Source organism: Halictus rubicundus, chromosome 9, assembly GCF_050948215.1.
Source record: "Halictus rubicundus isolate RS-2024b chromosome 9, iyHalRubi1_principal, whole genome shotgun sequence".
In the NCBI taxonomy this organism is placed as follows: Eukaryota; Metazoa; Arthropoda; class Insecta; order Hymenoptera; family Halictidae; genus Halictus; species Halictus rubicundus.
Genome location: NC_135157.1, coordinates 11,809,284 through 11,870,231, shown reverse-complemented (window position 1 = coordinate 11,870,231; position 60,948 = coordinate 11,809,284). Strand labels below are relative to the sequence as shown.

The 60,948-nt window shown below is 46.8% G+C and overlaps 1 protein-coding gene across 1 annotated transcript; it reads left to right on the top strand.

Annotated features, from left to right (window-relative positions):
• The first annotated feature begins 639 nt into the window (after positions 1–639).
• Positions 640–53,368, top strand: Mirr (iroquois-class homeodomain protein mirror). The gene is made up of 5 exons (XM_076793287.1): positions 640–2,348; positions 27,824–28,315; positions 32,500–32,612; positions 50,690–50,994; positions 51,165–53,368. The coding sequence occupies exons 1-5, from the start codon at positions 2,310–2,312 to the stop codon at positions 52,046–52,048; spliced, it is 1,833 nt and encodes a 610-aa protein (XP_076649402.1). The 5' UTR covers positions 640–2,309; the 3' UTR covers positions 52,049–53,368.
• The last annotated feature ends 7,580 nt before the right edge of the window (positions 53,369–60,948 follow it).

Sequence of the window (60,948 nt, the reverse complement as noted above, 5' to 3'; positions counted from 1 at the left end):
CAACCGTGTGCGCGAGGTTTCTCCTCGCTTTGCCGCGGCCTACGAGCAGCAAGAGAGAGCGAAGTCATCAACGCGCGGTTACGACCGAATTCGCGTGGGCTAGAGGTGCCGTGGCTGCCGGCAGTGGCATCATCAGCCACCAGCAGAGGTGGCACCAGCACCCCCACCACCGCGCGCGGCGTGCCGGCCTGGACCCTCCCACCCGTCTCGCCGAGGGCAAACCATCTCGCAAAAATCGTCCCCCTTTCCATGGAAGGAAAAGAACTACGGCGACGACTCTGCCACCACCACCGTCGAGCCGACCGTTTCTCGTCACTACCACCACCACCATCGGCACACTACCATCGTTATCGCCAGCGCCACCGTCACTGTACCGCTGCCGTGCCTCCTCCTACACCGCGATCAACCGTCATCTCGCGGAACGAGGATACCAGAACTTACGGACTAGGATCTGGTCGTTCGATCCTTACGACGGAGGCCGCGACCTGCTGCCCATCCGGGGATCGGTGCCAGCCGTGTCCTATACAACATCTATTCGTGTTCGGTGGTCTATCGGTAGCCAGTGACGATTTGTAAATACAATAAGTGTGCGCGAGTGGATCGGCATCATCTTGATCGAGAACGGATTAAAACGCACCTGATCGGGACTGTTGTACCCCCCTCCTTCACCGGGAAAAAACCTGGTGCATCCAACCCCCGGCGAAGAATCAAAACCGTACGGTTCCATGCGTTTTCCCCACCGAGTGAACACGCTCGTATACATGTGGACGCACACGCTCGACGACCACGAAGAGGACAGAAGCGAGCGGGCGTTACGCGCGCAACATCCGCGCCAGTTTCTCGGCGTCTGCTCGTTTAAAGAGTGCGCACCGCCGCTCGAAGGGGCGGGACGATTCGGCTCCCCGTCGGTCTAGGAGCCAGCTGGGATCCCTCGATTTTCAATCGTCCGGAGAAAGAAGACACGGGACAAGCAGGATACACTGGGTCGTGATCGCTCGAGGTGCGAACAGCGATCCGCACGGTGCGTGGCAGAACAAGAAGAAGAAGAAGACGAAGAAGAGGAAGAGGAGGTAGAAGAAGAAGAAGTAGGAGGGAAGACGTAGCCGTACAAGCTTTCGGAGGAAAAAAGAAAGCGTTGTGCGCGCGAGAACAAGTCGATCCTCGGCTTTCCTTTTTCACGAGTCGTCTCTCCGTCACCATCGCTCGAGTTCTCGACCTACCGCTCTCTCCCTCTCTATCTCTCGTTACCCGGCTGACTGTCCGTCCCTCCGGTGCTTCCTCTCTCGCTCGCTCCTCCCTCTATCCAGTCGGGAGCCTCTCGCTCGCTCCGTCTGAGCCTCTCCTCTCCTCCTCGCGCTCTCGGCACCCGCGTACCTCCGCCTTCCTATCCGCTCGGCGGAGGACTGGATTCCGTCGAAAAGAAACGACGATTCGGAGGATAGTCGCGACCGATCATAGCTGGCGCGTCGATCGGATCAACGCCGGCCGAGAGTTTTCGTGGCCAAAGAGAAAGATCGTTCGATCGTGACGACCCCCCCGGTGCTACTACTTTACGGAGGAGGGTGGTCTTAGATTTTTCATTTTTGTTGTTTTTTCCTTGCTGGCGGATCGGTCGAATCGGTTCGCGCGCGCCAAGCCGTACCTCGTGACTCGACACGGCACCTGGACAACACCGGAAATCGGTTTCGATCGGTGCCAACCGGAGGAGCAACGGGCTTCGGTGAAGTCAGCTTGCGACATATATAGTTGACGACAGTACGGTTGTCATCGGGCTAGCCGCGTGTGCTCTGTTAGTCGCGAGCCGGTCGCTGCGGCAGACAGTGTCATCGTCGTCATCGTCCGACCACGTTGCGGTTGCCGATCGGAAAACTGGTCGCTGTGTGCCTTTGTGCCCCCGCGCCTCGAGTCTGTGACAGTGCAACCCAAGTGTGTACAAGCCCCGGAGACTACCTCTTCAGGGTCGACGGTCTTCGAAGCCTTAGACGGTGCAATAAAACGCGAGTTCACGCAGTGCTGAGATCGATCCTCTCCTCTCTCCGGTGGTCCTAGCTGAATTTTCGCTTTGATCGTCCACCGGAACACGTTCGTTTTGAAACTTGACAGAGATATAAATACAAACCCCGGCGCGGTTCTATCTCGCATACGCTTCGTCCTTGTGAGCACAGTGGAATTAATCGTATAGCCCCAGCGACAGTGATCTATATACCTTGAAGTGAGACTTGGTGAGACTAAGACACACGGATGCACGGTGCAATACCATGATCGCGTAGCGGCGCCCGACCATCACGGCCCTGAGTGGCCGACACACAATGTCACAGTTCTCTTTCCGGGGATCGCCAAATCTACAGGTGAGTCCTCTCTAGCGATTCTACCGTCTACGCCGCCGGTTTCACGCAGAATCGGTGGAATGGGTCTCGGGAGCGGGTACACCGTGATGGATGCACTCCCTGTGACATCGATCATGCTCGCCGCGAACGGAATCAATCGGTACCTATGCTCTGGTCGCCAGGCTCCGGTAAATAATGGTCCGACCGGTTGATTGGCCTTCCGCGGGCTCGTGTTAGGGATGAAATCGAACTTCCGTGCGATTGTAGGAAAGAAATTCCGTCTGTCAGATTTAAACAAAATCGAGGAGACTTACCGAGTTGTACAAAATTTAGTCTGAAGTCTGTGTCGACAGAAAACGTCGAAAAGAATTTAGTATTTGTCTAGATAAAAAGGATTCCAGCTTAATGCTATCTCGTTTCTTAGATGGTTTCAGCTTTGCACCCTTTTGATCACTATTACCGTCGTGGAAATATTCATAATGCACTCCTCGAGGTAATTATAGCGATAATAATACTAATTCGTGTGCTTCAAATCAGTCAAATATTGAATGTTGTCTTCTCAGAATTACATTGTGGGTGTGCAAGAACTGTAGAATAAAAATTAAAATTGCTGACAACATAAAGAGTATTAACCTCATAAGAAATACCTCATCAGAGGATTTTATGCGCTTGTGACAAAAATGAGGTGCAACTTGAAAAAATGGAAGGATTAAAAGAATTTAAGAACATATATTAATTCTAGCTTACTTAAAAAAGAAAGAAATGTCTACTTGGTTCTTATTTCTTGCAGTTGATTATTCGTTCTGAAATAAACTAATAATAATTATTGATTAGACTTGTGATACGCGCAAAATTCAGGCGGAAGTCGACGTGTTGAGGCTTACATTGACTTATATTTGTAACACAAAATAAACACCGGAAGCAATAGATACTCCTGATTTATTAGAATCACGTATCGCGGAACATTTAGATAATTAGCATAAGGGTTGACGTGATCGCGGTGGTCTGATGACTAGCTCAGCAAAGATAATAACGAAGCGACGAAGGCTGTCGAACAAACGCTCTATTCATACCGTAAACAACTAGTCGATAACACGAACAAAAAATTGACACGGTTAAATAATTAACAATTCTTGCCAGCAGTATCAATCTATGGCATTAATATTCAGCATCGATCTGCCACAATGGAGCAATTGATAATTCCGAAAAAAGCTCTCGAAATTCGCCTGTCAGGGACTAGAAATCACTATGTTTCCATTCACTAGTCCGGATTCTTCGAAGAACTGGCCCTTTAGATCACCGAGACGAGTTTTTCCACGGAGAAAAAACGTCTATGGGCGAGTGTTGCCCGAGCTGTCTGCAAAAACTCGAGCTCCGGTCAGCCACGGAGCCTTTTTCCGTGTCTAAAAAGCTGTGAAATTTTTTCGCCGCGTCTAAACAGAGCGAACGACGAACCGTGTTTGTCTAAACCATTTTTTTTTTACCGATTGCCGCGCGCCGTGGAGAGGCCGAGCGCTCCGGCAAAAAGAAGGGCATAGTCGCGTGAAAGAAATTGTCCAAACTATGCCGCGAGTCCCGCAAAACCCGGGCACAAAAAATTGTAGAAGAAACGAAGCTCGTGTTATCGGTAGGGCCGCCGGAAAAAAATGATTTCTGAAGTGTACGTAAATACTAATCAGTACATCGTGGATCTCATAGGATTTTCTATATCGATAGCAAGAAACAGGAAACAAATAGGATTTTATTTCGCCTCTAAATAGCTTCAGTAAATTCCTCAGTTTTATATTTGATCCAGCCATTGGTTTCATAAATGTACAAAATTTGCCGTGTTTGATCTTGCAGTGGTATGCGTGACTCCAACAAAATTTCTGTACCGTAATTTCTTTACTACTCTAAGTATTGCACAATTGCAAATACGAAGTCTCCTCAACTTCTTTGGAACATTTGGATTATTTAGTCATGAATGCCTGAAACGATCTTATTGATTGTTTACCGAATTTTACAAGGACCTCAGTCTGATACTTCTGACTAAACGTGGTGCCACTCAAGAGTTAACCTGATGTGTTGACATAAGATCCAAGTGTTTAGATCCTTAGAGTCGTGTTTATTGGGGCTCTTCGAATGAAAGAACCTCTTTTTCTTCATCTCAGGGCAATCAACCACACTCTTCTTGGTCTTCAGTAGTCTCGTCGTTGTAAAAACAATTGCACGAGATGGTTAAAGACGTTCTCAACGAATTTGCGTGCGTGTGTGGATGGTCCGGATCTATGAATTCGGATATAATTCCAACCGTTTGAAAGTCAAATGCATTCGCTGGTCGGAAGCCTCTCTCGCCTATTTGCGTCTCTGTTCCCTCTCGTACGCGATCTCGCCGTCTGCCGTGTTTAACCGATCGTTTACTCTCTCTCTTGACTATTCACCGAGCAATAAGGATGTGCCCGATCTCTTCCTCAAGGTGTGCTTTTGCTAGCCGAAGCAGTTCTTCGCGCTTTGTGCACGTTGATTTCGATGGAACGATGGGATTCGATCCGTTGCCTTGTTAGAGTGTTTATCGACTGTTGAACCGGTTTTCTTCACTGTTAGGATGATTTCGATTGACAGTTGGTTACAGCAGAAAGACTGCCTGGATCTTGTCAGTGAAGAAACTGGTCATTTAGATAGGTGTTGAGATTTCAGTGACTTGTTGCGCGTAGAAGTAGACTGTTTAGAAATGAGAACTGTGGAAACACAAAGTCCTCGGAAAGTGGAAAAATTGGAATTGTAACGAAAGGAACTGTACAATTTGAAAGACTGTTACCGTGAAAATATAAAATTCCGGATTGTATCCGCCGCACAGATTTACGGAGTGAGCTTAGCCTTTTAAAAATTCTAGAGGACCTATGAAATTGATTTTGTTGCAGTGTCAAATAGTCGATTAAAAAATTGCACGAGCAGAGATTGCGTTGCGGGGGTTGATTTTTCGTCGGGAACCGCGAGAGGAAATCAGTTAGCAGGGCGGTAATGAATTCTGGTCGTTAATGTCTACAAATTACATTTACTCCAGCATTTTTATCGCACGGTAGATCACCTGAAAGCGTAATCCAAGCCAGACGGAAGATTTACAGATGGCGCCCCGCCGTAGAATGCGATCCTAACGCAACAATCGAGCTCTAAACATCGCAGACCGTTTCCAACCTTCCCGACGAACGTTTATTACTCATTCGTCCCGGATTCACGAGTTCAAAGTTGCCTACTAAATTCTCCTAACGGAGCATCGATTAAATCGCGCGAGAACTATCGCCACGGTCCACGCTAACCGAAACATTTTCATTACCCGCAACAGTACCGTTGATATACGGTGCGCGCGAAACGAAGAGAAGGATTTAGAGATGTCCGGAAATTCAAGAGAGACTCTGAAAATAATTGACGATTATCTAACGGTAAACAACTCCTTCCAAGTTGGAGGAGAAAATGTTTAAAATGTTCCTTATCGGGAGCTCGTTTCTGACGTAATTTGTCCACGTAATTGATTATCAAAGAGTACACTGTGGTCTGAAGAAATCACAACAAAAAAACCGAGAACAGATAGCCCCTTGTCTTTCTGTCACGCTAAGTCGTCTGAAGCGACACTAATTTTTCGAAGAGCACATTTATTACGATTAGATTGTGGATTTTTATACAAGCAGCTATTTTTGTAGATTATTCTCTGGAAACGGGACAAAGGAAAAGTTTGTTTTAACGAGCACGAAGCAACTGATGGTAAACATTAAGCAAAGAAGGCGTTAATGAAAATGTCTGCCAGCATTCCACGGTTTTGCATGTCGTAAATGCATAAAGATAAATAAGATCCACGGTGTAATTAGGACTTTCCCTTGCATTTGGCGAGTGCCGTCTGTTTTTGACACATTTGCTACCCGCGTCGCATGTGTGAGGCCTTTTGCACTTTTAGCGAGGAAAGCCATTCATTTCAGTGTATGTCATACTTGCATACGTCAGATATTAATTTTATATACGCCGTTATGTAGCATAATCATAACGTACAGCGCCATATTTAGCATTTCTCTGACTCTCTTTAAATGTTAAAAGTAGTAACGGAAAGATAAATAATCCTGCTGCTTGGAGAAATTACATTATCCTTTCTGTGACACTGTTATAGTTCTACAAAATTTTCTTCTAAGAGACACTCGCACAATTTCAGTCTGTTATGTCAAGAAACAAACTACTGTAACTACCTTTTAACCAGTTAACATGCCTAACTCCTAGAACATCTATTACATAACATGTCCGAAGAGAAATGGAACCAGTCATAACGTTGTCTCCATTTATTTTAAAACAGAAGTCTGCCTAATGTAAACGTGTTAATTATATTTAATTAAGTAGACCTACAATTTATCTATAAAAAGCAGTTCCATAAATTGAGTATATCGACCAAGGATTATAGTCTCCACAGAAAGCAAAATAAAATATAATAAAATCTAATAATACAGTGAATTACAATTGCACAAATCACGTGCCCAAAGAGTCTCACAGCCTGGTATAAAAATAAGAATCGATCCGAATGTTCGCGAATTAAATTCGTAAATCCCTTTCACCGGAAATGAAGTGAAATAAAATTTAATCGGACGAAACGAGATTCGCGCGAAACAAGTGTAAACCGAGCTCGTTACGACAAAGTGTCAGCTAGTTACACGGAGCAGATAAGGGTAGAAGAAGAAGTCCCGAGTCATTTTTTACGACCCGGTGGACACGACACACGTTCGTGTAGCTGGTCCGGGTTGCAACACCGATCGTTCGGGTGCAATTGTCCCGTTGGAATTCAAAGGTTTCCCGGTGAAAATCCGTCCGACAGGATAGAACGGGAGGGGCAGAACGATAGCGGGAGCGAGATGGCGAGAGGTTCGTTTCGGTCCTCGGACCGCAGCGGATAATTTGTAGCGTGGGATCTTGTCCGTTGCGAAAATGGATAGCCGTTGGCAAGCCTGAGAGATTCGGTACCACGTGTCCTGACACGTTGCATATAGGTGTAGTACGCGGCGCATACCTATGCGGCGGTGTGCATAGCGGCCGAGCTGAGAACATGTGTTGCCACGCCTAAAGCAACGCTCCGAAATGATCGAAGAGCTTGCGCTCGCTGGAATAATTATCTCGTCTTACCATCGGCGGAGCTTTTTGCCACCAGCGCCGCTCTACACCCACACCTACGCTTAGGCACCGCGCGCTCTGTACTCTCTCCTCTCTTTCTCACAATCTCTCTCCCTCTCTCTCTCTCTCTCTCTCTCTCTCTCTCTCTCTCTCTCTCTCTCTCTTTCTCGCGTTCTCTCTTTCTCTTCGGAAGCCGCAGCCCCAGTCCCTCGCCTCGAAATGGCGTTTCGAACGGCCCTTTTTTGCCTCGTTCCGCGTCGCCTAACATTGTTCGTTTAGCCGGCTGCCATTACGCGGTCCAATTTTCGCGTTTTCAGACACAAAACCGTCTCTTTTCCTATCGATTTTACCCGCACCAGGCGGAAATGGCTATGGGGGACGCGATCAACGGAATGAATTCCGTTCGTCGAAAGAACTCAACCCTTTGCACCGTGTTACCTGCGGAGACATTCGCTACCCGTGCTCCACGGTACTAATAGTAATCGAACAATCAGCTAGATGCTCTGTACAGTGCGTCTGGGAAAACTATTTCGAGTCTCCTACTCGATTCTTAACCAGTTAATTGTGTGGAGTTTAATTTGAAAAATTCCTCACGACGCGGAATTCAAATCAAGCAATGAGGAATATATACGTCGAACGCGGGCCAAATGACGCTATTATATATTTTACGAAAACAGTAAAACAAAATGAGAAAGAATTACGTTTTTATTCGAGAAGAAATTAACAATTCATTAACGTTAACCGCGCCGCAATGGAGTTTCGGATTGACGTGTATACACGTCGAACGCGCTTCACTGATTAAAATGCACCGTTGTCTATGCGTCAGTTTATTATTTGCGAGCAGTGTCATTTGTTTCTTACTTATCCTTTTCGTTGAAAGAAATTATGAGCTAAATTGTCCATTTTTAAATATTTCCTTTGTAGAGACATTCAGAAAGTTCTTTACAGTACTGACAGTAACATTAATAACAGGATAACAAGGCAGATACATATCATTTGTGTTACGTCTGAAACGATAATACAATTATGATATTACGTTTCTCAGGGCAAAAGTGCGCGCATTTTCTGTTCCCAGGTACCGCGAGACGTCTGGATTTTGTTTTATTTGTGCCACAAGATGGATTTCCGTCAATTGAGAAATTACAAATGAATCGTTGCGTTAAGGTGTCAAGCGAGAATGGATGAAGCATTCTGCGTGCAAGCATTTCTGTAGAACGTGTACGGGGTTGAATGATGTAAATTTTCGAGAGAAAAAAAGCGTGGTACCGTTCTAAACGACGGAGGATTAATAATGGCAATGTTACGCGATATGCAGAGCACCTGCGGCATTTCTTGCAAAAGGGGGGAAAAAATTGAAACTCCTCAGCCGCGTTGCAGTATGAAAAATCGTCGAACCGGGTTTATCGCGAGCGGTTTCGAACAGGACTGGCACATTGTCCGCTCGCAAGAAAGCTTGGCGTTGCATGGCGGCGTTCCAGCCGAGCAATTTCCAGTAACGAGCCGGCTAATGTCTCTCGGTAGGCAAAAGCGGCAGTGGAACAGCGGAATCGGTTCGCGTACGGCACGGTATCACGTTGCTTAACCGCCGATAAAAATTAATGGTCTATTATCTATGAGTGTTACCCCGCTTATAACACAGTTAAACAAACAAGCAACCACTTTGGCCACGGTTGTTGTATTATCGTTGACACACTTTTCTTTCCCGTTGCCGTTGCCCGTCAACCTAAACCGTTGATCTCTGTGCACGCGCCGCGCATCATTTATTACACGCCGCCGGAGGAAAGAGAGACCGGCCGACAAGCCACCTCGATCGAGGGATTCGATTTTCGCGCGTGTATGCGCGCCTCTACACGCACGGCAACTGTACAGCGAATCGTCTCGACGCTTTCTCGGATCGTGCCGGGCGACACTCGTTATCGTAATTCTATCATATTCCGGCGAAAAAAGGCTCGATAACACCGAGGTCCGTTCCAACGTCCGTCAAACGGACTACTTTCGTTCGGCGTCGTGATTTCGACCCGACCGATCTCTATTTTCGAACTTTTCCCGCCGCCCCGGCCGACAATAAACTATTAATTGTCGTTCGCGCTACTCGCTCTGCCAAGATACCGCCTTGGCATTTTCGCCGGTGATGCAACGAGAGAGTCCTCGCAAACGCTGCCGACACCGCGGGCCGTGTAAACTTATCATTAATAATCGTTAAGCTCGTCCAGGTGTGTTCGACATCGCACAGCTTCTTCACTTCCCGCGGATCTCGCCGGACGATCCGCGGAAGCCGACGCAATCGAGTCGGCTTGCTGGAAATCTGGCTTTTATCTTGCCTGGCGTTGTCAGGACTCCGCCGTTGAACTCTGAACCATTCGACGATCCTCGTAACATGGCTGTACCGATGGAATTTCATCGTTTAGGCTTCGTTTTTCTCCCGCGTATCTTTATTTCGTATTTTCGCTTGAAAGAGAAATGTCGTTCCACTAGGAACATCTCACGAATTAAAGGAAGCGATGGTACACAGGAAAATTAATCGTTATCTCGACTCAAAAGTTTAGTTTAAAATTTTTCACAATTGTTATAATCGGTTTCATTAAAAATGTCGTAACCTCACCAACACTGTTACATTAAACTGTTCACAATCTAGCAATCACACTGAATCAACATAAACTCTTGCCCTCGTAAAAATAGATGACCTCTGATCTACTACGTCGAAGTATTTACCGAAACAGAAAATAAATAAATTGAAATTATGTGTTTCCACCTAGCACTTTTGAAGACGTCCTCGATAAAGCACGAGGACACCATTGATGTTTGACGCACGAAGCTTCGAGTCGTCCTATAAATCGCGTTTTTATCGATAGCCGATTGTTTAACATAACGGACATTGCCTGTATAATGCAGCCTTGCCTTCGGTTTTCAGAGCACGTTATTTTGTAGAGTGTCATGTTAAAAGGCAACTTGGCTGACACAACCTTAGCAATAATGGCTGTAATTACAGCAGCAGAAAATATCGCGTTCGTCGCGCGGGTTTCCCGCGAGCAAACGATACAGAATCAGACCGCAAAGGTTTAACTTCACTTTTCTAAAGATCGGTTACTTATCTCCGCGTTACATTACGCTACATCAGTCTCGCCTGTACGGCTAACATGAAATAGTAATGACAGTCTTGCCTCCAATTTCTCCGGGAAATACCGGTCACCTCGTTTGCAACGACACGTAATTGTCGAACTTAATTTGCTGCAAGCATTCACGGGCAAAAGAGTTTCACTCCTGTCTGATTCGAAAGAGTGCTGTCATTTTGGTCGGAATCATTTTAAAATCAATTTTATGTAATCACTAGAACGTGCGTAACCGTGCATGACCATGTATTTGACTGTGAAAAATTACGAAACAAGTTAAAGGTACAATTAGTGCTTCTGCTGTCACGACATTGACATTTTAGTCATTCGATTCGACTCTATTTGAATTCATTTGTACGATAATTTTCGACGCAATTCTTCAGAGAAGGTCCCTTGTCAAAAATTTTGCTGGACCCAAGATCGAACAAAAACTGATCTTCCGAAACGTTGACGTCGACATAAATCGTTTCCATTCGATATCGAGTGCCTGAGATCGGACGCTAAACGTCGCCCAGTCATCCGCAGTCTATCGATCATTTTTAGCGCACCGTAACGATAAAATTGCGTTCGACGACGCAGCGTTATAAATAGAAATATTTCTTTCGAGCTTCAGAAGAAGAGGGTTAATTTCAGCGTGAAAAATTAACAGCTCCAAGATGGCGGCTGGCGACGACGGGCGGCGCATTAAATTTAGAAGGCGAACTCATATCGCTAATCTGCGTCGCTTAATCCGATTGAAATAACGTTCCTGTACCTTCCTTAATCCGTCGCGTATTTTCGGTCTGCCGCTTTCGTCGAGAGCAAACGAAAAGAGAAAGATCGCTCTCGTTCGAGAAATCACGATATATCGCCTTTGGCAATTGGTTGCCACTAGACCCCGAGATCGCGGGGCTGCTGCGAGCGTTGCAGGCGAATTAAAGCAATTAAGGATAACGTCTGGCCGAGGCCACGCATGTCGATGTCGATAATGGAGCCTGTTGCTGAATTTTTCGCTTGTCGCGGTTCCGCGCTAACACTGCTCGACTTGTTCTCTCGGTAGCACGTTTCGCGAACGTTTCCGCCGCGGCGGGACTGGGAATGAACGGCGCTACACTACAAATTATGGTAACATTTGTAGCATCATAGAATACCAACCACGCAAAAAGAAACCCAAAGTGGAAAGGGAGTGGCTCCGGAAAATTGACTAAAATTACAACGCCTGTGACATCAACAGTGTTAGCAGCAGACGAGGTTGCATAAGGGAAAATTTAGACATTTGTAGTGCTCGGAAAAGCAATAATTCGTGCACAGGTAACGTGTCAAGCAATCGTAGCCAACTGCAGCTCTCGGACTCGATTCCAGCGATTGGAGAACTGAAATTCCATCTGCAACTTTGTTCGAGGGGTAGGGTAGGGGTTGTGTGCCCAGTATCTCGAAAAGTCGGGGGACCGGAAGCCATGGTTCGCAGTCCTCGGCATGGCCGTTGGAAATTGCTCGCCCGTGGAATTCGTGGAATCGCGTGGCCTGCGTAATCCACCGCGATTCCACCGGAGCGGCGAGAGAATTCGGCCGCGTTCCAGCGAATGCGGAATGCCGGGGGCGGGGAGGGTGGCGGATGGCAGGTGGAGGAGGATTCCTGAATGACGGCCTGGTCGCGTAAAAATTATGAATGGCCATATTATTGCAAGTTGGCAGCTCGATGCGCCGCGCCACGCCACGATACGTTGCCACATAGATACGATCTCCGGTAGTAGTTCGCGGGCAGGCAGTTAGCGCTGTTTCGACCGCTGACTCGGCGCTACCCGATCCAATCGAGCTGACTCAGATCCTACGCCCTCTCCCCTCTCCTCCACTCTTTCTTTGATTCCTCTTCGGCCCTCTCCTACCCTGTTCCACCGTCGCATTCATTCACTTGCACGCTAGCACCAGCTTTCTTTCTTTCTTTCTTCCTTTACCCCCTGTTCCTTCCGATCGCGGTTTCACGCCTTTTTCTTCCAACCCCTTCCCACCCCCGCAGACTATTCTATTCATTCACGCGTTTCGTGGTCGATTTTGCTGCACGTTCTTTTGGATTTTTTCTCGCGACGTCCCTGGTCGCTTCCTTTCCTCACGGTCGATCCTTGTCGGGCTGGTTCCACCCCTGTAAAGGTCGATTCACATTTGCGGGACCGTGGCAAATCATACAGGAGCCTTTCATATATATTTCTTACGATTTTCTACAATTTTTCAAAATTTTCTACAACGTTCAATATCATTTTTCGTAGTTTTGTGGTTGGTTTCGCTTTTTGATCTTTTCGATTTTTTCTCGCGACACTATCTTCCCTCTGTGGAATTTTTGGTGAGCTGCTTCCACCCCCGCATAGGTGGATTCACATTTGCATTTATACTGAACCATAGAGAAGAGTTTGATTTGTCTCCCTCTCTACTTTTGGTATATTTTCTCCCTTCTTCAATTATTTCCTTGTGCTTTCCGTTATCCTTTATTCCTGATGTGATTACCTAATATTTTTCACTGTGTTCAATGTAATCATAGTCGTGAGAATTCACAGTTTCAACGCATGTTTTGATGCCGAATTATGACTATGCAATGGAATAGAATTCTGTGTAACAGTATTGCCGCTTATCGATATGCACATACGAAATGTTTTAAGGTTATATTAAAAGCAAGTACTGCGCACTCTAGAAACACGGAAGAACGTTTAAAAATTCGTTTGAAATGTTTTAAAATCCGACGAAGTTCAACGGGATTGACGTCAGTTCAGGAAGATTGCTGTGGTCTGCATACTGGTCGTTTAATTGTTACATTTACGTTATCTGTTCTTCATTATCTCCCTTTTTTTTACGACTTCGTGTTGTTTTATCGTACATAGTTTATACATCGGCCAATCGCCGATGCCGAGTTACACAACCATTCTGTTCCGTAGTATGTAACGAACATACGGTTATTACATTAGTTTGTCTGATAATATTCTTATTATACGTGACCCTCACTGTACACCGGAGTCACTTACGCTAAATATCTATGTATATGCCGTACGCGCATGTAAATGTCCGAAGGTTTAGATAATAATCGATTTACATTTAACAATTTGACAAGAGTCGACATGAAACAAATTGTTACATACTTAGTACGGTGCACCACTTAACTCGATCCTTTTATTGTGTTCGCCTAATCGCTTCCGAACGAGACTAAATTGTACGATCAAAGCGAGCGCTAATCTTATCTGAAAGTACAAAGGAGCAGTTCTATAAAATGTGTTTAAAAGAAGTTGAAGTTCGACGATACCTTGTATCGTATGAACCTAAACATATCAGGTTCAGTGAGTCAAGTATATCGATCTTATCAGGAGCGTGCCCCTCCGTTGTGAATGCACCTTAACTCAGCCTTTCCGAGAATCTTTTTCTCGCTTTTTAGCAGCTTCCTTTCTCCGTTCAGTCGATTCGACGAATTTCGTACGGTCCCTGCTCGATTGTTTCTCTTTCTCGGCCCTCTCGGTTTCTGGCTCTGCGCACGCCTCGCAACTGGAACATTGTTGCTAGTCCCTGGAACTTCCGGCACTCCGGTTACGTTCCGGCACAGCGCGCCAATTGTCGCTGTCGATAAGTTGCCCTAGCCTGTTTATCGCACGTGATTAGCCGAATCGAGCCTGATCTCGAACTCTCTTCCGCCTCGGTCTCGATGCCGATACCGGTACCGGGAATCCGAGAGATAACCAGCCGAGAAATCGACACCTTCGAGCTGCCCCATCCCTTTCTTCTTCGGGTACGTTCGCCAGAGATTATGCTTTTTAACACGATCCCCACGGAACACCAAAAATTCCAGTGGGCCCGCACTATTTCTTGTAAAAATGAGTAAATATGAAATTTAGCATTCCAATTAACTAAATTAAGATAATTCTCCGTAAGTGTCTCTTTGTAATCTTCAATCGTAAATTTAAAAATTTGGGACTCGCAGACCGAAGTTCTAGTGTTAACGCGACCGAGCGAGTACGAACATAGCTTTGTGACATGCTAATACGCGTCACTGTTTATCAATGCAATTACAGAATTATCTATTCAATGAGGTAACCGACAGCTCGCGGACGGTCGTCGTGTACAATGCAAACGGTTGGTTAAACAGTTACAGTTTTTAATGCGACGTACGTTTTCATTCCTCGTGTCTGCGTCAGCACTGTGTTGCTCGACTCAATTCCTTGTGTAGTTGACCAAAATGTATAAATAATTTAAAACCTTTCGTATTTCACGCTCTTTTATACAAATTCTTATTCTCAGAGCATAAATTAATATATTAGCAAGGAATGGAGATTCACGGCAATTTTGTAATATCTTTGGAGGAACGTTAAAAAATCGTTGAAATAAATGCAGCAAATGGGTGCCCGATTGGCCACACAATGATTAGCGCACGATTATCTTCTGGATCAGTTGGAATAAGATTTAACGAATTAGCGGACCAAAAAATTTATTCTAGAAAACTCATGTAATATTCATGCTTCACTGTATGTAGGTTGTCAAAACGTCCTTTCCAATATTGAAGACAAGCGTCATTTCATACCGCAGAATATGTATCATATTTCTCTTTGTTCTTTGCACGATTCTTGTTAATTTTTTCTTATCGTTTTAGCCAAGGTTTGTCGCCCTATAGAATTTCGAGTAGATGCTGGTTCTTTTTCCCGAGAATTGTCTGCAACTCGCCGTTGGTTTTGACCAAATATATTTTGGTAATTCTCCCGGGTACTTCAATGAAGATTCTCTTCATCGTTCTTTACCTAAGAATGTTTGTTATGTAATAGGTCTTTTTTTTCCACCGATCTACATCGATCGATCCGTAGCAGGTCCAAATTCGCTTGTTACCGCGTCCCACGGCAGCGCGAGGCAATTATTTTATTCGTATCCCGAGAGCTAGGCAGCTAATGGCGCGCTATCTCGTGATTGAAAGGGGCGCCAGGAATATGGAAACGATTGGAACACAGGAAAGAGTCGCGGACACCGAATTCGTAATGGGGCCCGTTTTACAAGCGAGCAACGGAATTTATTGCACGGCGCACGGTACACATCGCCGTAGCCCGCGGTACCAATGATTTATGCCGTGAGAAAGATTAGGCATTCGCGGCTGAACCCTTGCACCACTACCGTTACGCCAGAACGTGCCTCTGTCTAGTTCCCCTCCCCCTCCGACTTTTGCAGCCCCCCTGTGCCCCCTCGGATAAAACAGCAACCGCTCCGACGAGGACAATTTCAATAAATTATCTCTGCCGAGCGCGAATGATCGGAGATCGCGCTGTCTTGCCTTTCCCCGAATGCTTTGAACACCGATTACACCTAGAGATCCGTCCCCCCCACTTTCCTCGATAGGAAACCTCCCCCCTCTTTCTCACCTGAACCGTCGACAGCGTTCTCTCACCTTCCGCTGAATTTGCATCGACGCGCGATCGCTCTCTGAATTGCGGAACTTCTTCGCGGGGATCGAACTGATGTTGATTTCGTTGGTCTCCGACATTTTTAAATTCCACCTACTCGTTTCCACGCATAAAATCTGCTAATTATGACAGTGTAAAGACTTCGGTTCTACGATACGATTGTGCAAAAGCTTTGTCTTCCTTCCTCTTGTTACTGTTTTTTGAGCGATCGCTTAAATATTATTATCGTTGTCGCTATTCGAGGCGAACAGAATAAAAACAAGCGAACGAACGCGCTGATGGTTTTACACGGGAGTGGTAGAAGCGAAACATTTCGAAGACTAAACACCCACAGGACAAAAGCAACACGGCGGAGGGAGTATTCTGAGGCTATTCTTGCGCTGCTTAGACTTTATTTACGACTGGTGGTTTAGTTCATAAGTTTGAGGTGCGTGATGTTCTATTGTTCTCCGCTCCGAGAATGTTAAAATAATTTATACTCGCGTACAAACGGGAGAGCCTCTCCCCGAGAGGTATTTATAGAGTGCGGGGAATGTAACAACCATAAAAGTATGATAAGAATTCGAGCGTATACGTTGCCGTATCCTTTAATTAACGCTTCAACGGTTCCACGTTCCTCGAGGGGTTATGTTTCTTTAATTAAGGATAAGAAATTAAAGTTGTTGGTCCTCCGATCGTGTTATAAAACCGGGGCACAAACTCTTTCTAGCAAGCTCCGCTAATTAAGCAAGTTTACATCCACTAGCTTCAAGTATTTCGTACTGTTTACGAGCCTTGCCACTCTCGGGTTGCCAATTTACGGGCGAACAAGCAATTAGCTCGTCAATCTTCATACATTTAAGACGTTCTTGTAGTAATTTTGTAAATTCTTGTGCTCTCGGGCTGGTTGTAATTGAGGTACGAGGCTTTATGCAAATTTATAACTCAAGGTCGCTACGCCCTACTAAATTGCTGGTTTAATAAATGTCATCCCTATTTGAGCAGTATTTCTGTTATATTTCCTATTTCCATATTTTCTACTTTCAGTTCTCAGTTCCTACAAATTGCTAAAATCTGCTTTCTCTACTAGCGATTAAAAAAATATCAGAGCATTTCTAAGGGAAGAAAATTTTGTTAAGACTTCTCAGCTCCCATAAATGATCAAAATTCTTTATTGTATGCTAGTTCAGGAAATTATATTCTCACCCCCATTTTGGTTACAATGTTTTCAATAGAGGGTATATCTGAGGAAAGATAATTCTTATTTTTTCTCAGCTCTCGCAAATTCCATCACCAGCCCTTGCTAGTCTAAGAAACAACTTTATTTCCATGAGAACACCTTCAACATAGGAGCGTCTCTGATTAGAAAAGATTCTGTTACAACACCGCAACCCTCGCAAACAACAACCTGTCACTCGTCACTCTAAAAATTGATTAATTCTCAGCTCTCGCAAATTCCATCACCAGCCCTTGCTAGTTTAAGAAACAATTTTATTTCCATGAGAACACCTTCGACATAGGAGCGTCTCTGATTAGAAAAGATTCTGTTACAACACCGCAACCCTCGCAAACAACAACCCGTCACTCGTCACTTTGAAAAACTGACGTTCCACCCCGCGCGACTCTACGGTATCTCGAGTCATGAAGAGTCAATCATCGTTGTGCGCATAAGGAAGCGATCCGGGGTTGGTGTTTTGTTTCTCTCTGGAGGGCCGGTGAACATCGAACACACGGTGCTCGGCGATTACAAAGTAACTGTTCGCCGCGATAAGCTCCGTGGCTCTTGTATCGCGCTTAAATACGTTCGAGCGTGGTGTGTGTATGTTTAATAAATAGAGCGGGAGTCGGTCTCTCTCTCAGCGGGCAACGGTGACAGGCCGGAGAGAATACGATTATGCCGGCGAGAGGACGAGAAAGTATACTAGCGACAATAAGCGTACCAGCAGGGAGAGAGAGGTAGAAGAGCACGCTATCGTTCGGCTGACGGCGTTAGCAAATGACGCCGGATGCGCCATTGTATCGTCGCGGCGTCTCCGACGATAACGCCACTCACCCTGTTAATCGCTTTACGGCGAAACTTCGGTGTCGGATGGCGATTTCTCGCTACAAGCCGCTCCCGGAGCCGCTTTTGTCGAAACCCGTGCAAACCTCTTCCGCTACGCGCGATCTTTCCATCGCCGGTGGTCGTCGCGATTGTCCCGAGGACACACCCTCGACGATCACACCAACGATAATCAACGCCTCGCCGAATAATCGCGAGCCGAACGATTAGTATGCCGCCGCGAATTCATTCTGTCCCGGGAAACCCCGTGAGAAACAACGATTTCACCGTCTATCTGATTCCGCCTACGCTTTGTTTCATCCGCGTTCTTGGACGATCTCAATCGGTTTGTCTATTTCATTCGCTTGATTTGGTTTATTTATCTCGCCGTTCGGACGATCACAGCTTCGATAATCAACTCTTTGTCAAATAATTGCGAGCTTACGAAATCATTCCGATTTTCCGAAATACCGATTTCACCGTCGATCTGATTTTGTTCGTCCAATTCTTTGTTTCACGATTGGAATTATTTTGACAATTTCATTTAATCGATCATGCCGGTGGATTGAAATGCTAAAATTCCTCGCTGACTACAGAGTACCGATGATCAACGCTTTTCTGAATAATTACTAGCCGCTCGAGCAGCGTACCGATTAGTATGGCGCCGTGAATTAATTTAGCCTCGGGAAACCCCGTGAGAAACGCCGATTTCACGGTTTATCTGATTTCGTTTTCATTCAGCGATCTTGCGAGACGATTTCTTGTCTGCGAACTTTAGGGTTTTTAGACGATGATACATTTGTTTTATTCATTTTATTGTTTAGGCGAAGCAACATCGCCATTTTTTGAAGGCTCTTGTCAACACTAAATGTTTAAAGTTTAGCTGTTTGATAACTACCGAGAAACACTCGGCGATTCTCGGAACACATGTCGACTACACGTGAGATCTGCAGAATAAATACGAACAACGAAATGTTTATACAACAGGTGCGTCTTTACGTGTCTCATGCTGCCTCTCAGCGGGCCGAATCGAGAAAATATATTTCTTCATCTGCTTACGATATCGACTGTTAGTCCAAAACAAGAAATACTCGATCCCCGACGGTTCTTATTCCTTAATGAAACCGTGTTTCTTAGAACGTACGTGAGCTCGATGCGTTACGCGTTGGCCGGATCCATAATTTCGCAAGGATTTTCGACAGTTGCGCGTATTTCGCGATCGAAGATTCATGTTTTGATCATGTTTTTCGATAATTATGAATAATCGCTGTTGCGATTCTGTAATAGTTGTCGGAGGCCGACTGGCTGATTATTCGGAGGCCAGAGTCTGTAAAAAAGAAAAGAACAAATAATGCTTATCGTGTATCGAATCAAATTATAAATTGATGATTCTCGGAACAACTTTCCTTGTTTATACGAATCGTAATGCTGCCGGTGTTATTTAAATAATCGTTTCGCACGGATTGCTCAATAGACTTCCAAATGTTCGATTCTTCCACGTTGTAGGAACGTTAAATATTTAAATGAACTGCAGATACATACCACGTGTGATCTATCTGTTTCCGGAATTTTAATTCTTTAGATGAACAGTGCTAAGTGAAACATACGTCTACTCTACGTTTCGGAAGTCCCAAATTTTGAAGTTTTCCACTTTTTGGGGGCTTGAAAATTTTTAGGGGACACCAGTAATACTCTAAACTTTAGAATTCTCCACGTTTCAGGGGCATAAAACATTCTATTTCTCCAAATTTAGCTACTCCCAAATTTTCAGAGGAAAGATAATAAATTCAGTTTTCAATTTCTCCACTTTCTGGGGACTCCAAATTTTCAAACTAACAATAACTCATGGCTTTCCCCCGTTTCGGGACTCCCAAATATTTCGGGTGAACGTTCAAAACACATAACTCGCGACTTTTTCGAAATGTTCAGCTCGCAGTGGCACGCGAAACCGTCGACTCTCCCACGATCCGGGAGCCTAAAATTTTCAAGCTACCAGCGCGCACCGATTACTATTTATCGTTAGGGCTAGACTCTCGTTCCGTAGTCCGGGAACGAATCGCGCGCCCTTAAAATAAATCCCGTCGTTACCGTACGCTCGGTTTACCCTCGTTGGCCGTTTCTCGTTCGATCGGGGCCGGTCGGAATTATGGCAGCGCGACCACCGCGTCACGATCCCGCCTATATCTTTCACGTTTCTCGGAACGATCCGGAACGATACCGAAAAATTCGTCGGAGGGTAGAGGGAGGAACGGGGCTAAACGGGGACTAACGAGGTCAGGGTGGGAACATAAGTGAGTGCCGCGAGGCCTAAACACACACGCGAAAGACGGTCCATCAATCTGGCCAGCAGTCAATATTGACTCGGCTGGGCCTCGTTGCAAAGAGGGCATCATCGAGCAAGCGCATCGAGCGAGAGAAGCCAGACCGGTCCCTTTTCTTCTCGCCAGGACACGCGTGACAAATGCACCGTGTGCAAACACCGGCGCATCTGTGTCCACAGGATAACCGATTCTCTCTTTCTCTCGCTTTCCACCGAGTCCACATATAAATCGTCGAAGAGCGCAACAAGCCACCCGGAGGTCCTCCATGTCCGGATTCGACTCGTATTCCGGGCTTTTTCCATCACCGTCCAGGATTGCGCAGCGATTCGCGATTTCCTAAGACGCCGCGCCGCGTTCTCGAATTTTTTCGCAGACGCGATTAGTTTACTTCGAGCAGACCGCGCTCTATCCCCTCCTCGAACCTCTGGTAAACGCCTTTCCCCCCTCCAGGATTCCTTCCTCGCGATTTTATTTACAATAATTTCGAAAAGCTGGTCACCAGGTTCGGGGTTGTTTTTATCCACGGTGGAACCTTGCTCGTTGCGCGAAACGGGGCCGGAAATGAATCATAGTGATTCGTTGTGTCAATCTTCATTTGTTTCTACCTAGCTACCACTTCTAACAACTCGTGGTGGGAATCGCCAGAGTGCAACGAACAAGGATTCCGTGCAGTAAACGAGGTTGTAACGAGCGAGGTTCTACCGTAATGTAATTGTCATAAGTAGACTGCGGGTCTTTATGCAAAATGAAACGAATCGATTGCAAGAAACTGGAGCCAAATTGAAATTTGTTTCTGCCTAGAATAATTCTAATAGAAACGATGTATCAATTTTTATTTTTTAATGTTTCATCCATTGATGCGTGAGCTTCTTTATGCCTATAATAATAATATGCTATCGAGGTGCAGTAACGAACATGGCCACGCCGACTCCAATTCCCAAATTCGGTCCATTGTCTCGGGGCCGAGAAAAAAAGGTCCATTGGTCAATCGCTTGTCTCGATCGCGTGCCTTTCGAGTTGTGCCCGGTCCTCGATGATCTTCCCTCTCCGACGGATAAGATGCTGAGGAGAAAGGGAGAAGAGAAAGGGAGAAGAGAAGAGAGGAAGGAACCGTTCTTGCCGAACGTCCAGAAGAAAGGAACGACACGAGGAATCGCGAGGTTACGTGTTCCCACGTCGACGCGACTGTTACATTGTGCATATAAATCGCGTCATAAAACGCGTGTACCCGGGGCCCCGGATCGTGCCCGTACAACAGTCGAGTCGGTACTGGTTTTCCAGAGCCGGCGGTACACGGTCTCGTCGACGACCGTTTCCACCCGAGGACTTCCAGTTTTTTTCAAGCCCTCGGCCCGGGGATCGGACGATCCATCGATCATCCATCGCCGAGTCCGCGCACCGATAGATCGGTTTTTCGTCCGGCCGGTGGACACAGGTATGCGAAGCTACCGATGGCCTTGCCCGTGAGCGGAATCACCGAGAATTTTCTGCAGAGCCGAGCACAAGGTGTCACCCGATACCAGTCCTTCCTTTGATGGCTCCTTCGCGTCGCCAAGTTCCGTCGCGATTTTCGATATCCGACCGGCCGATCGGTTCTTTCAGCTGTTCTTGCGATTATTCGCGCCACAGCCGAGCTAAGAGACGCCGTGAACGATACCTTCGATTATTCGTGATTACGAACGTGTGCTTTCTAGAAATCGAAATTGACTCGTGGCTAGAAGCGAAGTTAGAACAAAATCGTGAGAGAGCCGTATCTAGTTCGTCTTTAACACTAGGTTTACGGGACCCGTAAAAATGACGGATCCTAATATTTTTAATTTACAATCATCAAGATTGTATAGATGCATCCATGAGAAATTATTCGACAAATTTATTTCCTCGGATATGTACTATACAAAGGAGTAGCTAAAAAATTCGATAGATAAGTCCTTGGTGCTTATACAAAATAATGTAGAATAGTAATTTTTAGTGGTCCGTAAACCTAGTGTTAATGAACTTCGCACTTCGCGACTTAAGTTTATAACTCCTAAGCAAGAAAAACGCGTTAATTATATTAGGTTGTAAACTGCAAAAAGAATCAGCTCATTGGGAGACTGTCATGAATAATGAAAATCATATAACGCCTGGAATGCGAGTCTGTACTTTGCATAAAAAAATGCGATCGAATGCAAACATTGATTAGGTGAATGGAATGACAAGAAAGAGCCAAGCTTCCTTCCTTCGTCTACGAAATACTCAAGAACAAAGAGGTTCTAATCATCAAGCTTGCGAACACAATATCGTCGCGTTCCGTTTTCAGGGGGCACCGCACCGACGCGGAGGGGAGAGGGGCCAGGCAATTAGTATGCAGCCAGAGACAAACGAGCTGGCGTATCAGGCCGATGGCTCGATATATCGATCCCTCGTTGGCGAATAATTATCATCGGCTACCAGCTCGCGATAGAGAGTGCGAGAAAAGAGGGTTCGCGAGGAAGGGGAGCGACGACGCAACGCCTTCGGAGGCTACTTTAAAAGCGACGAGGAGGACGACGCCGGCAAAAGCTGAACGCCACCGGGCCCCAGGGTGTGATATAGTTGCCGGGGGCCCCGAGGCCCCGGGGTCCGTTGCACACGGTTGCGAACCGGCGTTTCTCGCAGCACCTCGATGCGATCGCGTCGAGTAACTCAGGGACTCGCCGGCTGCTTCCTCCCGGGGCCCTAGCACTGAATTATGGCCCGTGGCCTCGGACACTCGGCAACACGCTTCGTCGTTTAACCCCTTGCCCGATCCTGAGGCCCCGAAGGCGCATTCTTGCTTGGCCGTCCTCTGCTTTTCTCGCGGACCCGTGGAATCTTACGGGCCCCGGTGAGAACGGACGCCCCGGGCACAGTATTTCTGCCGCGTTGCTGCTCTTCGACCCACCGTCCCCCCCGTACCCTCCTGTAGTCCTCTGTGCCCTCCTGTACCCGCCTGACCCTTCTGTACCCTCCTGTGCCCCTCTTCGCTCGTCCCCCGACCCGGGAAGCATTGAATCTTGCCGCGAGAGCCGCGTCATGTTTCGAACACCGTTCGCCGATCGGAATTTTTTGAGGATTCGCGGTTTCAACCCCGGGACCGACCCTCCCTTCTATCCGACCGTGTTCCTCCTTGCAAGTACTACCCTTAACGCGAATTATTCTGTAGAAATTGCAAATATGCTCGTGGGAAACCGAATCGAAGTAAAAATAGTAACTATTATTATTGTTGGACAGCTGACTATGAATGTCCGAAGAGTCTGTAGAAATATCAGTATGTAAATCAACATCCGTGTGCACGGTGATTCTTGTTAAGAAAAACCGCCACGACAAAAACTCACAGCGAAGCTTGGAATCCAATGCAAAAGTCGCGCAACATGCGGACTGTCAATTTCATAACGCTTTTTATCTGCTGTGCAATAAAATCTTGAAACGAGACGAATAACAGTGATATCTCTGCAACATCGGTTAAAGATACATTTATTGGTTAAAGAAACTCATTATCGATTCCAATCCTTTCAGGCTGACCCACAAAAACATCCTGCTAACGATAATCAGGTACAATCTAATAGCTTATACACACTTTGACATTTGCAGTTTTAATGCGTTCGAAGTAAGAACAAGCAACAAACTCTAGAAATACAATATAAATTCACAACACCAGCAAATACTTCCTCAAAACATGTGACGCAACGTCCAAATGTTTTACAATCGTCAAGACTAGTTTTTGTTTCCCACTTTTTAGAACCGAGTAGAATGACAGAAAAAAGATGTAGCTTACAGGAAACATTATGGTTAACAACAGGTGGGAGCGGAAACACATATATAAAAGTGGGTCTAAAAAATTCGAAGACATGCAAACACTGTGCGCCTCTTTTTACAAATATTTTTACATATTCCCGATTGTTTATTGCAGGAATTACACAATGCAAATCTGTTTCTGCACTAAGGTCTTCGATTAACCCAAGGCCTACAAAATTAGATGCAGCGTCAGCAACAACCAAACTCTTAAAAACTCAATCAGAACCATCATCGCTATCATCCATCGCTCACCGCCTCAGCGCAACCTTCCCAGCCAACAATCTCCCAAGACGTGCCCTAATCACAGTTGCTCAGACGTCTTCTATCATCGTCCATCACCCGTCCCCCGAACCCGGCCGCCGTTGAACTAAATCAAAATTCCGCGGTGCGGGAACAGTGATCGAAACTCGTCGAACAAATCGCGCCGATGGATCATCGCGTCGGCGATTAAAGTATCAGCGCTGTGAATCGTCGCGTTCTCTCCGGCATTAGCGAAACCGAAAGCCGGTAGCGCGCAGGGCTGGTGTGTATGTACATACATCCAGCGTGATCGTAGGATCCAGGGGCTGGGCATGGATCCGCGGGCACGGTTATAACGCACGGGTACATGGATCGACATGGAAACTGCAGGGCGGTTGGACGGTTTGGGCCCGGGACACGCATTAACGCGGCTCTCGACGCCATAATGCGTGGCGGGTCACGTTTTTCGTGCCGGGACAATGCGCGCGGCTGGCTTTCGACAATATGTTTGGGGCCATCGGAACGAGGCGGCCGACGGACGGATGGATGGATGGATGGATGGTTGGCTGGATGGATGGATGGATGGATGGTTGCGGACGGGACGGATTGATGGTCGGGCAGAGTCGCACGATCCTGCGGGAACGAGCACGGGGGTTTGTTTAGGTCCGGGGCGCGAAACCCACTCAACCCGCTAATCTATTTAGCCGTGCTGTTTGATATGGAATTAATGAGCAGACCCCCCCCCCCCGCCCCCGGCATTATTCCCGCCACTCTCTCTCTCTCTTTCTCTCCCCCTCCCCCCGATTTTCGGTTTGCCGTTCGGGAGCACAAAGAGGGGTCACGTTCCGCCGATCGACTTAGCAGTCGCAACACCTCTCTGCCTTTTCAGGCTGCTGGAAAACACGGGGGTTCTTTCGCACAGCTGCCGCCGTGCCGCAGAGAATGTTCTATGATTATCGACATCCAGCCGCCGCCCCAGCACCGGTGAGAGAGCCGTTTATTGTTTCGCCGATCGGAAACAATCGGCGAGCACGCGGCAGGTGTCCGACTCGCCACCGATGTTTCCTCGATCTTGCACCGGTCGTTTATCGATATGGAAACGTCGTTTGCTCGCTCGTTCTGATAACCAGCTGATACCGTGACAGGCTTAATTTTACTTTGTTAATGGACGGCTCGCTGCTATCTTGCTGAACGCGGATGCCGGACTCGTTTCGCGTGGAGCTTGAGGTGCGCAGACGGCGAACGTAATACGGTAGTACGGTAGTTTGGAGAAGTAATGGACGGTCAGTGTTTTAGATTGTCCTTGCGGGATTTATGGTCGTCGGACGCGGTGGGAGAACACGGGGCTCGGCTAAGTTTACTTGCTGATTCTAATTGAAATTGAGAATTCTTTGATATTCGAAACTAGAGATTTTCTAACCCCCCGCTGTACGATTTTCTATACAGCTGCAATGATTAGGTTCTTCTGAACGAGCGAATCTTTATTCTTAAATTCTTGTAATATTTTTACCTATCTATTTTTTCCACGAGTGCATAAAATCCGCAGCCCAGTTATCAGAAATCCGTGACATCGTTGCTGAACGTGTCAATTTACGCTCGATGGAACCACGAAGTCTACTCTCACGATAGATATCATCGGACCGGAGCGTTATCGGACGTTGCAGAGAATTTTGGGCATTGATACGCCAGGGTTGGGGAAGTGGAAAAATTCCGTCGCGTTGATCTCGACGCAAGAGGCGCCGCTCAGGATGATTCGGAGCAGCAAAACAAGACGACTCCTAGCTTATTTTTATCTGAAGCGACGGGAACCGGACGGGATGCGTTGGATCGGGTGACGATTAGAGAGACCGTCAGGCCCCGAAGGGACGCCGTGACACGTCGTCAGCGAATTCTCGCGTCGCCGGTAGTCTTCTCGAGAGCAAACTTTGGCTATGTTAATGCTGTTAGGCGACCAGTGTGTACCCGGCTGTCCACGAACGCAAAAAGCACCGGCCCGTCGAGTTTTCCAATTTCGTAATCGACCAACAGCGCGAACTACCTGGTACGCACGTGTCGCTGGACCAGGGAACAGGATCTTCAATGTGGACCCCTTGTAAGCCTAACTCTAGCAAATATTAAGCTTTTTTCCTCCGGCAAGAGATTCATTAACACAATGCTGGTGTTTACAAAAAGTACCGTGAGAGCACGATTTTTTGATAGTTTATTGAGATCGTCGTCCCGAGCAGCGTTGTGAATAGTTTCTTGAAAATTTGTTTGTGAGAAAAGTGGTGATTGTACCGACGAGACGAACGGTATGCAAATGATAGCAACTGAATTTTTATCCTACGAATATTGTATATTACTTTAAAAATATTGTGTAAATTGCGCGGCCACAAGACATGGTCGACAGTTCCGTTCTCAAACAAGGAAGAAACGCAAACTTTGCACGCAGGACTATTGACAATGGGGGAAGCGGTCGACAGAAGTTAATTTCTTCTGTGTATTAAGTACGCGACAAAAAATCCGTGGAAAAGGTGAGGTGTAACGCGAGAACACGGTGACCCGAGGCATAAAAGTGTCCCGGGATGATTGTTTGCTCGACTATGCCGGGAGGGGACATGTTGATATAACCTTCCGCTGGAATAACTTGATATCCTCTTTTCGTGAGTACACGCGAGAATCAATCTCCGTTCCGTCCTCTGACGTTCGCACACTCGATACGGTTAGAATGTAACGAACATTCGATTAAACAGTGTTTCGTGATCGGTGACTGAACGGCGACAAGCCAGCCGAACAAAGCCGTACAAGTGTCACGCTATTGTTGGACTCGATGACGTAGCGCCGCGTCATTTGATGGTCGGAGTGGCATTACGTGACGTTTCAAACCGAACCCGGAATTTCGCTTTTCCCGTGTTTCGGCGGGGAGTGTTTCGTTCAATCCAATTTTTACGTTTTAAGTTCTTTATCGAGTTAATTAAACAAACCCGCACACTGATGTCTACATTATTTGTGTGGTGAAGAGCGGACGGTGTAAAACTTCTCAGCACCGTGTATTTGCTGGGAAATATTGTACTTTGCGTTATTCACGATCGCGAGCTGATAAGTAAATGTTGACACGCAGATATCGCTAGAGTCAAGTTAGTATTAAAGATTTTAAACGCTTGCCTCGCAAATAGTGACTTTTGCTATTGTCGCTTGGGATGCAGGTGGATCATTCAATTCTGCATAAGATGTGCATTACAATGAATGGCGATTGTCCTCCGCGCGACCATTGCAGGCGTGCACCTGCGAGCTTCAACAGCAAAATCTGTAATGTGATACTCATCTGTCGTGGCACCTAGCGTCATCTATATTTTCTTTGACATTTTGAAATAAGGAAATCGAGGAACTAAAAGATAGTGGAGTAGCCCAGGAAAAAGTACCTAAATCGGGACTAATGGTGGACAGTAGGTCCCATCAGTAATTGCCAATAATTTTCCAAGCATCTGACCAAAGTTTACTTTTTATGTTCCAGTGTCCTGTGACAGTGAGCTCGTCGTTAGCGTCGTCGTCGGCCTCGCCGGTGTCCGGCGCTATCCTGAGCGCAGGCGGTTCGTCGCTTGTCAGCGTAGCGGGCACTGCCACGAATCATCCCCTGAGCGTAGCCGGTCTGTCGAATGCGAGGATGGCGGTGACCAGCGCCGTGGTTAGGCCACCAGGTAGTCCTACCACCTCGGTGAGCCCATCGCAAGGTCACCCACCGCCGACGACCGGAGGTCCAACGCCGACCGGTCGATGTTGCGACACCGGAAGACCGATCTTCACGGACCCGTTGACCGGTCAGACGGTATGCTCCTGCCAGTACGAGTTGCTCGGCGGCTACCAACGATTGGGAGCGCTGCCGACGGCGGCGTTGTCAATGTACAGCGCGCCTTACGCGGCTGCCGCTGCCGCCGCCGCCTCCGAGGGCATGGCAGCTTATTTTCCGAGCTTGGGAGCTGAACAGGCGCCCTTCTACACGCCCACGGTGAGCAATTAGACCTTCATTAATAATCATCAACTGTCTCCTTCGCGTGATATAGGTTTTGAGTATTTTTATTCAATTTTTCTAATGGTAACCATGGGGTCTTCGGGTATTTGAAATTCAGAAGATTTAGGAAGGCGAAGTCACTCTTCTTGTGAATTGGAAATTATAATTTAATCTTCTCTAATTGTTACCAAACCTGATTCTCGTGAAAAAGTCCGAACTTTGATTCTCGTAGTCTTTGTACTGTTTCTAATTGCTCGGTTTGTCCTCTATCAATTCAATCTTGTCCACGAGACACGATGTTTCATTAACTTTCATCTTCCTCGAAACGAGAGACATCATCACAATATCCAATGACCGCAGCGAATCCTAAAACGTGACAAAATGGCCTCGGTAATCTCCGTCGAGGAGGTCCGCACGGCATATTAATCCTCCGAAAACTCAATCTACGCGATCTTTACAGCTCTCCGCTCGATTCCCCCCATTTTGTTTAATTATGCTATCACGCAGGTGGCTGACGAGCGCGTAACGCGTAATAAACGTCGCGGAACGCCGGTGGATGTTCATACGCGTGCGGAACGTTTCACTCGGCAGTCTTAAAAGTTAATTTTACTGCATCCACGAGCAAGTCGAAAGAATAACACAGAGAGAAGAAGAGAGAGAGCGAGAGAGAGAGAGAGAGAAATGTATGGAAAGAGCACGACAGAATCCTTTCCTTTTTATTGCCAGAACAGTCGCGAGCAGTTCCATCGACCAGCCAGTCAAATCGTTCTTTTATCCGATCCCCGCGAAATATAAATTCCGCCGATCGAGCCTAGCCGCCATTAAACTGCCTCGCGGATCGGACGGTTATCTCGCATCGCGTCTCGCGAATAAGATAAGGGAGACGATCGTCGATTGCCCGCCGTGGAACGTCGTCGATTTCGCGTTCTTCTACGCGGGTATCGAGTTTGCGACACGATTTTTCCTCGGGATCGCTCGAGCACGGTGAAATTCGCCGAACAGTCTTATTTTAGCGAGGATTATTCGCCTCTTTATTGAATCGCGTGGACTTTCTTACTCGATAATTTATATAGTGAAAGTGATCGTGTGTGAGAATCAGGTTTATTCAATCCAATTTTATCCGTCTGTTAACGTTTATACGACTCTCGAGTGGCAATTCACCCATCTTCTGTTTCCAAACGCTGAAAAATCTTTTATCCTTTTTCGCGTCTGTTGCAATTTGCTGTATTTTGTATTTTGATGTATTGGTTCACTTAAAGTGTCGTGCTATATGTACTCTTCAAGAAATTAAGAACCTGTACGATTTAAACATCAGCCACTATTTTCGGAACGACATCAAACCTTGAAGACGCAACTAGCAATTTCTGAACTCAAAAAATCGAGTGCACATCGGCTTTCATTTTTGGAGTCAATCTCGAAGACACATGCAGCAGCTTCTTAATTAAAAAGTCGATCTTCTGAACCAGTTGCGCGTCGTTCCTCCGGAAAGTAATTAAGCGGCAGCAGCTTACCTGAGAAAGTCTGTTCGCCAACGTCAGGTGTCATTTTCACAATGAAATCAATCTCGAAGACACAGGCGGCATGTTCTTAACTAAAAAGTCGACTTTTCAACCGGTTCCGTGCAGTTTTTCTGAAAGAGAGGAACCTTGAGGGAACAAGCAGTAATCTCATACCTAAAAATGAAAATATCTGTTGACCAACGTCGTGTGCCATTTTCCCGAAGAAATCGAAGACACGACTAGCCACTTGATAACTAAAAAATCGATCTTCCGAACCAGTTATATTCTTGTGAAAGAGATGAACCCTGAAGGAACGAGCAGTAACTTCATACCTCGGAAAGTCGCTTTTCCGAACCAGTTACAGTTTCTTAATGTCCGAAAGAATAGACGACGGCTCGATAAGATCGTTAACAATTTCGGATAGGAATAGCATGTAGTACGATAATCGAGATGTTATCGCTAAAGGCCCTAACAGTAAAGTTGTCATAAGGGGGTGAGGAACGGGGATCGGCATTCGAGGCGTATTCGTCCGGGCAAGAGCGGAGAGGTTATCGGACCACACACAAAGCTTCTACACGAAGAAAATAGCCGCGAAGCGTAAATTTATGAATCCGTCCCGCAGTAACAGTGGGACACTGTCGTGTTCGAGCCGTCGCCGAGCCCGGCCTGTTATCGTCGCTCTTTATGATCGAGCTTAAGGGGCGAGCGTACGGCGAGGCCGCCTCGTTACGAGGCACCAGATTGCGCAGGTTTCTCTCCTCGCGGCTACCTACCCCGGCCACTCGCGCACAATGTCGTTAACTATCGTTTTTAGTGGTAACGTTCGTCTACCCGCCACCCCTCGTCATCCCTTCTTGACGCCTGCTACCCCACTGCTCGATTATTTCGATTCGTTTTGCGGGAAAATGCGAGCTCCGCGTCCTAAATGTCGTTCGCACTCGTCGGATCTATGCTTAGATTTTTATTCCACTACGCGCGCCCAGCCTCATTCTGTTTTTAAGTTCTTCCCATTTTATTTTCCACGCTCGCACCTCTGCTTTTGGCCCTCGAGTTCTTTTTTGCTCCCTCTATTTTTTAGTCTCTATCCCGCTTTTCTATTTCAGCTTTCCTTTACATCTTTTATTTCATCCTTGCGTGTATTATTTCTCTTATCTTTCTGTCATTTAGTCATTTGGAAAACTGCTTTCGGCGGAAGGGAAATATACTCGCTCGCGTTTTCTTAATAATTCCCCGAAAAATCAAAAGAAAATAATTGACGCATTTTTCGAAGATCGCGGGCCCTAGAACAATTCCGCGAACGATCAAAGTCCATCAAAATCGCGATTAAGCCGCACCATGGGAATAGCCCCGGGTTCTCCGAGAAAAGAAAATCGTTTGAAAAATTCACGCGGTTTTAAACAGTTAATTGACTTCGGACTCGAGCGTGACAAGTACCGAGAGGATCGAGTAATATTCCCGAATTACGGTTCTGCGAGGGGATTTTATCCGGCGAATTTCACGACGCCGGCAAATCCACGGTTTTTCGCTCTGCTACGACGGCCAACGCCGCCTATTTTCGGCCGCTAATTACAGTCGGTCCACGGCGATGACTGCGCGATTCGAACACGGTGTATAATTAATGCGATTAATGCAAGACTAATGCATATAGAAGAGTGGCCGCTGATAGGCGTTAGAGGGATGATGTGCGAGGGGACACGCAAACACACGCCCGCACACGCGCAAACACATGCACACACACACACACACACACGAACACATGACCGGATTTCTCTATGGTTCTATTATTCCACCGGTTGATGGAGCATTAAAACGGGTCCGCGACCGAGAGTCGTACCGACGGGGTTACGGGTTAGAGAAACAAACAAGAGGCCCACGCCATCGATTCTAATTATTATTATCGCCGTTTTGCCAGCTATTTTTCTCATTACCGGCGATGAATTGGAGATCGAGCGGTGACGCCAATCAACTGGCGCGGCCTTCGAAAAGTGAATTTTTACCGTGCGAACCGAACCGCTGCGGAAGCAGAGATTGTGCTGCCCGTTGTTTTCGCGTAAACGTTCATTAAAAATCGTTACTTTTACGAAATTAAAAGTCTGCTCGTTCTCTCGTGACAGTTTTCTGATGAAATTAAGCAAAACATGTGGCAACCTAGTTCATAGCTGATAATTAAATTGCGGATCTTGCAGAGTAAAAATAGCCTAAGCGAATTGTACAAAACAGCCGCTAAATGTAAGTGTCTTCTTTTAATAGTTTCAACGAGTTATCAGAATACATACAACCGAATAAATAACTGAAATTTGGAACGATAGACTGATTAAAAGAATTTAATAAAGGATTTTTATACAAAATAAAAATCGTTTGCATTAATTGCAAGGCATAGGAATTAAATAGGAATTTATATTAAATTCGTGTCTAATATTATATTCTATTTTTGTATGGCTCTTGTGGCAAAGAATCGGCACAGAAGCATTCTGTATCGCACAGAGATCGGCAATCTAATAATCGCGTATGATTGGCTGTCACGTTACGCGATTCCGTGTGAACGAGAATCAGGTTTTTAAAGAGCGACTATTATTTAATCGAGCCCACGGGCACGTACGCGTTTTCTTGCATCAGCTCGCGCTAATTGCTCGAGCGAGGCGTTGCCAGGTTATTTAACAAGTCTAATTGCCCCGGTTGCAGGCCGCCGGACTCGATCTGAAGGAAAATCTCGGAGCTGGAGCTGCGGCGGCGTGGCCTTACCCATCTGTCTACCACCCCTACGACGCCGCCTTCGCCAGCTACCCCTTCAATGGGTGAGTTTCGAAAATATTTGTTCTATGCTTAGCGTAATTAACGCTGTAACTGTGATCGTATTGCTGTAATTTATTCGTCGCGAAGCGCCGAGCGAACTTCGAAAAGTCGTCGCTTCGAAGACGATGTTAGGACTGCGCATTAACGAAGTAATTTAATTATGTACGGAATCAAAGGTCTCGCTAATATTTTTCGTATTTTCAAAAATCCTCGTCCACCAAGGGTTCAAAGACTCCGAATATTAATATTACAATTTTAACTCTGGATGGCTAGGTTTTTGTGAAAATGAAAATTATTTGATTCTCATGATTTAACGAAGCTACATAAATTGTTGTCTACCCTCAAAAAGAATTCAGGCTGTAAGGGTTGATAAATTTAATATTATTATGTCAGATTGGCTTATTCTATGCGGTCCTTCGGCAAAATATATTTGTTGCCGAGCGAAAAGAGTTGAATCCGTGTTTTCAATTGGCCTCGGACGACAGCTTGGTTATCTAGGGTTAAATAGTAACCTGCGCAAGAAAAACTGCGAGAGCGTCACGCCTGACGTGACGCTCCGGAAGAATTTCGGAAACAACAGAATCGTTTTACCGTCTATTCTTATGCGATGTCATTGACCCGTTAATTCGGTGATTTTTTAATGGCAAACGAGAATGTAATTCGCGCAGAATAACTTGAACTCGAAAACTTTCGGTGGTAAATACGACACGAGCTCCGCTAATAAACTCCGAATAAAAAACTGAATAAAACAGAAGATAAATCGTCAAGGTACTCAAAGATGAAACTCTGCACTTTTTGCTGATTAATGAGGAAAATTCATCTTGGCTGGCTCGTTTAACCGAAATATAAATAGGCGATTAATCAAATTCCCCGGGAAAGAAGAGCGGACTAATTATTCACGGCGTTTACGCAAATAGCTTTCGCACAAGCTTCAAGATACTTGTTCCCAGCGGGTAAACAGCCGCAGGATGAGCGTGTCCGTCAAGTGTCTTATTTGAAGGGGTTCAAGATAAGGAAATTGAATGTCGGGAATTAAACTAAACGGAAACATGAAATTAGTCGTTACCGTATCGCGTTTCTGCGGAAAGATCATCAACGTTGAATTACGAAGTTCTAGTTTCTAGCTCGTCGGCACAATGTTCACCTTGTGCTCCGCGTATTTCTGGAAATTGAAAAGAAGATTCTTCTATTTAACGAAGCACCAGCGTCAATCAATGTCCAGATTGTGCGGCATGAAGTCATTAGAGCTGATACGATCCGTGGATCTCCATTAGCGTTGTCGATTGCATTAGTTATCTTCGTTTTTTGTGTACACGTTCGATTCGAGAGAAATGGGCTCGAAAAATGATTCGAGCAATGAAATTAGTGTGTTCGGTATGAACGATTCTATGAACACTATACTTATCTAATGTCGCGGCTTTTAGATTGGTATTAGATTTGAACTCTGCCTCGTTATCGATTAATTTATGGTTTACGGAAATATTATTTTATCTGGAGCTTCGGAGAATTTTCCCTATAATGATCGATGACCTAATGGATCTACTATTAAAGGTACTGAAGCTGTATCGATTCAGGATTTTCCAGATTAGTGGAATTAGATATTCTATCCATTGCATTGGATGCAGTAAGATGATTTTGGAAATATTTTCAATGTGCAACTGTTAGAAGAATAATATTTGACAAGGAAACAAGAAGCAGATTTTAAATTGTCACTCTTTCAAATCGCAATCTAAAACAAATATATTTAAACGCAGACGTCTAAATTTCATTAAATTTATTTTTATGAGGAAATGTATGATTTACATTGAATTTCAAAAGAATGACAATTTATTTATTAGATAATTTAATTTACAATCGTGAAGCTCGAAATCTGAGGTTAACCTTTTCGACCTGTCAGCCCCACAGTTAACATTATAACAAATAAGATATTGACGTTTGGTATGGATGTATAAATTACACGGCTGTGAAATGTGTCGCAAATTCTTAGACGAAAGAGCATATTAAAAAGACGGTGATCGATCAATTCGATTTACGAGAGTGTCAAGTCAGTTTCGTGTTCGATCCACCGTGATCAAGATGCAGCGATCTTTCGTCGCTGATCGCTCGCGAGTGCGGGATCGGGCGGAAAGTTTTCCACGCTAGTTTCGAATTATCTCGCAAGCACGCGCGCGGAATCGCGTTTTCTTTGTGCAGCGAAACGCAGAAATACCTCTATTGAACTTGCATACAGGGTGTCTGACAAAAATCTTTTTTCAAAGAATTCTCTTTTATAGAATAAAAGAGTTCTTTTTAGAAATAAGTCCTTTTTTCAAAAACCATTGAACATCTAGCATATACTTCGCAGTTCGAGCTCGCTGTGAAGTTGCCTTAAAAAATGTATACCAATCATTTGTTCTCCAATTTAATTCGTCCCTGAAACATTGTGCCCTCCAGGAGCACTTAACTATTTTATAAAATTTCTGTATTTCGAACATCTTCTGAGAAGATGAAGTGTATACTTCCACATCAGACACACTGTGTGTACGTGCTGTTCAGTGAAGATCCGTTCGTGGCCGCGCACACGGCCAGATAACGAGCGAGAGAAACACATAAACATTCTAATAAATTAGCGCTCCGCTGACCCGGGACTGTCGCCTTGGGCGTTTTTATTCTCGCGTTTAGCGCTGGAATCGGTCAACGCGTGTCACGATGCGACCGGTGAAAGGTCTCGCCGGTCTCGATAAATCGTATATGTACGTACATATATCGGCCAAGATTAGGAATTCGGATCGAAGGTGGCAACCGTCTCGCCTCTCGATAATTAGAGCCCTATCTGTATTTCCGTCCTGCTTTTCAATTTTTCCCTTCGTCGCGTCGCGCTCTTTTCCCGACCCGTTTTTTCCGAATCGTTATCGGCGTCGTATTCACGTCTGCCTGGCAACGGAATCTCACTATAACCGATTTGTACGCTTGTCGTTTACGACTTGTTAACACGTTGCTGCAACCGTAAAAATTCTACTCGGTCGCCATTAATTTGTTTAAAGAAAGAGAGAGAGAGAGAGAGAGAGAGTTAATGTGTTCCCTCACGGAGAGATTGCAAAACTTTCGAGATTAAATTGTTTCAAGTGTTTGAGGAATTTGCACGTGTCAAGTAGATTCGATGTGTCGGCGCAAATGAATTTTCAAAAGCGATAATTGCGTTATCTACAATTCACGAAGCCGAAAATAAACATCATTCGGTGTTCGTTTTATTGCGTTCGGTGACATCGAATTCCGAATGTTCGCACAAAATCTGCAATCTATTAATAAACTCGTGTTCCATTATGCAAGAGACTCAGCATCGTCGGTAGCAGCGATGCGAATCGCATTTTGTTGAATCAATCTTATCCAATTTGCATTATACCGTTCTATATTGTCGTCTTTATTTTGGGTGTTTTTCGGCCGACCATAAAATATTCTCGGTTCACATTTTCTTGTATTCTCAGTGACATTATCTGCAAGAATGTAGAGTTAAGAATAACAAGAACAAGACAAGAACTTGTCCTGGTGGTATCGACAGTTATTTACCAGTTCTGAAAGGTAACACGATAAATAATCGAGGGCTTTTAACCGATTGTGGACGAGGACTTTTTTGAAATGCTAAGAATATTTAAATTTGATTAAAAATTATAGGTTTGCAACTTTGAGAATTAAATATACACGCTTGATCTTGTCAATATGTCGACATTCGTCCTGAAAGGGTTCATAAATTATTCAACAGCGATACCGTTCATAAAACAACGAATTGTCCGGAGTAATACAATATAATATTTTTATGATCGGCACTTACGAGAAAAATTATTAAGCCTCTTTCAATTGCAGTACAGTCAACGAGCCTATTAACCCTTTACTTGCCGGAAGTCTCTTAACAGGATTTCTCTTCAGAAGAAGAATTTGATTTAAATAACGCTCCCAGGAGATGACGTGAATATTAACGACACATTGATTCACGAGTAAAACTGTAAATGTTATTTAGAACAAAAATGAATGTGTGAAGTGAAAAACTGTAAAGACGTCAGCAGAATTTCTGAATATACACTAGATTCAACTGATTAAAACGAAGAATACATTTCTTTATTGAATTTCTAATTCTGACGATCGACTTTGCAAATTTCTATTTTCCGCAAAGGTCTGCAGTCTGCTTATCGTATGCTAGACAAACAAGACAAACAGTGCAAGATTAGTAGAATATGTCACAACAGCCACGTTGACACAGTTCAGGATTTAATCGGAAAGAGTTCGCCTCTAGTAATTGCAATATGTAACATAGTAACAGAAAATCGCGCGTTCCGTTTTCTCGCTGCGCGATAAGCCCAAGGAGATATAGTGGTCCGCGGAGAAGTGCATCGGTATCGTCGGTTTCGATCGATTTTTCTGACGTTGGTTATCTGGTCCGGAGAAAACCGGTCACGTAGCCGACGACCCGGTGGTCGACGACATCGTGCTCGTCGCCGGTCGACGGTCGACGGTCGAGGTTTTGTCCTCGGTGCGACCGACTGTGGAAATCTGTACAGGGGCCGCACGCGTGTGACGCACTTCCGGCGCGGGTCGATTCGTATGCAAGGAAGCGATCGGGTACTACAGCTTGCTTAGCATCCATTCGGTCTAGTCGGCTCGCGCACCGGGTCTTCCTTTACGGAGACCTACCGCCGGTCCAAACCGGAACCGCGGCTAACAATTACCGGAAGATCGGGGACATTTGCACCTGCTGCTCGCCCGCGAGAGATCCGACACCGCGATATCGACGGTTCGGTGATATTCTCTTATCTCGACCGGGCCCTCTCGTTGCATTTCATTCAGGGCCGTTTATCTGCTCTTTACACGGATCGACTGTGCCGGGCTCGATTTTGTAACTAACACCGAGCATGCCAGCGGATGTTCGGTTTTAATTGCAGAAGCGTGTGGGGGAATTTGTGTTCCTCGTTTGTGGGAGATTTTGGGAGAGGAAGATTTGATCTTCGTTTATCCTGGCGCACGTTTAATGAATTTTTTACTGCTTCGATGCTGGATCGAACGATCTTGTTTTAATTTGGTGTCGTTCCAGCAGTCCTTTATTTTTAAAGAAGGAAAATTTGATGGAAATTTATTTTGACACTCGGAAGGAGGGTTGATAATTGTACTGATAGTACTGTTTATCAGTTAGGCAATTATCCATTTCCACGTTGAACAACTTCTGTGCAAAACTTATCTTCGGAGAACCGGATAATTTCCGACGAGTCAACCAGCTGCTATCGTCCGCCATAAGCGACTTAATTACTGAAATTTCTGACAACCATTTCACCTATCTGCTCAAGCAATACTCGCCTCGCGGCACGTTTAACTGGGACTCATTTCTTGTTTCCAATTTTCCGTGTCGTTTCAGCGGACAGGGAACGGTGTTTTCAAAATATCGCGCGAGTCTAATGAACCGTGGGCTTCTTTCGGGGCTGATATCGCGATGGCGACGGCGGTGTCGGCCGCGCGAAACATCGTTCGCGATAAGACCGGTGCTCGGCGGTCTTTTTCCTCGTTTTCGCGAATCGCTCGCGTCTATTTGTCGCAGACGACCGATACCTTATCGGTACCGCTTTTACTTTTTTCTTTTCTCCACGTCTTTCTTCCTCGGGAATAATAAAACTGCCGCACGAGATTTATTTTCCCACGTGTCGCGCCGGATACGCGCCGTCGAACGGTCCGGCGAATTTTATTTCGCGTCCCGTTCAATTTTGTTTTCCCTATTTTTTTCGGGGAACTAACCTCGAACTTTCTTTCTTCTCTTGTTGGGATTGAATGCCAGCAACGTTCGTTGCATCGATAATTCGCTCTACGTACGGAACTATCTGCTTGCGCAACGCGCACTTCGAAATAATCGCGCGAACAACGCGAACCTCTTATCGAGTCGTGTACGGACAGAATTCGCGTTTGTAACGCGCACCGGCTAACCACTTAATAGTCTCCCGATTACAATGTCCGACGGACACGGCCGGGGCAACAGGCGATTAAGAAATAATTAAGAAGTAAGCGAGTCGAGTGACTGAGCGCGGGTGTATCGTGATCGGCTGATAGATCGCGGCACTCGCGCGAAATCCCGTTTTCCGCGCGGAGTCCGGATCGAATGGAAATGTAGTTCTCCCGGAAATGGTTTCGGTAAATTGGGAAATTAATTTCGGAGTGGTCGTGTTTATCGCGAATCTTATTTCGCGATTTTTCGGAATTTTTTTTTTTGTGAGACAGAATGTCTTTTAGATAGGGGAACGTTTGATCGAAATCGCGGATTTAATGTGGCAGATTGTTACGGCATACCTTTTAGCACCAATTAGTTCCATAATTGCGAGAGTGATAGAGTTTTACAACATTTCAGAGCCAGGTTTAGTAACTTGGATTTTATACATTTGCTGCAACCAGCGCTGAAACTCGACGCAATAAAAGATCGAATAAAATTCCGGTTTTAGTTCAGCCGTGATTCATAGAAATGTTTCCATTTTATACTAAATGCAACGAATTAATGAGTTAATGTTTGCGTAAGAATCCGCAATCTGTTAGCAACAATGCGTTCACACCATCTTTATCTTGCACGATACTTTACGAGCATGAATACCGCTCCACTCGGTTTATTCGTTTCATAGTTTTAGCGAATGTGTTTACAAGGAAGCAGGAGTATTATTATTGTTATCATTGTTATGAACATGGAAGCATTTTGTTTTCCGATGAATCCTACAACGCGAAAAAAGCTTTATTGATTGATACTCCCATTACTGTTTCAAGTTCACCAATTAAGTATTAATTAGTTGATAAATTAATTTACCGTTGCTCGGTCTTGATAACTTGTCGAGATACACGTGTCGCAGTTCGTGCCATTAATCCTTTACATCGCGATCGCGTTGCAAAAGGTTACAGTTTCGAGGGAAGAAATAAATAGAAATATTTGCAGGCTAATGTTCTACCAGTTCTCGTAAACGTCTTCAGCGTTACCATTGCACCGTGAATCATTATGTAAAACAAAAATGGTAATGCATCGTTCCCGAAGAACTGAAATATTTTTTGCATTATTCATTTCATTTATCTGAAAATACCATATTTTTACATTGTTCCAGTAGTTTTTACTATTTTGTTTCGTAAACCGAAAACAAATATGCAAAGCAACTTGCAACCTCTATATGCGTCAGCTTGCATAAAAAGTAACGGAGCATCGTGAAAATAGAAGCTACAGATAAACCAAAAATGGTAAATGGAACAGAAGACTCGATTCTACAGTTACCATACGTTCGTTTACGAAGGAGTAGTGCAAAGTTAAAAGAAACCAATGCGAAAGCTACAGCAACTTTCAACCCCTTGCACTCGCTACAAGCTGGCACAAAAAATAATGAAGCATCGTTAAAATAGAGGCTAGCGATAAACTAAAAATGGTAAACGGAACAGAAGACTGTATTCTCCAGTTACAATACTTTCGTTAAAAAAAAATATTCAAGCGACTTTCAACCCCTATTTCTGCAGTCGCTACAAGCTTACACAGAAAATAATAGAGCTGCTTGAAAACAGAAAATTCCGCGTCAAATTCGAAGCTGTGATCACTGGACTGTTACACAATTACCAACAATTCCAAAAAATTAGTGTGATATCGAAGCGAGTCCCGCAGACGAGTGACAATCCCAGAAACTTCGATGAAGAGCCTAATTTTTGGGCCGAATAAGGTAGAAGGGAGCAAGGGCCGGAGAGAGAGAGAGCTGCGAAGGCAGATCGATGAGGTGTCCGGGGCTCGATTCCAGCGATGTATCAGTGTCGCAGCTGGTGTCGCGGGCGTGATTAAGATTCGCGTGGCGTCGTTAGGTCCTTAAACGCGGCCGAGGATCGCAGCGCGTGCCGACACATCGGTCGTTGTACGGACACACTTAATAATACGTGTCGACGATCGCGGAGGAAGCGTTAGCCGGACATAGAGAGACCGGGGCTACGTAAGCCGGCTGTGTTCGTACAACGAGCGAGAGAGCCCGATACACAACCGGCCAGGTTGTTTCTTATTGTTTACCCTATATGTCCCCGGAAGCAGGGCCAATCCGCCGGAAAGACGAGACCGTTAACCCGCACGATCCCGAGACCTCGCGGCCGCGCATGCCAACTCTGCATTATTGGCTTTTTGTATGCTTATGTTAAGTGGCCGCAACGGGTGCCCGCGCCCGCGCGCGCACTCGCGCTCGCGAACACCGCACGCCCGCGCATAATGCTCTCTCCTCTCTTCGGATAGTAGTAGGCACTCGCCGCGCACACACCTTCCCCACGATTTTCAGCACCGCCCCCGGATCTATCTGATCCCCCAGAGAGCTCATCCGCTTCCTCCGAGAGAGCTCGCCGCGAGCTCCGTGAGCTATCGCCGATCTGACCGAGGTAATTGAAATGTTTCAGCACGATCGCCAGCCCCGGCGAACAACGCTGGAAGAGTAGTCTTTCCGTTGCTATACTCTGATCTCTCTCGATACCGTTGCCGCTCAGAAATTAGCTTGATTGACTTTGCATTTTTCTTTGTAGTCTAATTTGTCCGCGGTAAAGAATGTGAACCCTTAGACGGTAATGACGGATCTGGTGACTGGTGTAACCGGGGTCATTCTAATCTTATCTAATATTTTTAGCTTTTACTTTAACGGCCGCCTAAGTGGCATCGAACCGATCGCCGAGACGGGAACCGAAAGTGGTTCTAAATGATTTCATTGTCTACGGTTTCCTTCAATTTTCTCCGTTGTTAATGAAATCGTGAATAATCGTCGGAAATTGTGTTTAAGCGATTATACCGCTTTCAGACCGGGTTATTATGGATGAATATAATGGCGCGATCGCGGGCACGACGACGTATCGACAATTCGATACGTCTATTTCGAGGAACGAAATGAATGCTGCTACATACCACCTGAATTGATTCCGACCGGAGCACAGGTATACGCCTGCATTCGACGGAAAGAGTCCTGGCTGTATTGAGCGTTCATGCGCTACGACGTTCCATTAATATTTAATGTTCGTTTTATGTAATAGGAAGCAGCAGCGGTGAGAGTAAACGACCCACTTCGCGTTAGTATGTATCTATTCGTTGCTATGTCATAGGTCGGGTTAAATTAAATGATTTCCATGGGTGAGAACGTGTTCCGATTGTACAAAGTAGATGCTCGCCAACAAAAATTATATGTTCATATTATATTAGTACAATCGATCACCAGTTGCTCGAGACACATATTTTCTGATTTCCACAAAGTTCGACGCGACAATGGACGAAAGAATCTAGAGAGATTCGTTGTCTTTCGCGCTGTGACGGCAACTCGTTGCAACCGATGTATAGAGCACACAAACCACACATCGGTTTCCATCATTAGACCAAAAGAGGGGGAGGGGCCGCGTGGTTCTCGATGGCTGCGCTCGATACCAAATTAACGCGGGACGAGTTATTGCGAGGGGTCCAGTGTTTGCCCGCGACAGAAATTGCCTCTTACTCGAATTGATTTTCACCGCCCGCTGTATCTATTTCCCCGGCGATCCGATAAGATTAAATCACTTTTTTCTCGCGCGCCTTGTCCGCTCGTCCACGGCCGAAACGTTGCCACGAAAGACGCTGTCAATAGTCCACGAACTCAACCATTTCTCCTATCTGCAAAACCAACGAAAAACACATTCCAAAAATTTAGTATCACCGGCAAATTTGTTTATGGAACTCTCGATATTTCTTCACCCAGAGCATCAAGATCGTTATTTAATTCCTCAGCTTCTGTATTAATCTCAAACTAATCTCAAACTAATAGCCAAAATTATTAAATGCAAATGGTGGCGCGTAAATTTGAATGCGTCGGCAATATTTACGGTAAAAGTATCGAGCCTACTTGCAACGCAGTAACATTTAGAATGTCACTCGGAGATCGTATCGCGAGGCATTTAGCATCGCTATCGGGCACCGTACGCCCCGACGATAAGATCGCTTATTTGATTTACGCTTCGAGTACGCCGGCAACCCCTTCTGAACGACCCGCCAAATATTTGCTGTCTTCGGGCCGGGATGGAATTATATTGAATCATGGGGCAACCTGATCCATTTATCCGTCTGGATTGTCTGTCTGTCGGCGTTGATGTTCGTTTATGGTTGCACAGGGACACTTAGGGGTTCGATCGGAAGATGGCCTTTTGGCTCCCACTGTGCAAACTGACTGCGGCCGCTCGGAACGCATTACCGATGATCAAAAGTATCCGAAACCGCGCTCCCTCGTGGCTAACCCTTCGCTATGATTATTAGCGACAGTAATTTATTTCCCCTTAACCAATCTATCGGCAAACAATATTGCAGACGTATCACGTACATCTTGTAGTTACCCTTAATCTTGCTTCTGACGTAACAGCTTGTTGGTTACATTGAAACCCGCTTGAAAATGTCTGGGGACTAAACAGATCTGTAAAGACAGTATAATTAAATTGACATGGGAAACAGTTGCACAGTCATCGCAAATAATTCCTAACTCAGTCCCTATGTACAGTCTCTTACGGAAAAATTAAGATAGACTCCTCAATGAAGTATTTTTATCGCTGAGGCGTACATTTTTGTGATCTCGGCAATTCGGAACAAGTCTCGCAGCCTATAAGGGACTTGGAGTAATTAATTATCCTGCTCGGCAAAGTGTAGGGAATAGGATGAAGAGCAATCTTCGTTGAATTCTCAGGGAGCAGCACACGAGAAGGGCCTCACCCCTCAGGCGGCGAGAGACGCGAGGAAGTTTTGTGTCCGTGGTGACAGTCGGTTGTTCCACATCCAACTTTATTGCCAGTTGGTTGCAACGCGGCAGATCGATCGTAAACTTGCCTGCGCATTCGTGTCCGTGTATCCGTGCACGGTTGTTTGCCCGTGTCCGGACATCGCTGGAGGAGAAACAGCGACGCGACGGTGACGCGATCGCGCGTGTACCCATACAAAGGGAGAGATTCTCGTCTCTCCGAGAGAGAGAGAGAGAGATTATACAACCGGCTTCTCTCCATGCCTGTCCACGCCCAGCCACGGTTCCAGTCGCCCGGCGAACGTAACAGAGTTTATATAAAATGATACACGGTCCGCTACTTTGTCATACGATCGTTTAAATTCATCCCGAGGCTGCAGCGAAGCCCGACGGGCCCGATGGGCCGCGATTAAAGTCAGCCACCGCTGAATTATCGTTAGCCGAGATTACGACGGCTCGCTGTTATGGCTAACTCGCTGAAAATTTACAAAACCCCAGTGATAGAGCGGCCCGTGTACCGTTCCGGAGTTACACTTGTCCCTGTTCTACCGTTACACCGAGACCGGCAATCTTTATCGAGCGATAAAGGAACCGACGCTGGATCCACGGCCTGCCGCCGAGATGCCCTGCTGTCCCCTGGAGCTGGAAAAACCGACGCTAGGATCTTTTTGTTATGGGGTTCGCCGGAGCCTATAACGTCCAGACGAGAAATCTGCAATCTTTGGGACTACTTTCTGAACGATTTTCTGAGTTTGTTTAATTTTCTTCTGGTTTCAGCAGACATTTTGTAGCTCGAACCGCGAGACGAGTTGATTAGAATTATTCGATCGCGTCAACTCCATAATTAATCCTTCGAGCACGACTGTCGGGCATGCATCGAGACTGTATGTAACGTTTCGTGACGTAAGTGCTTCTTGGGAAAGAGGTGTTTCTTAAGATTTTTCTGCGGAAAAGTCACTAATACACTATATATACTTCGTAATGAGGTACTTGTTTAGAGTTAGCAATATTCTCAGAAAAAATTCTTAAAAATTCTCATTGTTTGTAACGCAGAAATGTCATTGGAATATTATATTTCTACCTGAGCAGTACATTTTTGTTCTCCGTAAATAAGCGCAATCTATTGAAAATGGAAGGATAAGCCGTGTTCGTCTGTAAAAATGGCGACTCGACGACATTCGCCGAGGATCAAAAGCCGGCGTCCCGTATCTAACCAGGAGACAGGATACATTAGAAGGTGTCCGCGCGCCTAAAGGTTCATTAAACGGTCGGCCGATAAATCACAATTCCCATGAGCGATTTTTCCGGGGCCGGTATCTGTGCGCGCGACGTGACCTTTTCGGTCGCCACGCGTTATCCGTAAAAGCGTTCGCCTAGCAGCCTTCCACCGGGGTAGAGTGTCGAAAGAGGAAACGACGGAGAGAAAGAGTGCGAAGGAGAGAGCGGGAGAGAGAGAGAGAGAGAGAGAGGGGTGCGGCCGAGTCATTAAATCTTTGCGCTCGCCCGACAGGACTAATCTGCCTCCATTAAGGCTAATGGGAAAATCGCGAGAGAGGAGGCGAACCGCTGTCATCTGCATGTCGATCGGCATGCCGTGTCCCCGCTAACGAAAAACGCGTGTCGCTGACTTTTCACTCGGCCGACGTCGCCGACGCAACCCTTGCCGCGCAACCGGCGCAAAAACCCACCCCCACCGACGAAAACCAGGTCATTAAATGGCCGTACATCATCGCCGCGACGTGGCACATCCTGGCCCGACTCATTAGCCCGGGATATTCGTCCTGCAGGGACCGCTTCAAGTTTGACGGCCGTACGAGTCCTCCGGGAACCTAATCTCTTCTATAGCACGGCTCTAGATCAATAGCATGCCCGGATTCATTTTCTTGCGCCGATTTTCGTCTTTTGTTCGACCTGGATTTTATCTGCAAGCTTTCGACACGGTTTTACGATGTCTTCGGGTTGTTTTAAGATGTTTTAGGATGCTTTTAGTTATAATTGATTCTTCGTGATATTGTACTGTAATTTGTACTCTCGGATGCTCAGAATTTTGATCAAATTTTGTGAATTTAGTTGGGTGCACATTGTCAATATTAAGGGCTCATATGGACTTCTCGTTTTATTGCTGCTTGGAAGGTTATAGCGCGCGCTTTACTAGAGAATATTTTATAAATTTAATAAGAACCCGGATCTTATCCTTCCCCAAATTATCTGATCGAATATCCCAAATTGGAAGCAACATCTTTCGACAAAATTCCTGCGTCTGCTGGTCAAAATGGCCCCGACTGCAAAGTCTAACATCATCGGACAGCGCGTCTTCCAGGTCTGGGGGCCAGCATCCGAAGAAAAAGATGTCGGCCGTTCTTAGGGTAGCCTATCGGGGTCGTCCCGATGTAGCTCATTATCCAAACGAGCGAGCACGGGGCACGGCGTTCGGCTCGGTCGAGCCTGAAATGCGTTCGCTGTTGAAACAATCGGACGCCACGGTTCGGGCCCGAGAGAGGGTACCTGTGGATCGAATGTACCTGGGAACGGAGGACTCCCGCGCCTCTTTCGGACGAGGTACAAGAGCAGGACGGATAGACGGATGGACAGATGAAAGGGGCCGCGAACGGCTGGCGTGGCTTCGCGGTTGATTAAACCGAAACGCGACCACGAGGGCAGCAACTCGGCCGAACGGCTTTCGGCGGTGCCATGTGCGTGCACACACGTCGGTGAAAAGATGGCGCCGTCGCCGAAATGGCTGCACCTTCGCGCCGTTGATAAAACCGCGCGCGAGAAACCCCCCCAGAGCCGCACGGTCACCCTACCTGGAAAGGTGCGCGCCGCCGGCTGAGCCCCGTGGAAAAGAGAACGACAGTTCTCGCAGGCCAGACAGGGAGCGAGACTGGCAGCGGCAGAGGGACGAAAGGAGTCGGATATCACCCCTAGTTACGAGTGGTAACGAGGGGCGGAGTCGCGCGAGCCGCACACCTGCCTCGTTTCGAACTGGCCGTGGTCACTCAACCCCCCCGGTTTTATCCCCCTTAAAGGCTACGCCTTGACAGACGCGTTTTACGTAAACGCGAGGGGCCGAGCCGCGATGGAAATGGCCGATTCGCTGGATTTCGATGGTCGATGGCTTTCGCTTGTTTCGATCTTCGAGGTGTCCTCGGGGGTTGGGGATGCTGAACACCGTACGCGATTCAGACGAAAGTCGGAACGGCGATGCTACAGACCCTGATCGGTAGTTCCACCCCACTGAAGCATGAGCGAAAATGCGTGTGCACACAGTGTGGCTTGTTTCGCTTTGATCACAAAGAAATGCATTCTTTCTATATCTTTACGACAGGATAAGCAAATACTGAAGTTCATTTATTAAATACTGCTTTTCAGAGGTTCGAAGAGGGAGACTTGAAAGAAGATGCAAATCTACAAAGAACTGATAATGAATCCACCTTGAACTAAAACTTTGGTCGATCGATTCCTCCTTGAAGGGAGCAGTATCTTTAACAACGACACAGGTCTCCAACCACCATCGACGTCGGTATCCGAATTATCCTCGAGACGCGAACTGTTGCCCAAGTTCTAAAGCATCCGCTGCTCCTAAAAGGGTCACCCGCTTGGAGCACACACGCGTAGCAGTTCCAGAAAAATTGTAGGCAACCCCGGTCCCGGTCTCGCAACATCCTGAACGACGAGATATCGTTGCTCGAAATCCCCTCGGAGTCGCCTCGGAAGCGCACCTTTGTCGAGGCTGCGTGACGGGTAGCCGCCATTATTGAGCTTTATTTCCACCCTCTTTCGTTCCGGGTAGCATGTTCGTGTGTGCGCGTGTCTGTGTGTCTATATGTGTGGACGCACGGGACTGACGTTCCGGGATCGAGGGGGTGGCCCGCGGAGATGGGAAATTAATAAAACTGTCACTTATCTACCCTTCCCGGGGGCAGGCCTAGGCGGGCTAGCTCTCCAGCTATCTCCATCTCGTTTCCACCCTCGCGGTATCTTTCGGTGCCGGTTGTTCGGTTGCGGGTGCCTCCATCTGTCTTTGTTTCCGGGGGGTGGGGGGCATGGTCGCGGGACTCGCAGCAGCTGAAACGAGGCGCTAAACATTTCAATTTGGCATCAACGCCGGGGACGCAGAGAAAGAAAGAGAGAGAAAGAGATGGGAAAGCGCTCACACGCGCTTCTTCGGTTCCACCCCCGCCCCCAGGTGTGTTTCTCTCTTTCCCCGTGGAAACGGCGCCTATCCGGCACGCGGAGGGTCGAAACCTGAGCCCTCGTGGTGCACGTTCTCTCGCAAAGAGCCCGGGTGAAACGGGGTGAGAGAGAGAGAGAGAGAGAGAAAGAGAGAAAGAAAGCCCGGAGAAACGGCAGAAGAGGACGATATAGGAGAGAGGGAGAGAGAGAGAGAGAGAGAGTGAGAGCGAGGATGGCTTAACCCCCCGGTCTGTTTGCGAGGAGCAAATGGCGTTCTGCAGTTATTTTAAAATTCAGCCGGTGGCAGGGGGCGCGGATCGGATTAAAAAATCAGAGTGGAAGCTTGTTTCTCATGATAACAGCCAGCCGCCCCCGAGAGCGGGAACTGCTGCTTTCTACCGATTCCGTCTCTCCTCCCCCGCGACCCTCGGCCCTCCTGTCGAGAGAGACTCTATCTCTCCGCCTCTTCCGCGTCCACCTGTACCCTCCCTTGCACCCTCTCCCTTGCTACCCTCCAACAACCCGGCTTTCTCTCTTTCGCACCCCCGCGCCTTCCGGGATAGAGTTTTTCGTTTCTCCAACCGATCTATCGCCCGCTCAGCCTCCGCCGTATCGCCGCGCCACCGGCGTCCTCGACAGCTTTAAATACGCCCCGGTCAAGCCGACGGAGTATATACCTGTCGACCGTTATATATATTTTATACATGTATGTGTTCGCACTTATGTACCAGAGCTGCGAGCCAGCAGATTTCGCTGCTCGAGCGCGACACACGAGCTGATCCCATCGGCCCCTTGTTTCCATAGCGATCGGTAATCGACCTCCTCGTTACCGGGGAAAATGGATCCGAATGATCTTTCGCGGACAGGTGCCGATTGGTTAATCGCAGACGTCGGGAAATTTGGAAGAGCTTGCTGACATTATTTCATTCGACCTGTCTATTCGATTACTCCACGGCCGGATGCGGTAGATTCGAACCGGAAGAAATTATTTAACGTCTGTACGGTTTTAGAGAGGACTGGGTTGCTTGGCTGCTAGTCGGAGATGCTTGTATGTAGTTGTTGGTTGTTTTATCGTTTGGTTTAATTCCTTGTCTTGAAGTCGCGTCCCAGAGACGTCGATGGATTCGTACGCGAAACTTGATTATTTACAACCTTTCGTTATAAAGTATCATGTGCAGTTTTGAAATCTAACCATTTTACATTGATTTTAACCCTAGTGGTAATAATTGGGTACCCATTTTCAATTCTTTTTAAATTGAATATTTTTGTGGACAAACAGCAAAATTCTTGTAGACTTTTATGTTCTTGGATGATCGTAGATTAATTTACATTTTGCGGATTTTATTGTTACTACACTTCGGATTTTATTGAATCTATCGAGAAAGGAAATCAAGTTTTATTTAGCTGCAGTTTTTCACGATCGAGGTACAGAATTTTTGTGTTGAATTTTTCCTTTGCATTCAAATCTCTCTCAAGATATTCTGGGTAACCAATGGTCACCTGTCTTTTCGTCGAAACGTAGTCTGAACGTTCAGGAATGTCTACCTAAAATTTCATCGATCTCGAACGAAGTTGATTTTGGACGCGGTTGTCCCTCGCGTCCGAGAGGTCTGCGAGGGGAAAGGGTTGAGCGAGGTAGAAGGTTCAGTGGGTGGTAGAAATGTGAAAAGGGGACCGCAACGAGGAGAACGGAGTCGAGTGGAGGTGGGACAAGGGAGAAAAAAACGAGCGGTCGGGGGAGTAAGCATCTCGGGAGTCCTCGGGAGTCGGCCGCCGCGCCGGTGGAAAATTTAATTTCGATCCCGTCGATTCAGCAGTTATACCGAAGTTTAATCTTTGATAAGGGTTAGTCTTTTAGTAATGGGATCCCGGGGGGTCGGTCGCTCTGGTCCGACTTCGTGAGCCTGGTAGGGGGCTCTTTGGAGAGAGGTGGAGAAAAGGGGGGTATGATCTCTCCCTCCTTTTCCCTCTCGGCTTTCTCGACTCGTTTCCACTGTGCTCCTCCTCCGGTCAGGATGGAAGGAAGGAGCTTAAACCGTTAGATAGAGATCTGCTCTCGGGATGAAAGTAGTAGCTACCCGCTTATATCGTTCCTCTAACCGAGCAGGACTCGGACTTTTATACCGGGGCCCGGGCGGGGGAAGGCGTAACGAGCCTCACGATTGGATAAGTTTCTCGACACGAGCTTCCACCAAGGAGACTTTGCCATCTTCCTCGTTTTCTTCCTCCTATCCCCCCCCCTCCCCTTGTTCCCCTGTGTCCCCTCTCCCCATCCCCGGGTGTGTGTGTCTTTCTCGTCCAGTTTGCTCGTATAACGTATCGCGACTTGTGTACGTCCCCGACCGCCTTATATCCGGGTCACGTGCATCCTACGACGACGAGAACGGCCAACGTCGAAGGACTTAATAAAAGGATGGACTCTAACTCCTCCACCTCCTTCTCTCTCTCCTCTCCCTCCAGGCCTCCTTCGTCCTTTCTCTCTGTCTTCTCTCTGCCTCTTCTTACTTCGACCGAAGCGTTTCCATTAAAGACTTTGTTCAGTTCGCCGCCTCGATTCGCTTCGCGATATTGAGGACGTCTATTCCTACCACCCCGGAGGTTAATGCTTTCAATTTGGGGCTGGACCGTCTCCCGACCAATGCTCCACTCCTTTATTTATACGGCTAAGAAGATGGGGCTGAATGCCCCCGGCCACCCGACATCGGGAAAATTTAACGCTTCCAGCGCCGCGTCGGGTAACACTTCTTTATGCAATTGCTCCACGGAAATAGTTATTTCGATGTTGCAAAGATTCTTTACGGCGAGCAGAAGGGAATCGTGTTCGCTTTAATGTTGGCCTCTTCTTCGATTTTTATGAATTTGCAAACACCACGGGTCGGTAAACACTTGCTGCTTCTTTACGATTAGTTTCAACCCAGCCGCGATTTCTTATCTTTCTTGACTTATTCACACTTTTATTTGCGTAGCATTGTGGGTAGCATTTTTTTTACTTAGTCAAATTCTTCTATACAACTCTTGTTTCCTACAATTTATGCAGAAAATTTTTATTTTACGACGGCAATAGACTATCACTGAGGTTCAAACGTCGCGGTAACAATTGCGTTAATGGTAGGAATTACAATTTTGGGAAACGATTGTGCTTGAAGAACGTCTCCGTTTGCTTGTTCCAGCTATGGTATGGACCTCAATGGCGCGAGACGGAAAAACGCGACACGAGAGACCACGAGTACACTGAAGGCTTGGCTGAACGATCACAAGAAAAACCCGTACCCGACCAAGGGCGAGAAGATCATGTTGGCCATCATCACGAAGATGACTCTGACACAGGTATCGACGTGGTTCGCGAACGCCAGGAGACGTCTGAAGAAGGAGAACAAGATGACGTGGGAGCCGAGGAATAGGGTCGAGGACGAGGACAACAACAACGAAGACGACGACAGTGGAAGGAAGAGCGTGGACGAGAAGGATCGACTAGGTGAGTCTCCGAAAACGTTTCCACACAACTCGTAAGAGTTGTAGTGCACACGAATATTCACGCGTGAAATAGGGACCTCTGCTAGAGACACTGTTCTTTAGATTATCCAATAAAAATCCACTGCGTGTGAAACCTCTTCGCCCCCTAAAAACAAGCTCGCGTTGTTGCAGACTCCAAAGACTCGGGTACCGGTTCGAGCGAGGACGGCGAGCGACCAGCGCACCGGATGGAGCTGCTGGGTACGAGCGGCAGTTCCGGAGGTGTGCAGGGCAGGACCGAGAGCGAGTGGAGCGAGTCGCGAGCGGACAGCGGTCCGGATAGTCCGGAGTGTCTGTACGACCAGAGGGAGCCGAGGCATCCGTTGCAGCTCCAGCACCCGGCGTATCTCTCCTCGTCCCACGGGAGGCTGTTGCGTCACCCGTCGCCGGAGAGCACGTCCCCCAGTAGTCATCATCTTCCGCCTAGCACGAGCGCGCCGTCAACCGTGAGCGGTGTGACCACGAAGCCTCGGATCTGGTCGTTGGCGGACATGGCGAGCAAGGACGGCGAGCAGCAGAGACCGACGCCGACGACGATGACGGGTCTGTCGTCGCCTTACAGCGGCAGCAGCGGGGGCGGCGGTGGCGTAGCAGGCGGAGGAGGTGGCGGAGGAGGCGGCGGAAAACTGGTGAGTCCTTTGGCGAGTCGTCTGCCGCCGCATCATCCGCTGCACCCGGCGATGCACTCGGGAACGCAGTTCGTGCGGCCGCATCCGGACTTCTACCGCAACCTGTACGGCGCCTCCCATCTCGGCTCCGGGGACATGTCCTTGCTGGAGACCTACTCGAGGACCCTCGGCGGCCTGAGCGGCGTCATGCCACCCTCCACCGCGCCTAGTGTACTAACTTGCACCGGAACCGGAACCGTGAAACCGTTCACCATCGACGGGGGCGGCGGAGGACTCTCGCCCCTCTCCTCTTCGTCGACAGCGTCCTCCGGAGGGTCCGACCAGGCCCCCCTTCCGAGCGGAAGCCTGCCCCCGACGCAGGAGCTCAAGTCCCCCGGCCGAGTGTGATCGGGCCCCGAGACCTCGGCCTAAGTTTCTTCGAGAGGGACCCGACTCGAACCGCCCCGCGCCGATGGACAATCGTCGGGCGCGGCGCTGTGTGGTGTGGATGACAATAATAAGAGACTACGATCTTGTAATTAGTGTACAGTAACCGACCGGAGAACGACAGAACAAGATGTACTGCCCCCTTCGATCCTCGATCATCCCCATATTCCTAGTCTCTTCGGATGAACCCTCCTCCAATCCCCGTTCTCCTCCCCCCTTTCCTCGAAAGAATTAAAATTCGTAGCCCCCCCCCTCACCTTCTCTCTCTCCCCCACCCCAAGCTCTTCCTCTCCCGTTTATCTCCGTAGCAGCAGCAGCTATCGCGGTTTAAGAGGAAAAAAAAAAATGGAAAAGCTATCCTAGGCGTCGACTCGACAGTAATACTATACATAAAGTACTATATATATAAATACACACGATAATAATAATAATTATTTATGCGTTTGTAAATAGTAGAGAGGGCCCACTAGAGAGCGTCCGGCCAGTGTATGTATTGTATGTAGAGTAGGTACGATATTATTATTATAATATTTGAGATCATAATTCATACTAACGACGACGATGATGATTATTATTATTATTATTATTATATGATTATGATTATTATTATTATTGTTATTGCAATGTTTATATAATATTATCGATTCACGTCGACTCGGTCGATCATGACGAGGTATGGATCGTTGATCGCTGAGACGGGTTACGGGCGGGGCGCGTCGATCGACGGGGGTGGCTCCTACGTTCGTAAGTATTATTTATTTATTGCTCGACCGGTTTCTCGTGATATTATCCGTGGTCTGGTTGGTGTTCGGAGGGTCCCCGCCCTCCTTTCGTTTCTTCTCTGCGCCCCCGTTTCGTCTTTTCCATCGGGCCCCGTCGCGAACGCGCTCCTCTCCGCCCGTAACCCGCCAGAACCCGGAATTCCCGTTGCCCCCCCGCTGTCGCGGGCCCTCGGGCTCGCTTGTGGGACTTTAGACAACACACAGAGACAAACACACGCACCTACACACACACACATGCGCATACACTCACACACACACAGAGAGAGAGAGAGACGTACTATGTAATAAAGAAAAAGGGCCGAGGGTACCGGCGATGCTCGCAGGGCGCGCAACGACCGTCAACATATCATGTCATGTCGAGAGTGAACGATCGCCATCACCTTTTAGTCATTCGTGTCCAAAATTTCACGCGAGCTCGCCGATATGCCACATTGGCAGATGGCTTGCAGACTGTGTCCTTTCGCAATAAACGAATCATTATAAAAAAAAAAAAAAGAAAGAACGCTGGAGGTTTTGTTATTTTACGCGTGTCCCATTTCTCTATCGCAGCGAGCGGATTTGATCGATCACCCCTCGATCCGGTGAGAAAAACGTGAACGATCTTGAAGATGGTGTGCGCCGAGCTGCTTTGTTCCATTGTTCGAGCACGGTGAACAGGTAAGGGCGACGTCGACGGGATTGCTGACAGCCGTTTGATGCGGCGCGTTATGTGTCTGTCGATTTTAATCGATACTTTCGAGACGGAACTAGGGGGATGTGAACCTGCGGGGAATTCGGAGTTGGGACTTGTCGGTGCAGTGGTATGACGATTAGGCGCAGCGTGGAGTTCCTATGGTGGCACTGTGTGCTATGTGCAGACGGAAGTTCTAAGTTTTGATCAGAGCGGTTTTGAGAATTTATGATAGACACAGGTGGATTCATTCAAAGTTTCACTGATTTCAATTGGCAGTTGACAATTAGAATTAGAATTTGGACTAAAATTGACTCAAGATTTGCAATCCGAGACTGGAGACTACAGACTTTGATGTAATTTTATATTATTTCTAGTTGACTATGAAATAAAAAAATAACGTGCTATGTAACCTTGAATTTATCCACACTTGAACAAAATTTGTTCGGCCACCCTCAGACTGTAAACATTTGTATGACAAAACTGTAAAGGTGTGTTTTTCATGCGTGATGCAGCTTCCACCGAGTACTAGTTCTTAAAAAAAAATCTGAAGAAATTCATGTCGAGATCATCGCAATGACCAGACCATGAAAAGACCATAATCGATCACTCTCGCAGGAAGCAAAGTTTCCAGCAGCAGTTTACCCGAAAAAGCGCAGGACCGAGCAGATTCCCGTGTGCTCGATTAACGAGCGGGACTCATGCCCGGGTTCCGGCGTCTGTCCGCGAGTCATTATGCCGTTGTCGGCCTAATCGCGGCGCATGCATCCGATCGTAGAAGAGACAATACGGTCCAGTAGGAGGCTGCCGAGGGGAGAGACAGAAACTGGCGAGTCGAGTCGAGTCGGCGGCGACGACGGGAGCAGCAGCGGATGAATATGAAACGTCCTCGTTCTCGGAACCGGCCGCAAGATGTACTTATAAAAATGCAAAGCGACCGACTTCTGGGTGGTTGCGGGACAAGCTTGGTTATTAGTAAACATTTAAATCGACAATCGCTATAGGTATACGGGGAGACAGCGGGGGGAACGCCGGGTGAGCGTTCCCTTCTTTGCTGCCCGGTTCCCGCAAGGTCCCCGGGACCCCTTCTGTCACTGTCCCACGAGCTCGCAGAGTCGGCCTGTCCCTCGCTCGGTCCCACTCGGGGACCAAGGTAGAGGAGGAACGGAGGCGAAACGACACACAGGCCAGGATCGGCCCTGGTGGAGGAAACAAGAAATCAAGCCGCGGGACCACCCGCCACGGCCTTGGGGGCACCGAGCCGCGGATCCCAAGGAGGTCCATCCCGTCTTCATGAATCAACTCGTTCCTGAATCGGCATAAACCTTCAAAGGGTTGTGGGGGTCCAGCCGGGGGAGCAGGGGGGTCCTCGACCCTCTCTCGATAGATTCCGCAGAGTTATGCGGACACCGGTGTGTGCCCTCCACTGTCTTCGTTCTCGTACCCCCCTCGCCCTCGTTCTTGCAACCATGCCCCCGCCATATCGACGCTCCAAAAACGGGACTCCTCTGTCCGCGGGAAGCCGGACCCTGATATTTCAATTTTGCTCTCCCAATCGAGGCTTCACCTCAACGACCGCAATTCTGGATGCTTGGAACTGCTCCCCAAATTTTGGTGAGTGGCCTACCTCAACGTCCAAGAGATCTCGATGCCCCCCTTTAGCATAATAGTATGCACGTCCCGAAAATATTCAACATGAGTCGTTGCTTCGAATAAAGAAAGCACCGACGTAAAACTGTTTTTAATTTTTATTCTTGCCGGCTTAGAACTCCATTTCCTAGTATAATTTTTCTTTCGTGCTCTACATCAGGATAAAAAAATCTCAATGCCCTCCCCTCCAGCACAAGAATATGCTAACAAGGCTAACACTCGGATTTTAATTACAGTATAAGCTTACAGTTTAATCGTGACACGATCTATAAGTAGCTCGAACGTTTTTGATCACCCGATAGACTGAGGTGTTCGTGTAAAATTCAGATTTGAAGGATTTATGAGGAAGAAAAGTATTTTCTTGCACTTTCTATCAGACTTGTTTCTGTCAAGTGACACCTGATAAGTACGCGGCGGGCGTTGATGCAAACGAACGATTTCAGACAGTGATTTATACCAGCAATGTTTATGTACAATAATCTTGACTAATATTGATTCCATAGATGTAGCCTTATTTCAATTTCTTTCAGGCGAATGACCGTAGATAAACACCGGAATGAATGAAATCTGGTTGCTATTTTCTTTGAAACTTTTATCTGCCACTGCAATTTGATTTGTTGTATGTCCTAGACAAGCCCACTCGTGTCTGTCAAAGAAACTAAATGGAACCTGATTAATACGCTGCAGATACTTATGCAAATTTGTAATTTTACACGGTGACCCATGCAAGAGAAATGTATGCACAATTTTATGTCTTTTGCAACGTGTCGTCCTCTGCAGAAATATCGAACGTAAAAGTTTACAGAATTCTCTGCAAAAGGAATGTTCCGCGAGCCGTAGAAGTTACGGCAGAGTGAAAATAATCAATGTTGCTGCCAGATCGTTTGAACCGATAGCGAGCTTATATTTACTACAACTCGAGAATGGCGTCGAGTGGTCAGTAACTGTGGTGGAGGAGTGAATAATGGTATTAGCGATCCCGTTGTGGGATCATGTCGATTCAACGGCGCACGAAAGTTGCTATCCTGGCTAACAATTGAATCGTCTATTTACGGACGCTGAATACCCTTTCTACACGGTACAATTCTACTTTTTGTCTCTTCGATCGAACGTGTAGGTACATACAAGCTCCTTCTTGGAACCTCGACTTTCTAAAACGGCTGTTCATAGTAATGTTTGTGGGTCAGAGATCTCTCCCTATTCCTTTTTCGCCGGAACACTTCACTGTGGTTCCAATAATCCTTGCGGTGTTCCTGCGTGCAAACGCATCCCCGTAAACGCAGCAGACAAAACTGGCGAACATGCTTCCAATATTGAAACTGTGTCATCTCTTCTGTTTCACCTTTGTCAGACAAGACACCCCAACAAAGCATCAACATCTACAAATTTTAATGTAACTTTAGTGAAAGAATATTTACACGATCTTATTTCAATTTACCATCATTTATATATAGGAGGTGGAAACAAAAATTAGGGGTGAGGGAGTCATGTTTGCTCGAACGACTTCAAGGGAAAACTAAAACTAATATTATATGTATGTTTCTATAAAAATAATAAGTAAATCGATGGGTGGAGGTTCCTCCGCAAATTTTCCACGAAGCGTGGGAAGAAGCGACCTTGAAGGACCCGCAGAACTGACGTCAGCCGTAAACGATCTCCAATCAAGGTCTCAGCGATACTTAACCCTGATACAGATTAGGGGATGCTTTCAGTCCATTAGAAAAGTAAATTTGAACTTCGCAGGTCTCGCTAATGGCATGCACGCGTTGCATAATTAGATTACCGAGGTCTGTCTCTTAATCTGAGATATAGTGACGGTTACGGTAACGATGCTACCCTCCTGCAGCACTACACTTGCCTTCTGAACCAATCATAACGATACAGATATTGCTTCATCGATGGTTCCTGCAACATTTTTCGAAAACTGCATTACAATCGAATACCACCTGGACCGAAGAAGCTGCGTCAGGTGAGAGGCATTCGGCTGGCCGGTCGCGTCCGCGGAATTAATAATTAATTTGTCGTTGCGCATTATCGGAGCCGGCGAAGGGGGGGAGGGGGTGTCTAATTTTAGAATTACAAAAATGTATTACGACGCGGCGTTAATGCGGCGAACGGCATTTAAATTGCCCGGTAAACCCGTTTTATGCCGCCATAAAGATACCGATGTGCAAAAATGCAGGTGTATATACGGGAGGACGGCAGCGTATCCCACACGAGCGGCCAATACCTACCCGCCAACAGATAAACCGACCCATTACCAATATAGTAGCCCAGTTGTAAAATGATCGTGTCGCGGGGTACTAACTGAGACAACACTATCTGCCGACCAACGGGGACGCAGTTTTTAGTGGCAGTCGACGAGGAGAACGGGGGGTGGGGGGAACGGACGATAATCGACCACTTATCTTGCGAGTACACGCGGATACTGTGGGAAACACCCTTACACCGTGCTGCGAATCGATGGAATAACGATTAATGGGGAGAAAACCGTAACTCGTGCTATGGGAATCGTGCTCTACGTCAGTCCTGGGAACCAGCGGCCCGCGATTAGTCACCGGAGATTTCAACGGAACAGCCTGGCCTGTTCACTGAATGACCACCTCCCTGTGAATGAACATAATTCGTAAACGAAAAAAAAAAAAAAATAACATTCATAACGTCCACCCCGCGCTGAAGTTCATACAGTAATTCTGTTGCAAGGTGTTTCGCCAGACAGATCGTCTTTTATAATTTTTTCTGCAATTTTAGGGGATGAAAACATTTTTCTGCAGTTTCCTTTTTCTCTTAATTCTCTTACATTCCTTTCCATTCTCTGTTTAATTTTTAAAAGTCCACGGTCCATGGCTACACTACTTTTTAATCAATCCTCCAATACCAATTTCAATTGTGAACCGACAAGTCGGCTCCAGCAACGTGATCCAAAATTTCGTTCCAAATTGTAAAGAAAAATTTCTAAGCTTCCTTTTGGTGCAGTAAAACTACTGAAAGTCCTATTAATGGGATTCCGGTAGGTAAGGGGTTAAGTGAGATATTCAATCTTCTCGAGATGGGTGCCATTTTAATGCCTCCATTAACGGTAACACCAGAAATCAGAATGGTGGTCTCAGGGTTGAATAACATTTCAACCCCTGCTCGGTCAACTCGGCTCGTCTCCGAAGTAATCCTTCGGTCAGCGAATCGATTGTTTCCTGGCAGAATGACTTGAGTTCCATGTCGAGGAGCAGAATGTCCCGGTGGCGTCAGGACGATGGTGCTAGGATCCCGCGGAGCGTTTAAGGACCCGTGGCCGGTCCGGACGATAAAAATTAACAGCCGGCTGTCGAATAACAGTGTAGTTTCGAGGTTGGATCGGTGCCGTGGGTCGCGAGGTCCTCGAACCCGTGTTCCGCGGAATCCTCGTAAGTCTTATCCGGAGAAGGACACTGCAAATGGGCGCAGGTTGGCGAACGGTCAGCCGGCGTGGACCCCGGTGGTCACCGTGGCCGAGGAACGGCGATAAACTATACTAAACCGAGGCTCCGTGGCGATGCTTTATTGGCTTTTATCGAGTTTTAACGCAAGCACACCGGATTCCTTTATGGAAACGCCGTTAATTTTACGACGCGGGCATATTTAGCCCGCGGGCTTCTCGTAAAATCATACTTCGGTCGCGATAAAGTTAAAACATCGGCAGGCTTGAAGCAAAGTTCGCCTCGTAAATATGAAGAACGGGGGATGGGGGTGGCTCGGCGGCGGCGATGCTGGGCGATGCTGGTGTTGTATGGCAACGCTCCACCGTGTGCACATAGTCGACCAGCTGAACTGTGTTGGAGCGTGAACGCTCGCGGAGAGAGGGTGGAAACGCCGTGTGTATACCGGGAACCATGGCGGGGCCAGGGGGTGGCGGCGGCTGACGAAGCTTTCACGTCGTTGTAATTAACTTATGGTAATTAACGGGCTCACGGCAACGGGAAAAGATTTTTATTAGGCTTCCGAGACTTTTCAACTTTTTTTATTGGATAGCTTAATCGAGGGTTGGGGTGGCTCGCGACGTGCTTCGCCTATCGGGAACACTCGGGGGTGGAACAACACACAGCTGACTGGTGGCTTCTGCTGCGGATTCGATGCCAGCCACCACTTACAGCTCGGGAAACAGTATTACGCACTGCCTGGCTCCCACCTTTCGCCGGTTTATTGCGACAGGTGACGTGTAGCCGTGCCAGCAAATTCTGCGTCTCGATTTTCCTCTGTATTGATCAGTTTTGCGATTTGTTAACACTTTACCTATCGCTAGCCTCTCAATAATTGCACTGTACCAGAAGGAAGCTCAAAAATTTTCTCATACGAAATCATTAGATTAGAAATTGCTGTAGCTATTGACGAATCCATTAAAAATTCTTCAGCCACGACCCATAGACTTTTAAGAATTATAATTAATACATTAAAAAGAGTCGAAGCTGAACCGAACTGTTGGCTTCGGTTTCGGCGTTACGCAAGCGTTTCCAGAGATCGAACTTGACGGGGATCGATCGTGCGGCGGACATCCCTGTGTCAGAAGGGCACAGTTGCGTTTAACAACGCAATAAACGAGTAAGTTCGTCGCGGAGCGAGCTCCGAGAGGGCTCGAGCGCTCACGAACACTCCGGGGAAGCGGAACGGAAGAGACCGTGCACGCGACTTTTTCAAGTAATCGCGCAGGAAGTCGAAGAGTTACTGCCTGCCGTTGGTATTCGGCCATACGATGGTTTATTCAGGAACAATAGATAGTCCGCAGTATCCGGGACCTACGTCGAAGAGGAGCGGCCGCATCAAACATTCGATACCGAGGCCACAAATCGGAAAGCCAGACGTCCGACAATATATTATGATCGTCGCGAACGTCCCCGGTGTTCTTTACCGATTCAGCTGCTGTTACCCGTGCATCGGGAGACCTGAAGATCGAGAAAGAAACGAGAACAAGAGAAAAAAAAAAAGAAAAGGAAAAGCGATCTCGTTCCCGTTCGGAAAGAATTTCCCTGCGGCCTGTTTATCTTGTGACGCATCGAACGCTCGAAACCACCTCGCTCGATCTGCTTGTACTCTTATCGTTGACCATTTCAGGCAGAAACGGAATTAAAATGATAATTAAAACATCGGTCGAATCGCTAATTAACCTGCCGATGACGGCCGAGATTCTCGAGAGCGGTTCACGGAATCTTTCAGCTTGTATTTATGATTTCAGATTACCGATCTTTATGCTAATTTCTGTTTTCGTAGACACGATCGAGGGGACTTAAAAGCTGTTCCTCGTTGGTTCGAGGAAAACCGAAGCCGAAGACAAATTTCCGCGTTTTTGTAAACGGCAAATGAGTGTGACTATACGTAAAAAAAATCTTTGGTGCAGAAACAGTGTGCAAATTCTTCCACCGCGAGTTCCACGAATAATATTTCCAATAATTATTAAGCAAAGGGTATATCCAGGCAAATAAATCAACTAATCTCCGAAACGACATCACAGTAAGCAACAAGCTTTACTAAAGAAGCAGTTCGTAAATCCCAGAGAATTCCGCCACGGTTTCCGATCCATCGAAAGGATTGTGGTAAAAGTGGAGGAGCACGGAAGATAAATAATTTGCTCCAGTCGGAATTAAATTGCTGAGAGAGAGAGAGAGAGAGCAGGGCACAGTGAAAATAGTGAAACAAGGGGACACAGCGTCCGGACGGAGGCGTCGGAGCGGAGGACGCCGAGGTTTCGTGAATCGTTAGACGCTCTTTGTAAAACACGTTCCCGGTCCTTT

Bases quoted from the DNA above. Each gene is read 5' to 3' on its own strand.
- Mirr (XM_076793287.1), top strand. From the start codon at position 2,310: ATGTCACAGTTCTCTTTCCGGGGATCGCCAAATCTACAG. The intron at 32,613-50,689 runs GTGAGTTTCGAA...TGCTTGTTCCAG, and splicing joins GCCAGCTACCCCTTCAATGG to CTATGGTATGGACCTCAATG. The intron at 50,995-51,164 runs GTGAGTCTCCGA...GCGTTGTTGCAG, and splicing joins GGACGAGAAGGATCGACTAG to ACTCCAAAGACTCGGGTACC.